This window comes from Manacus vitellinus, unplaced genomic scaffold (assembly GCF_001715985.3).
Source record: "Manacus vitellinus isolate BGI_N305 unplaced genomic scaffold, ASM171598v3 scaffold_1_pilon, whole genome shotgun sequence".
In the NCBI taxonomy this organism is placed as follows: Eukaryota; Metazoa; Chordata; class Aves; order Passeriformes; family Pipridae; genus Manacus; species Manacus vitellinus.
The window spans coordinates 43,424,506-43,496,594 of record NW_021939396.1 but is presented as its reverse complement, the minus strand read 5'-3'; the positions used below and the strand labels follow the sequence as shown (position 1 = coordinate 43,496,594).

At 39.3% G+C, this 72,089-nt stretch overlaps 2 protein-coding genes across 2 annotated transcripts; both read left to right on the top strand.

Annotated features, from left to right (window-relative positions):
• Nucleotides 1-11,576: 11,576 nt before the first annotated feature.
• On the top strand, nucleotides 11,577-32,507 carry LOC103761179 (desmoglein-1). Its single transcript, XM_018076423.1, has 16 exons — nucleotides 11,577-11,624; nucleotides 18,179-18,214; nucleotides 18,584-18,712; nucleotides 19,387-19,542; nucleotides 19,671-19,818; nucleotides 20,679-20,842; nucleotides 21,093-21,227; nucleotides 21,803-21,988; nucleotides 22,170-22,429; nucleotides 23,345-23,487; nucleotides 23,637-23,855; nucleotides 24,999-25,475; nucleotides 27,616-27,764; nucleotides 28,437-28,497; nucleotides 29,882-30,090; nucleotides 31,536-32,507. Exons 1-16 carry the CDS (start codon nucleotides 11,577-11,579, stop codon nucleotides 32,505-32,507), a joined length of 3,492 nt encoding a protein of 1,163 aa, XP_017931912.1.
• Nucleotides 32,508-44,486: 11,979 nt separating this feature from the next.
• On the top strand, nucleotides 44,487-69,633 carry DSG2 (desmoglein 2). Its single transcript, XM_029959379.1, has 15 exons — nucleotides 44,487-44,777; nucleotides 51,231-51,266; nucleotides 52,151-52,285; nucleotides 53,244-53,402; nucleotides 53,664-53,808; nucleotides 55,021-55,181; nucleotides 56,008-56,142; nucleotides 56,286-56,471; nucleotides 57,522-57,781; nucleotides 58,610-58,752; nucleotides 59,388-59,615; nucleotides 61,557-61,787; nucleotides 62,923-63,069; nucleotides 64,093-64,427; nucleotides 66,451-69,633. Exons 1-15 carry the CDS (start codon nucleotides 44,487-44,489, stop codon nucleotides 67,471-67,473), a joined length of 3,615 nt encoding a protein of 1,204 aa, XP_029815239.1. The 3' UTR covers nucleotides 67,474-69,633.
• The last annotated feature ends 2,456 nt before the right edge of the window (nucleotides 69,634-72,089 follow it).

Here is a 72,089-nt window from a genome sequence, read left to right as displayed (position 1 = left end):
AGAGGGAGCTGTCCTCAGAGATGACATCAGAAGGGGAAGCAGGGGAAAGTGGGGTGCATTATAAAGGTCTGGAGAGTGAAGATGCCCCACTGCAGGTATCAGGGAAAGATCTACCACAGTGACAAGGTCTGCCCTGAGGTAGACCACTGTGGTACCCCCTAAGACGCCACAGGGCTCAGTACCAGTCCCTGTATGCACTGCCACTAACAAAAGGCACTAAAAAAAATAATCACTTTTAGATTTGTATGGCTCAGGTCTGAAACATTTTAGACAAAATACCATGTAAATGAAATTAGAAAAATATATATCTGCTGGTTTAAAAGAGTTTCCTGGAGTCAGGTTTCCCACATAAACCACTAGAAGGAGGAAAATAATAAATAAATAAATAGAAAACAACAACGAGAATAGTCAACATGGAGAATACCTATTTCCCTAGATTTTCTGATATACCTAGAATGCTTGTTCAAGTGACTTAAACTAAGCTTAACTGAAAAATTATCATGTATCCTTTCGATATCACACACAGGATGAGCACCTGACATCAGTTTTGGCTTCCCCCATGCTCAGAGGCAGTGCTGTCATCACCAAGCTCGTTGGGAGCTGCGGCTGCTGTGGTGGTGGTGTCTGTGAAAACTGGAGTAGACAACTGAGAGAAAGGAGTTTTCATATGTGTAGTAAAAGATGCATTAATTAAACTGGATCCTACTGGAAAGCAGTAGGATCCAAAACTTTGCAGCAGGTCAATGCATTTCCTCCATGGTATGGTGATCAAATGAGAAAACTAGTCCCTTGAGAATCAAGAAGAAAGAGAAACAAGTCGATTTTGTGGATAAAATGCAGAACTTTATAACAAATCCTAATCTCTACATTGTATATACAATTAATGGAAAATAATAGACAAATATTTTTATAAGAAGTATTTTAAAAGAGAAGCTTCAATAAATGCCGAATTTTATATTTGCTTGCACAGAATCTCAGTTGCACATGTAATCTCAGTAATTGCTTCCTTCTAATTAGACTTGTAATAGGTACCCAACCCAGTCTAGATGTTCTTCGGCAACTTGTCTGAGAAGTCCATGGGCCAGATTGCAACAGAAGCTGACACAGGAACGATGGAGTAACACACCACAAGCCTGTCTGTCATCAAGTGACCAGTGCAAGGGTCGGCCACATCTTCAGTTCACACACAATTTGGAACTTGGATAAATCCCACCTATCTGACTAAGTGCCTGCCCAACAAAGGCATCAAAGAGCATCATGTTAGGAGTGCAGCGACTTCAACTTTCTAAAAGTCAGAAAAGGCAATCTCTGGAGGCTCATCTTTGAGCTGTCTTGAGCAGGTGACAGTCTATTGACTATATATGTATTTGTGATGCTCACCTTAGGTAGGTGACACAAGCCTAGGCCTTGAAGGGATATAAAGGAAAGCTGGTCCACAGAGCATAGAAAACCAATAGTAGACACACAGCTTACTATACGCTGCTCAGTCTCTGGTGATCCCCTTTAGGCCCTGGGGGATTTATTTCTTGAAATTAAGGGTATGAAAAATCTCCACCATCTGCTCTTCAGCAGAGCATTTGTAAGGCTTATAAAACTAGACCGTTTCATGTCTTCTGGTGTTCAAATGCACCTGTGTCAGGAGAATAAATTAAAATCATGATTCACATAATTTAGGATTCCAAGTTCATGGATCTGTATACGAATCTTCTGTAGAGGTACTTCTTGCTCTACTCGACTACATAAATTAGGGAAACCCATTTCACCTACAGAAGCACATCTCCCCTCATGGGACCGATTCCAAAGTTCAGCAAACTCAAAGACATCCTTTCCCATGAATTCAATAATCTCTGGGTCAGTCACTTCCCAGAGATGAAAGACAGAATGCAGAACAACTGGAGAGATAAAACAAGCTGATCTTTATTTCCAGCAACGCACCATGTAAATCCTTAATGGTGCATAATGACTGATATTTACAGGGAAGGCTGACTCTTGATTAAAAGAGAAGTTTAGTAGTCATTCTTAGAAGGTATGCTCTTTATTTTGCTGTGTAAGGTACCATCATTCAGTAAGATGCCAGCAAATGACCTGGAGAAGGTGACTAATGAACGATTACTTTCTGCTTCTCATAACAGAGTCCATTCAATGAAATAATCAGTTCTCATGTTTAAAACGACAGAAGGAAGAATTTTTTCACATTGGACTTCAATAAATCTGAGGAAATCATTGCCAGAGGGTGTTTTGGCGGCATAAAAGTGTTAAATTAATGAAGAAAGGTGCATCAAATACTGTTAGGCATAGCCTTATGAATGCAACTTCCAGCTCATGAAGTTCCTAACCACCAGTGACCCTCTTCCATGAGTTCCTTTCTGAACTTGAGTACTACACTAAGCAACTGCTGTTGGCCACTCTCAAACTCTAGCTGTTAAGCTAGGGGGAACTCTGGTCTGATGTTTACAGATAGTGATGTGATACATTTTCATGTCATTATCCCCACTTAATACTTTTATTAAGACATCTTCTCACAGGTTCAGTTTACATAAATCCTCAGCCAGACATGTTTTATAGACCTTGTCTGGAACATAAAAACAGTTCAGATGCCTACATTACTAGTGCTCATATAAAATCAGAAAATAAAAATGTTGTTGTACTAACAAAGTTGATGCATAATATGTTATGTAAACAAAGTGTAAAACAAAAGTATTACATTGTGGAAAACAACTAAAATACATATTTCAAGCTCAAGCCTGGGCATTTTCAAGCCTGCTTTTTCACTAGGAAAATAAATAAGAAATCTGGCATCTTAAAACATTTTTGTGGGTGACATGGAAATTTGTAATGACTTCATAAAAACTTGTTGAAATTGAGAGAACAGGGATCACTACTCAGGAATTCAGTATTTTATATTGGTCGCAGAGCATTGTAATACCACAGTTCTCCCTCTACAAAGGAAAAAGAAAATAACTTTAATTTTACTTAGCGATTTTTGTGCCTTATTACCAATTTTTCCTTAAAGCACTGTACTAGAGAGATGATTTTGACCTTACTGATTATTGTTGCCAATGGTGATACTGTAATGATGATTGCTGAACCATATTACTTCCACTTTCTCATAGTGCCTAAATGCCCAGATGCAGGCTACGCCATAAAATACGCCTTGAAAAAAGACAAGGTTATCCATGCACCAAAATAATTTGGAGAGTCAGGGCAGCACCTGAAGTCATTATCAATGTAGGGATGACTAATTTGGCAAAGAAAGCCCCAAGCAAATGGCTACTTCTTCAGGGACCCAGTTGATACTTGAATAAAGCTGCATTCAGAATATCTTTGTGCTATTAGTCATGCAATTCACACAGCAATCACTGCCTGAGCAGTCAGATTAGACAAGAAATTGCATGCTTTGCTTGTAGCTCACATACTTGGACTATATACTCAGTCAAAAAGAAGCGATCACACTCCCAGTAGTGTCATGACAGCTGCTCTGTAATTGCGGTGGAAGTGTAAATGCTCCTTGAGCCTCACCAAAGGCAGCAGATGAAGATTGCTGACCATGCCCTGCAACAGTATCTAGAAATACTTGGTCATTGCTATCTAAAGCCTGCACTGTAACCCCCTGTAACCCCCTTCAAGCATACTCCATTAATTAGAGTTGAGGCTCCAAGGGCTAGAAGGAAAGGCACTGCTTTCCTTTCTCTCATCTGTCCTTCCTTTCTTTCCAGGAAGAAGAGGTAGTTGAGGGATTAATTCTCCTCCCACCAGATGTGAAGACATTTCAAGGAGCATCCACCCAGAAAAATTCCTGCTACCTCTCCATTAGCTCCACTGCAGTGAGAGCTGGAGTGAGAGCAGGCCTGTCTGTCTATCTCTGATCTCTCTATTCTATTCAGCAGTTTTCAGGGGGAAGGAAACACATCAAGGTGTCTGAGATAACACAGTTATCCAGAAATCCATGGCTGTGTTTGAATAAGATGTGAATGTGACTTTCAGTCACAATCTCTTGGCAAGAGGAGAAAAAACTTGAGAGTAAAACTAGGATGAGAGCACTGTGCTGCAGGGGATTACTTGTCTTTGGGTACTGAATGCAGTAAGACTGAGTAACAATATAACATTGCTCAAGTTTCAAATCCATGGATGCTTTAGTACAATATATTTAGAGATGGCGAGTTTGTTTGAGTTTAGACACACGTTCCTGCCTCATTTGTGGCCTGAACATGGACTTGAATTATATATACAAAAACATATATGTGAATACTGATCTGAAAAAATTCAAATTGTCCTGTCATGAATGATGAGCTTCTTAAGCTTATACACAGATTTTATCCTTGCTGTTTACGTCTCCAGTTCTTAAAATGATATGTGGTCTTTCACACCCTTCGCTTGTCAAGACAGAACTTCTGCAGCACATGAGATAGCATCACCATTCAGAAAATGGTTTGTTTTGAGGTTAGATGGGAAATTCTAGCTGCAACTGACATTAAAAGGCTAAACACATATATCTTTGGGTCTTACTAACATACACATTGCTGAAATGTGCAATGTCAGTATAGATTTTTCCTTTGAGAGAACAAGCTGCAAAATTGAACTGAGTAACCCACATTTTCACAGCACTGAAAGTCAGTGAAAGCATTCCTAAAGCCCAGAAAAAAATTCTTATCATGTGCAAAGGGTCAGCAAGTCAACTGAGGGAGGAATACCGGAAGAAGGACTCCAGAAACAGTTTTTATAGCCTTGCTCTTTACACCTAGGCAATTTTCTGCTCTTCCGCTTGCTTATCTGAAGGCAAACCCTGCTGAAAGTGATCCCAAACTTGGCACCATCTAAATCAAATTCACCTTTAACTGATATAAGTGTAGGGGTTCACACTTTATGTTTCCAAGCCAAGATTTTTTGGTTGTTGCCTTGTTTTGCTGTTTTTTTTTTTTTACTGACTGCTGAAATTAGACTTCTAAAATCATCTTCTTTGGAAGAGATGCTATGATGCTGTTACCCAACATCGTTTTCTAATTCACAGGTCTGATTTTAGCAGTGCCAACCTGGTGGTGCTTGAAAGTCATGCCACTTAGATGCCTTCACAAGCCTGTTACTTGGTAAAAGCTTTTAGAAATGCCGTTTGAAGTTGAGCTTCCACTTGTCATAGAATTAGTCCTAGGTAGCTCTATTTTGCTCCTATAGCACCTAGATCATTATTTTCTTGCTTCTTCAGCACTGTCTCCCTTAAATCTAGGATTATGATTGTTCTTCGTCCCAGCATGGAGGTTCTATTCTTTATCTCTAAGCAGGATAGCTCATAGGATTTTTAATGAATTTTTAGTTAAACAAAATATACAGTAAAAGCAAATCTTCCACATTACTATTAGTTTTATACTCTTAAAGCACTGAAAAACTTTGTCTAAATGCTAAAATATAGAACACATTTCAAACATTAGGACTGAATTTTACTTATCCACATTGGTTTAACCACCCTATTCTTCTCAAAACCCAACCTTCTCTCGCATGTACTTCACTCGTTTTTTTGGTTTAGGTTTCGGGTTTTTTGGGGGGGTTGGGGTCTTTTTTGTTTGCTTTGTTGGGGTTTTTTTAGTTTCTGTGATATAATATATGACTTTGGAATTATTTAAATTCCATATGTATAATCAGATACCACTAATTATCTTTCACATAACACTGATGGTTGAAAAAAATGCAACAAATAATTAAAGATATAATAATGTTAAAATACTTGCAATAAGATATAAATTGTAGATTGCTTTTTGTTTAATAAGCTATAACAGCTGAAAGATGTCTGGAAACAAATGTGTATAGATGTTTTATTTTAGAGATAAGACAGGTTTTCAACCTGTGCCCGTATTGACCAATCATTTTCTCTTGAGGCTCTGAAGGTAAGATTAATTCTGACTTGTGAATTAAGTCTTCCTCAGGAGATAATAATGAGTAAGAGAGGATAACTTTGGGGTTTGAGAGAGATGGGCAGGGCTATATTCCTCTAAGACTTTCTTGACTTTCCACTACGAGACTTGAAGACCTCTGAAGAACTTCACTGGTCAGCACTTCGTGTTCTCTGATGTCACCTCCCAGATTTTGCCACTATGGGGACATGGAAGTGAATGTTCTATTTTATACCAGAAGTCTGTACTCTGTCACTGCAGACCTGCCTTACACAGAAAACGCAACAGAGTTGGTCCAGATCCTCCATGCAGACAGGCCTAGGATCTGGGGATTGTTCCTATGATTGTCATAGTAGAAAGATGGCAAGAGCATTAATACTGAATTTCAGTGTTGGGACTCAACATTTGGGGGGAGTCATGGTGGTAACTCATGAAGGCAACATTAACCTGCATGTAAGCCTAGACCCTACTGCAAACCCTAGAGTCAGTGAACTTGGCGTCATCAGAAGATAAAACTCACTGGTTGCTCAATATAAATAAAAGAAAAATTTTATCCCAAATTGGGAGAATAAGAAGGTAGCCAGGATATGCTAACTGCTTGAAAAAGTAGCAGATGACTACTACTCAGGGCACTTACGAATCTGAATATTGTCCTGTTGCTGTTGACTCCAAAGGTTTGAAAGAAAAGACAGGCATTATCTCAGAATGAGCAATTTCATTATTATATTGCTCTAATCATTCTTATTTGCGCACACTCTTTCTTACATACATTCTGCTCCTTGCATCATGTTTAATTTTCCTAGTTTTGTTGCAAGGCTGTCTTTCTGATTATGTTCCTAAGTTTACCCCACACATTTTCTGCAACTTCAGAAGCTATAGTTATCATCACATTTATTATTATCAACAGTCACTAACAACAGCAGTAAACTGAATGAATAGGGTGCAAAAATCATCTATTCTGAAGAAACTAAAAAATTGCATTTGGCATGATCCTGCCAAAATCAAATTCTAACATTCAATTTCATAACCAGACAGATGGGACCATAATATAATGAGAGAAATCCTTTTGGACTAAAATGGATGGTTAGCAGTCTGAAATAACCTTGACAGGAAAAGCCCACACTGCATACAAGTTTCATCAGCAACAACACGGATCCTGCTGATATTTAACTGAGATTCCCGAAACATATCAAAACATAAAGTACATGATGAAACACAGACCTGTGTATCATAAGCAACGCAAAGTGTGTCTCTGTGCCTTACCTGTCAAACAATTCCCAGGAACTTCAGCTCCATAAATGTAAAATCAGATATATCAGAGGTGAGCGCACCAGGTGAGACAGAGTCCTGCCCCTGCTTTGCTGAATTATTTCAGACCAGTCACTTCATCTTGCTATGCCTTGGGTTCCTCATATTAAAATAAGGCAAATCATGCATCAATTTGATAGAACTCAGAGCATTTCCCATTTGCCTTCTCTTGCTAATAAAGACACTCTCTTTTTTAGCCTTCCATACAGGTCTGAATATAGCATTGATAAAATAATTTCAATCGACATTCCTGGGTGATTGCCAGAAAACAGTAGTTCAGGAAAGACTTAGGCTGGCTTTTGCTTTCAGAATGAAGGTCTTTACTAATTTAAGTATTACAGATTCCCCAGATACTGCTGCGTAAACATGCTTCCTTTAATCAAGAAGATAAAGCTAGAGTTGAAAAGTTTAATTGTTTCCATTGTTGGGGTTTTTCATTTCCCACACAGGAAGGCTAAGTTGAGAGTGCAGTGTTAGGGGGTGCGTTCATGACTATCTCATGTAGATACAAGACCCTCTATGAGGGAATTGCTTGTTGATGACCTGGAGGACAAGCCTCCTCTCCGAATCCCATGGCAGGGACAGGCATGAGTCATATTGCAGGACCAAATATTTTCCTGTGAGATGCTCAGAAAGTTGATCGAAATGTCATATATATGCGTGTATGTATATATTTGTGTGAAAGTAGACTGCATCAAATATGGATGAAGCAAATTTGAGATCCACCGCAGGCTTGGACTGATGATGCAGTCTTGGAGGTGCATTTTAAAAAAATTACTCAAGAATGGTGTTTTAAAAGTAACAAGACCAACTGTCATAGGTAAAGAGTGCTTTCTGAAGTGCTCAAACATGTTAGTTACCTTGCACAAATGGAAGTCTCTAGGATTTGGACTCTTAGCTGGCTCTGTAACATCAGTAGGTGACTGGTTGAATTTTTAGATACCAAAAAAAATTTTGAAAATTCTTTCATGAAAAGAAAAGTCAAGTTTTGATTAACTGCATTATATGCCAATTACATTTTTAATTATAGAGTTCTGTTTACAAAATGATCCTCAGCCCTTTCCTCTACTGTTCTGAAAGGTGCTAACAAGAGTAAAAAGAAAAAAAAAAGCATAAAAACCTTCATATAAAATATAAAGGAGACGAAAGCTCCAAGAACAAAAAAATGACTGTTAGGTAGATGCCACTAATTCTATGTTATTAACTCCAGCATTCCCAAAGGGTAATGGTCAGTGGATTAGGATTTCTTCTTCAAGTTGGATTAAATTACTCTATTTTTTTCAATCATTTTCATTTAGACTAAACTATTTTTTAAAAATTGTTAATGTGTAAATTATATTTTTCAAAGTTTGAACATTTGTTTTGAAATCTTATTTGAAATTACATGACAAGTTTTCCCATTAAAGAATTATTCTAATTTTTTTTTTCTGATAAGTCCATGTGCACTCTTCATAATGAGGTGTGGTAAAGAAAGACATAGTGTAACAGTTGCAGCTTTCATTTTCACTTCTCTAGGGCTATTGTCATTTGAGGCATTTTATCGTCTTTTCTAGATCAAATTATCTTCTGTTATATAATAAAAAATTTGACACAACAGAAGTTGGATATTTTGGTCTGTAAAAGAACATGCCTATTTTACATTTCCAAGAAATAACTTCTATTCAGTAGTCAAAATGGAAATTCAGCACTGCTAGGAGCAGTTTTGAGTGAGACACACTTTCAACCTTTCTTGATTTCTTATCAAGCCTCCGATATAGCTTTCACATGCAGTGATTTCTTGATAGTTTAAATAAGTTTTATCAATCTTCTTTCTGGGCTATTCCAAAAATAATCTACTGACTCAACTCTCTGAAGGTCTGTAGAGAAGTTTGAGAACTACTCATTCTGAAGCACTGTTTGCCCTTTTTCTATGGCCACTGGTCCACTTCATATTGCAAAAACATAAAAATATAGGCCTGACACCAGATGCACAGAGTCTATTAACTATGAGTCTGGTTTATTTAGCACAGTTTATTGAACACAACATATATAGTCCTTTTGGATTGCCAGTGATAAATGCATTAACTGCAGAATAGCTATACATAGCACTAACAATACAATTGCCATCACAAGCTTAATTTACCAAGTCAAAACACTAAACGTAGCTGAGGACACAAGGTTTACCAAAAAGCATGACTTTTGTGGAGGGAGAGGAGGACAAAACTGCCAATATGTCCCTACAAATTTTGTGTAAAAAATTTGGTACAGGTATGAAATTGGGGTACATCTTATATCTTATTTATCTCTATTGTGTAAAGTGCTGAGGGTGGGACTGTGGTCAAACTTTCCATTCTTTGTAATCACGTTGTACACAATATTTCTTGGTAGGAGATGTAGGAGATGGACTTGATTTGTACAAAACATTTCTGAATATCAAGCAGAAGAACAAGATCACGCAACTTCCACCCCATTCCAAGCTTCTCCCCAATGCCATGGCAACACAAAGTACAAGACCTCCATCCAGTTTCCATATCTGCACCATGAGCTCCATCATGTATTGAGCTTTGCATTTTCTTCACTGTTTTATGCTTCCAACACTTCAAACACTGACTATTGCATTAGTAATATGGATATTTTATGTGTTACTGCAATAATGATCATATCGATCTGGTATAAAACAGTAAAAAACATACAAAAATAATGCTTGAAATTCTGTAAAACAAAAAAAATATAAGCCTCCAAACCAAACATTTGAAAAACCTAGAACAAAAAATGTTTTTAAATTGTCATTTTTGGAATATTTGATTAGGCAAAAGTTCTGAAATAAGATACTTTGGTTCATAAAAGAACATGCATATTTTATACATGCAACAAATAACTTTTTATTTTTATTTAATCCAAACACAACTTTTAGATTGTTAAAAAATTCACAGAAAGGGGAAAATCTAGATGTGATCCATTTAACTTTGCCTGTTCCGGTTTGCCTCACTGACTCACTGCTTGGCATGTTTAGCTTAGTACCAAGAGCTGAGTGACAATGGGGACATGCACAACTGGCTTTGGCAGCCCCAGCCAGCTGCAAGACACCGAAGCATCCATGCTAAGTGGCATGGAGATATGGCATGCTGCAAAACTGCTTACCCAGCAGGAGCATGGGACCTCATCCTGGCAGGTGCTGAGTAGCCCCAGAGGTGCTGAGCTCTCTTTTCCCAGCCTGCATCCAGTTCTAGGAGATATCAAGTTCCATGGAGGGCTCAGCAGGCTCAGGAGCACACCAGTCATATTGCATTTGGGGGGATGAAGTGTGTACCCTTCTCCCAGGTTCAGCGCCAGACCAGAGGGTCACTCTGACTTTTTCTTGCCATAACAGGTTGGTTCAGGTGTCCCAAAGACACAAGGAGGGATTTACAACACTTCTTCTGCAGAGAGGGCTTCTGCAGAGAAAGCTATTGCAGAGCAAAGCGGGGAGTCTTCTTTGATTTGTCTGTCCCCCAATAACTGTGCTCCTGCCATGCAAAATGAGGCCAGAAGCGAGCTGTGTGGGCACATCCTCCCTCTCCTCTACTTCCTGTTGTTTTGTCTGGCTCTCCAGTTTCTCTGGGACAGGGCATGTGTGCAACTCTCTCTCCGCTGTGCCAGTGAGAGCACAACCCATTGGAAGGCAATGGTATGGCATGAGGCAGCTTTGCAGATGGTGAAAGCAGAAAGTCTTCCTCTGCTTCAGATATGCCTGTGGCCTCATGAATAAAACATGATTTTTTTTTCCCCAAATTGACATGTTACCTCTTTAACAACAACAACAACCCCATTCTGCTCTCAATGTTTCACTTCTGTGAATAATGTACATGGCACTGACTTCTTTGTGCCTGTAAGTAAATGGACTTCTAATTCAAACAAGTAATTTCTTAAAGTCCATATTCTTCATGGTAATATTCATTAAGTTCTTCTATTATACAGGGTGCAAGAAGAATACTGGCAGTTGCATTGAAAGCAATGATAAGTTACCATTTTAATGATTCCTTATGTTGTGAGTAATTTATAAATCACTCGGTATCTTCTCAGCGAAGCTTGCCTTCTGTTTTTAAAACTTACCCTTTCGTATCCAACAAAGGGTTTCAGTGCAGTAAGAATTAAGGTGTGTCTCTTAGCTTTTACCTGCAAGCAATAATGATGTTGTCAAGCGTTTCAGGTGAGACCAGCCCAGGATTTTGGGGTGGGGAAAGACACTCTGTTATACAGCATCTTCAGTGCTTCCCTCAGAGGGAGGCAGAGACACTTTGAAGGGCTGAGTATAAGGACACATACCAAGTGTCTTTTTAAATACTCACTAGAGCTGAGGGGGGAGGGGAACAGGAACAGGCTTGTAACCACAACTCAGTTGGACTTGTATCCGAGAAGTCAGATGCCATGGATTGGCTCCCTCACCGAACGGCTGCTTTTCTGTTCCTTTTGTTGGTAAGTCAGATTTTAAAACAGTATTTGTAAATTCTGTGACTGCGCCGGTTGAGTCTTCCTCAGGAGACCATTACATTTTACACTGTAAACTGGTCCCCCAAAATATCTTATGAAATTTACAAAAAAACCAAGGCTTTGCTCATTTTAAACAGCACTTCTAAACATTCTACAGCATTAATTTAGTTTTTCATTAAATAATGACAAATGTTACTTTCTGTGTTGACTTTCTGCAACCTCTTGATGATCAGCATGTGGTTTTCTCTGTTTAATGCATGACTTTTCAGACAAATGTTGTCTGTGTCTACTATTTAAGGGGTCACTGTTATTAATAAAAGACATCATTATAAAAATTGTAATGATTAGATATAATTTGTTTCTACATCTTTACTTTTTTATCAGTTGAAGGAATATCTTTTTCTAAAGAATTCAAATCTCTTTTTCTAAACTGATTAAACTGATTAGCAAGAGCACTTCAGAGCTGACAAAATCCTACAGCTATATTAATGAGAAAAAAAACAAAAATTCAGTGAAAATCTTAGTTGAGTAAAAATCAAAACTGGGCCTATTTTATCATATTACAAAGAATTCCTGTGTTATAGTGCATTAGTGTCTGAGCCGCCATGTGCTGAGCAAGAGAATGCATGATGAAAGTGTTGCTCTTTGGGTTTGTTTTCTCACTGTAAGAGGAAAGTTGTGGTGGCTATGGTCAAGGGGCATAGTTGTACAATGTGTTCATCAAGACATGGAAATTACCCAGAAGGGACTTAAAAGGACTATGGAGGCCTTATTGCTCCTGCAATCTGATTTTTGTGTGGATTAATTTTACTCATCTGTGCTGCTCTTTTGAAACCAGGTAGAGGTTTAAGGCCAGGAAGATTGAGAAGAGTGAGATTTCCATTATAGTTATGTCTTTCTGTGATTTTCATGCAATTTTACATTTTACACAATGTATTACTAAGCATAAATGTTTATTAACTTCTCGTTACTGACGTTTCTAGGAATGTTGCAGTCTAAGTGTGTTATAGAATATGAAATCCTAAAACTAACTTGAAAACATAATCCATTAATTTTAGCTGACAGCTCTGCGATCAGTAAAGTAGAACTAATTAGCACAGGGCAGCTGCCAAGCAAACAACAGCAAAACTTGGCAAAAGCAAGTTACAGTTTGGATAAGTTTCTGCTTGTTTAGGCTAGTGCAGAGATCTCTGAGGCTGGTCTGTTGCACATCACCAACACCTCTGGATTTTCATGTTGCTCTAGTGACTATCCATTTCACTCAGTTACCTGGTGATGCATACTCCCAATGTGTCAAAGTTCAAAAAGCTTGACTGTACCATGTCTAAGATCTGTCCATTCAAAAGAGATTTTACTGCTTTACTTCTGTCAGCACTCCTGAAGCCATTTTCATTCTTTTAGTATATTATTGTTGCAATTGTGAGTGACGGAGGGTATGTGTTGGGTCACAAAAAAAGAGCAATTGTGAAAACTGCCATTGTGTTTTGATGACTATCAAGCATTTGAACTTCTACTGCCCAGAGGAAACAATTGTAATTATTATGTGTTCTTCTGCATAGCAATGTTCACGATGGTCCATACGGCTTAATAACATCTTTCAGCACTTTATAGAAAGCTAACAGAAAAACTGTAGAGATCAAATAAATTATAAATTTATGTATCCAATTTTGGTGCATTGTGAGAAAGAGTCTTGGCTTTCAGCTTGATTAATCTTTCATGAACATTACCTGTCTGAATGGTTTGTCTGGTTAGTATATTGTTAATAAGTTGCTTCAAATAAAAGTGCCGTGGAGTTATACATATTTTAGTACATTACTACACTTTCAAAAAAAAGAAAACTTACCAGCCCTGAAACTAGTAATTTTCTGCATGGATTTCACCATCGGTGGGACTGATTCTGCAACCCTTGCTCACGTGACTTCAAAGACATTATTCTCATGAGTAAGGGAGTTCTGTTTGTGATACTAGCACAGACACGTTTTATGGAAATAATCTGTTTGATCAGGTATGACTCTTCTCCTGCCAGCTATCATGTGACAGCCAATAATTTTAAATACACCACATCTCTTATGCACTTTTGTCTGGCTACATTTTCCCATGTGTTATCTATGCTTTTTTTTTTTTCCCCCCCTCCAGTTGTTAGGCTATGGTTACACCTCCTACTCATAACTTGGTTGCACATAAAAAAATTAAGGGGCTAAACTCTCTCCTTGCATATGCATACGAAACATCTGCCGGGATTTAATCAGGAACTTGCAGGCTCTTCTGCCAAATAATTTTGTTGTAGAAATAGAAACTAAAGCAATTTCACATTCAGGAATTATCACCTATAAAAGGTTCTCATGCCTGCAGTTTTACATTCCTAAGTAAAATGGCCATTAAGCAAACATGCATTTGCAGCCAGAACACTCTAAGCCATATCAGAATTCAGGTTTTATTGAGGAGATTTATTGAGGGCACTTAGCATGACTAATTTGAAAAACTCAAATTTGAATGATAATGGCATACACCCTACATTGAAATTACTTTTCTGTTCATTTTTCTAATGGTTACTGTATGGGAATTCATTATATCTGTATGACTTAGCAGAACAGAAACATTGCAGTGGAAACTTTCCCAAAGTGTTCAGTTCTTTGAATAAACTTATTTTAAAATAAATAAAACTTTGGAATATATTCTTCTACCTGACACAACCATTGTCATAACTCTGCTGAAGTAGCAATGGATCCTGGGTACAATACAAAATATTGACATCAGTAACTGATATAGGAACACCTGATTTCCTCTAAATTAGTAAACAAAATGCCAGAAAAATCATCCTGAAAAACTTTCCCTATAAATTGGAATAAGTACATTAATTAGTGACCTATGAAAATGAAAAGTATAGAATAAAACCCCATCACGTTTCAATTAACAAGTGATTAAATGGCATCTTTTTAAAATACGAGGTTTTGTCATGTTTGAACTCTGCTTCTTATTATCTCGTGCACTGATTTATCATTTTTTAAAGAGAATCAGAATGAATAAAGGGAAGGGTTCATTATTGCAACCCTTTATTAATCAGAGCTTTGGATGAATACGAAGATATAAAAGTCCCAAAACGCTGACAGTACCAGAGCTACCACTGCACCCTGATGACTAATGCAATACATTTGAGTTCTCAGCACTCCTCCCATCCAGGCCAATAACAATACTGCTGTTGACTTCAAAGAGAGGAAAGCAGGTCCCATATGAATAATGCTGGGAAGATGTTAAAGGCGTGTTCAGTCATTTAGATTTCAGTAGGTGGAGGAGGGAGGATTCCATAATTGCGTATAATATTGCTTGGCACTCAATTAATGATTAGTTAATTCTTGTTTGTAAATTGCTTTGAAGGTGCAAAGAACCATACACATCCTATGGGCCTAATTCTATTTTCAGTTACATCAGAATAAATCCAGAATCACTCCAGTGTGACTCTAAGGTGTCATTTTGGACAAGGGTTCAGGTATCATTACAATAAAGGACAAGCTTTCAGGCAGAACACCGTGCAAATGACAGCCACCATAACTTGTTCCCTGACAGCACATCTCCCAGACCAAAACAGAAACCACTTCTGCAACCAGCCTCTAGCTTCTCTGCAGCTTCCTTTTTCTTTTCACAGTCTCTCAGAGACTAACAGACCAGCAAATCTTGGCATCATTCTGATCAGCCTGCCTACCCCAAGGTCCTCGGGATGCATCCCACACATTCCAGTGACTCCTGTAGCTTTAATTAATGTTATTCACTGGGTCTGTGGAAAGTGCTGTACTTGGATACTGGTTTAGAAGGAAATTTTTTTCACTACCTAGAAATATGACAGAGTTAGCTGCTAGGAGACAGCACTTCTCTGCTGGAAATAGCACTAGAAAAAAACAGGTTTGCCTCCAAGATAGATATTAGAAATAGATAACTGGTCTGGGGGAAGACTTCTAACTGCTGATCATAGCAGACAATGGGAAAGCAGTAGTTGGGGAGGTAGAGGAACCTCCATCCCTGTATCAAGTTGGATAAATATAATCTCAAAACTGTTGAGGTTTATCTGATGAACCAGATAGCTTTTTCTGGTGTCTGCCTGCCCTCCTTCCTATAAAAGAGAGATATACCAAACACAGACATCAAGTTCATTGGATCAGCCTTTTCAAATAATAACACAAATTTTACTAAGTACTCTGGATTCAAGATCTTCACTAGCAACAAGTAGCAGAATAGGGTTATCCTTGATTAGCATAGGACAAGTGTGGAAATACAGGGCCTAAATTTACAATCCCCAGCATCCGCAATGGACAAAGTCCTGACATTCTCATTACTGGTGCTCAAAAACAAAGAATGAGACTCCAGTGTAAAATACATATTTTTCATTGCTTGAAAACAGAACTTGGTTGAAATTAAGTGTTTTATCAGTATTCATAGCCTTAAACAACAGAATTCTTTATGGGCATAATTCTTATTTCAGAGGTACTCAGAATAGTTTTTCAATTAGGCCTGCTGAGTATGAGTGATGTGTCTGGGTGTGAGGTATCAGTCTCACTGTTGAGTAACAGGATAGGCCACAGGATGCAGACAGCAGACAAGATTCACTAGCATTGCACTGGGAGGTGTATTCTCATACTTTGCTGGGTCAAGACAATTGCTCTCATGCCAGAAGGGATTTCAGCCCAAGGGTGGAGAGTATTTCATTGTGCTCACCAAAGGAGGCTCTGCTCAACTAGTGGGATTGATTGATAAGAGACTATTCAATTAGTGCTCTTTCTGGTAGACCTCATCACTCAGGTTCTCTCTGAGGGTATAGTCTGTCCCTTTGACTTTCCTGTGTTTCCTCATGCTCCAAGGGGGATTACAAAAGGACAGGCCTGAGCTCCCACTGGGGTGGAAAAACCCTGCCATTTACCTGAAGTCTGATATTGTCCCTTCTCTGAGATGAGTAATGGCCACACATGAATTTGAACCCTATTCTGAAGCTCAAAATTTAAATAGTCACCAAGACATAAACTCAAAAATATATTAATGCTCTTAGTACAACACGAACATATTGTTAAGATTTTTCTGCAGAGTACTTTTCTGAACCATTTATGTCAATAACTTCCTCAAAGAAACACGGAAAAAAAATCCTTTCCCTATGAATAGTCAAATAAATTTCAAGGTATATGTACATCACATGGGCAAATCCACAGTCTAAACTCCCTCATTCAGAAACAGATTAGGGCAGCCATTATGTGCCAAGGTCTCAGGGAATGTTCTGGGCAAGACCAGATCATTGAAGACATTGTTTTTTAAATGACAGATGGTGGACCTCTTGCAGAATAAAGGTAAATGGGGAAAAGAGAGAGAGCAGAAGAAGGGTGAAGCTACTGTTCATTAATCTGTTCCATGTAAGAGGTTGTCTTCACATGAAGTAAGTGGAAAAAAGTCTGTGTCCATGTTCCAGCCTTGCCAGAACAATGCAATAAATTTAAAGCGAGGAAAGTCCCATGATGTAAACCATAGGATAAAAGATTGTCACAGATTTTATCTAAGTACAACTGGCATAAAACAAACAAAAAAAAAGCTATGGGAAATGACAAGGAAGTGGAAAACTCATAAATGCAGATGTTAACAACTTTTTTTGAGAAAAGAAAAGCTCTGAAATACTTTTTGAGTTACCTGGATATTTTTTTTCTCCCAATGATGAATGAAAAAAGCATCCAGCCCTGAAAATCCCATATTCTTCACCTTTATTGTCTGAAGAGAGGAAAACCTGGTCCTAAACCCAAAAAAATGCTCTGAAGAGGTTACACCTTATTTAGGAATAAGGTTAATTAAACTGTGCCTTCTTTTAAATTGTGCTAATCAAGAAACTGAGGCTTCTCTCATTTAAATTTTAATTTTAAAGTAATTACATATTGCATCTGATCCTGCCACCTTCATTTACTCAAGACTGGTTGCATGGTTAGGTCTCAAATCAAAGCCCACTGCACTCCAGGGAAATATGCTTGATGACTGCAGTTCTCTTTCCATCTTACTTTGAATGTCTTCGACTTCACTGGGAAGTTCCAAGAAATTATTTTCATTCTTTTTGGTTTAAAAACCTAGTTAAGTATTCCAGGTTTATTACGGACAAGGAAAAATACATTATTTAGAATAAAGACTCCTTCTCTAGTTTCCTAGATATTTTGGTAACAATTCCTGCAACCAGCTGAGGTGTTAAAACATAAAAATCTGTGTGAAAGCTGTATTTTAATGTAGGTATAGCTTGAAATTTGCTATGGTGTATCCATTCAAACCCAGAGTTCTGTCTTGAAAGACAGAATTAATTTTGAAGGTTTAAACTGTCAAGGAATTCAAGTGCTGGAGATAGAAAAAAATGAATTGCACAAAGTCATTTCTGGAAATCCTGTAGCTACTGCCTAGATAAGCTATTTCAATAGACTTGAGAAAAAGTACTTCTCCAGTCCTGCAGTATAACAATGTCTTGCAGTTGGGCTTTGCTTACTGCATCTTGCCTTACATTTTTACACGCCAATCTTTCATTGTTCTTGCAGGTACTCTTGGATTTCAGCACAGGATTTCATGTAGAGGTAATATATATTTCTTTAGAAACTGTTTTTCTGATCAAATGAAATGTAACCAATGAAAAACCAAGTGGAAAATACTGAACTAAGACACTTCTGAACCTGAAGATTGAAAAGATATTTAAATATTAAACAGCTGCAGGTAATAACCTGCTCACTCCCTTGAGAGAACTTTTTCTAAACCTAAATGAGTATCTCACACAAAGGAATAATTTTAAAGTAAACATGTACAGTCTTAGAGTTTGGGACTCACAGACATGTAAAAAAGCACACGGTCTAAAAAAATCTCTTTCCTCCTTATCATTGAAAATTCTAATTGTCTGTATTAATTTAAAATGGATTGATGTCATATGACACTGGAAATCTGTGTCAAAGGTAAAAGAATGGGATGAAAATGGAATGGCAAGATGGAAAACCTTCAGAAGACAAAAACGTGAATGGATCAAATTTGCCGCCGCTTGTAGAGAAGGAGAAGATAATTCTAAGAGGAATCCAATTGCCAGAGTAAGTAGAAGGAAAAACAAGTTTCACTGACAAGGAAGTTTTTTGCAAAGACAGGCTGATAAAACCACAGAGAAAAATATATTTGCTTAGAGTAGTTGAAGCAAGGAATGCAGAATAGAAGAAAGATGATGCAATATTTCCAACTCTGTTGAGACAGTCTCATAAAGTGAACCCATGTGGCTGCTGAGGAGTGACCAGAGGCTTCCTAGAACGTTGCCATCAGTCTACTTCCTGGGCAGCTCCAACCGATGTCTTTGCATGCAGCGTCTATGTACCAGAGCACAAAATTTTTCTTTTGTCTCTCACCCTGATAAACTCCTAAGCAGAAGCTCAAGCATGGTGTATGACTTCTGTGGGAAACAGAGCAAAGATGATATCTTCCTGTCCTGTCCTTTCACTTACTGAGGTCCAGCCACAGTGTGATAATCTTGGAGGTTTCTCTCTTCACTTGCCTAACAGATTTAAGAGAAAGCCTATCCAGCACTTAAGGGGAGAGGGATCTCTAGGTTAATTGTTTAGTAGAAGAACTCTCCATTGGTTCTGTCAACTGAACCTTGTGAATAGTGGTTGAGAAACAGAAAGTACATAGAATGTTTTATGGGAACTAAGAATAGGAGAAAAAACCCTGCGGGTATCCTCAGTAAACTTCCATAAATTATTATTTGTTGCTGTAGATCCGATCAGACTGTGAAGAAAACAACCCAGTCACATACAGCATCTCTGGAGTTGGAATTGATCGTGCACCCTTTGGAATATTTGTTGTTAACCCAAGAACAGGAGAAATTAATATAACATCAATAGTGGATAGGGAAGTAACCCCAGTATTCGTTGTAAGTACTCCCATTTTTTTATACCTTTTTGATGATGGATCCAGGGTGGGGTAGACAACAAATTAATTTGTTTCAGATTGCTACTTTGCTTACTTTTGGTTTTAAAATGAGTAAATCTCTTTATCTAGATACGTTGCTTTGCCAAACACTCAGTGACAGGTATGGATTTGGAACCACCTCTTGAACTTCGAGTCAGAGTTCTGGATATAAATGACAACCCTCCTGTATTTGCACAAACTGTATTTACAGGATCTATTGAAGAGAGCAGTATGGACAGTAAGTAACTACACTATGCCTTTATAGCAGTGCTAGTGAAGCTCCCAGAATACAATAAATATAAACCTGGGGTGCTCATTCTGCTTTTTCTTAGGCAATGACATAGATTAGCCAGGGCTACTGAAAAGGAAGGAGCACCAGATGCTTCTCCAAGTACTGTTTGAGCCAGGGCCTGAGCTTGTTGCCATAAATTAAGCAGCAGTGCTTCCTTCCCCCTTTCCTCCCACATGTAAATGCTGAATGTTCCAGTTTCTAACCATACCATTATGCAAATTCTTTCAGATGTGAAAATTAAAAATAAATCAGTTCATTTAGGAAATAAAAATAACACTACACTTACACTTATTTCCTTTGAGGATATATAAAACACATTTTTTCCCATTTTTCTCTTTCAAATATTTGTATTTGTAGCCTGTGTATTGCAGTCGCAGTAGAATATTACTAAATAAACCCTTACTTAAATGATTAACATGGTTCTTTTTACCTAAAGTAAAGAAATTAACTGAGGTAATGGTGCCTAACACTCATTTTCTACTTTACAGAAATTCTCATTTAAAACTGTGGCAATTTTTTACATTAATATCTACAAGCTCAGTATTTACTGTATTTACATATTCCCTATGGTGATTTCAAGAAGTTCAGTGAAAATCTGCATTATTCCATCTGACCTTGATTTTTAATTAATTTAAAGTCATTAACATTCAGAATCAGTATTAAAAAACTAAATTTTTTATTTTCTTTTTAAATGTTAGTGAAAGCCTTCTATCATTTTCATACAAGTTTTAGCATTGTGTCGATGACTTGTTCGTGGGAATACAAAAGATTTTCTGATTTTTTTTTTAATTATTTTTTATTCTTAGACACATTGGTGATGAAAATCATTGCAACAGATGCAGATGAACCTAATCACTTGAATTCTAAAATTGCCTTCAAGATAGAGAGTCAGGAACCTTCAGGTCCACCCATGTTCATTATGAATAAATATACTGGAGAACTCCATCTTGCCAATTACCTTGACAGAGAGGTAACATTTCCTTTTCCAAAGTTAAATAACATGATTTTTTGGTGTATATGTGTTATGAGAGCATGAAAGAAAATAAAAGAGAGAGAAAGGCTGTGTTTTTTACAATAATTATTGGAGAAATGCATATTTTCAATGTGTTACAATAAAATGTCTAAGGTAAATTCCTATATTAGGAAATAGTAGCAAGACATGAGTATTTATAAGATGCACCGCTGGTCTTCTAACACACTCATTTCTCTTTTTGTGACAGCAACATAGTAGCTACACTCTTGTTGTGAAGGCATCAGACCGGGATGGAGCTGCAGATGGAATATCATCCCTTTGTAGCTGTAACGTCAAAGTTATTGATGTCAATGACAACTTTCCAACTCTTGCTCAAAGCTCTGTGAGTTTTCAATACCAAAAGCAACATAACTGTTTTAAAACCCTGTTAAAAAACCCCGTTGATAACAGAGCCCTTACTAACCCATAGAGCACTTTCACATTTGAATGCTTCACTGGAATAAGAGGGTTGTACTGTCCTTGTTCCCTTGTAGTGTCCTCGAAACACAGTCCATAGATTGTGCACCAATTCTGGTAACACAGAAATAGATTATTTTTGTATTCAGAGAAGTCAATCCTGACACCGTCAGGACTGACTTCTTTGTATTCAGAGAAATCCAGTACTTCAGGCATCCAGATCCCTGAAGTATGGCTAGATTACGCAGATTAACCCAGTCTTTTTAAGATCTTTTGCTATAGAAAGCACAAATCCTCTCCCTCTAAGATGCCTCTGCAAACACTTGAGGTGACACAGCTCTTCAGATCTGCAACCAGAATCACAATTGAATACATGTTTTTTTATTTAATTCGCATGGGCTGTGCACAGGACATTCTTCAAAAGAATCTCTGCAGACAGCTATGTTTTCCTCACATTATATATATTATAGTTTGCTAACAGGTACTTATCTGTCATTCCAGTTTTCAGCAAGTATTTCAGAAAATTCACTCAGTTCAGAACTGCTACGAATACAAGCTCTGGATGCTGATGAAGAGTTTACAGACAATTGGTTAGCAGAGTTTTTCTTTATATCCGGTAATGAAGACAACTGTTTTGAAATTGTTACAGATCGAGCTACAAATCAAGGAATCCTTAGAGTAATTAAGGTATGGATAAATATTGTGATTCAACTCTTGAAATAATCATCTTTAAATAGTTTTAGTTAATTGTTAACAAAATTAAATGGCCAGTAAAAATATTGTCACTCAACCACTTAAAATAAAAAATATTTAAATAAAATTAGGGAACTTTTATGTATTATCTATTTCTCTGTGGTTTATCTTTTAGGAATTGGATTATGAACAGCTCCGAACCCACTCACTGATGATTGGTGTCAGGAACGTAGCTGCCTTCCACCACTCTGTTGCACAAGAGTACCAAATATATGGAACACCCCTCACAATAGAAGTAAAAAATATGATTGAACCACCGAGGTTTCACCCATCTTCAGTCGTGTTTTCTCTATCAGAAGGCACAAGAGTGAATTATGTTATAGGAACATACACAGCCATCGATGAGGATACAAGAGCTATTGCATCAAATGTTGTGTAAGCTCTGCTCTGCTTAACTTCCTGGATGAAATAATTCTTTTGAGATTTCAGTGGGATGAGGAATAGGTACTTTAAAGGATGCTTTAAAAAAACAACTTAAAACAACATTCATTCATTGGCAATACAATAATAGCAATACAATAGTATATCGTTCAGCCCTTTTTTGTGCTACAATTGCTTTCTTTTCTGACCTACTTTCCTTAGCCTTATATACAAGACAAAGAAAATAACATTTTTCCAATAGGCTGTAACTTATATAAATAAAACAGGTGAGTTTTTTTTTCTTATCCAGCCTAAGAATAATTTTTTCTTGAAATGTTTGCTACAAATAGGGAATTTGTTAGCATCTCTAAAAAAGCAAACAGAAAATCCCAATAATGGGCAGGATTATCCAGTCAGAATAGAAGAGGTCACTACCAGCTCATTCTATAGTAAAAAAAAAAAAATTATTTGACACTTATTTCCCTTGAAATTGATGATAATAACTGGGATCAGAATTTGTTTTTTAATGTATGTAGAAATAAATACAGCTTATTGACAAAGGTTTGGGAAAAAATCATAAAACTGAGAAATGTGTTAGCAAATACAATTTTAGAACGTTACAGGAAGAGCTGTGGATTTAACCACTGATATCAACAAGGATTCTAGTAAATTTTAAAGAATCCAGAGAGATTTAATTTCAAAACTATGATGCCACTTGCAAAATGTACACACCTACTTTATTCCTAATCACTTTTCTGGTGTACATTTTTTGAAGTCTATATGACTTTTGCTTGAACAGGTTTAAATGCAAGAGGACCTAGCACAGCCTAAAAAAAAATGTTCCAAAATGCCAAATATTATTTGCAAAATAAATATGTAATACATATACTCATAACATAACACTGAGTATTTTCACTTCACCAAACACAGATATAGTATAGGACGTGATCCAGCTGCCTGGTTCAGAATCAATCAAAACACTGGTGAAATCACACTCAACAAAGCTATTAACCGGGAATCAGTCTATGTCATCAATGGGCAGTACAAAGCAGAGGTTCTGGCTATCACCAGAGGTAAGAAAAGAGATTAAGGTTTCTGAAAGAAAACTCTTTTTGTTTTCGGATTTCTATCAATTTTTTTCCTGTTTCTAGTTTTCCAACCCAAACTGCATTATTTATAGTATCGATACTCCCTCCTGACCACAAATATCTCCTTTTTACAGGGGTTCCTCGATATACTGCTACAGGCACCATTGTGCTTTCAATAGATGATGTCAATGCCAACTGCCCGACTATTAATACTGAATTAAGGAAAGTATGTATGCACTCCCCATCAGTGATTATCACAGCAAAGCACAGGGATGGAGGTCTATATGCTACACCCTTTACATTCACCATACATGGTGAACCTCAAACTACATGGATAATCAGATCAATAAACGGTAAATTAACCTACATTTTATAACAGAATAAACCATAGCAACAAGTTCTTATATAACTGAGTAGGATAATATTTCACTAACAAAAAAACCAGTTACTAGAATCTATTCTAATCTCACTTAAATGTGATTTTATGCTCATATGGATCCAAGAAGTTGCTCCATATTTGCTTATAAACATATAAAATCATATTACAATTAGAATCAGAATTATTACATGTGTTTTTTAAAGGAAACAGAAATTTAAAAAAAATAGGGCAGCAAAAACTATAGTTTGAGTACAACTATGACAAGAACTTCTGTTGGTCTAAACATGAGTAAATCAAAAGGAGTAATTTGATACTTTTTATTTCTATAGTATCTAAAAATCCTAAGCATATGACAAAACTCTTAAAATTTTGTAGTAAAGAATAAAATTTTTAGTTGGCAGAGCCGTACTTATGTGAGAGGCATGTGAAAATGGCAAATTAAAACTGCTATTTTTGTAATTTATTGTACCAATTAGACTTACTTGTATTTCTGCAAAAACTGTTTTCGTCAGTGTGCAGTGGAGCTTTTCCAGTTTCTTCCAATAAGACATGACAAACTAATGAATTAATCAAATCTCATACATTACTAAATGACAGAATTTGCATAACTTACTGTATGCATAGAAGACTACATTAAATGTTAAATATCACAATTACAACTATTCTTGAGTCCTAAGCAAATGCACCTGTTTAACTCTAAATTTTTTAAACCTACTGAAAAATCTTTTGAAAAAATTATTTAAATTCCTTGTGAGAGGAAAAAGAAATGCATAAAACTCGCAATTTTTATGTTTACCATTGTGCAAATAAAAATCAGGAAAAGCAGCAGTAGAAATAAAAAAGTGCATTTGCCTCTTTTGTATTTCTCAGGCTTAAAAGTGATAACTAGACTGATCTGGCTCAAGTTTTACAAAACAAAATCTAGCATAGAGGAGTATCATAAGTTTCAGCTTTGAATAAGTACTGTAGATCAATAAGTAACCAAGGATCTTAGAAAGGGAACTCTTAGTCTCATATTCTGTTCTATGAATATAACTAACAAAAAGTAGAGACTTGTAGAGCATTTATAGTCAATACCTTCACCTAAATATTTTTCTCTTTTTTTTGTCCCCCAAAGCTTCCTCTGCAGAACTAGTGAGTCAGAACATTGACTTTTACCTTTATAGGATCTATATCACTGTAAGAGACAGCCAAGGCCGACGCTGCCCCAGACCACACATAATTCCTGTGCAAGCTTGTCAGTGTGATAGTCGGAATTACTGCACCAGTGGGGCCACAAAAATAATTATCATCGGTGGTGGTGGTGGTGGTGCTGGTGGTGGTGGCACTGAGGGTGGTGGTGGTGGAGAAGGCCGGGAAGATACAGGAGGACAAGGTGGTGGTGATGGTCAGACTAGACCTGGAGGAGGATATTATGAGGACCACACAGACTGGCAGGCTTATACTGATGGATACGATGGAGGTGAGGGAGGATATACTGCATCCATTGACGACAATTATGGAAATGAAAATTATGGCAGAGACTACCAATCACCGACCACACTGAGCGGTGCTGCCATTGGCCTGATGTTTCTTGGTGGATTAATATTTGTTTGTAAGTATAAAATTAAGAAAACAATTTTATTACCTTTCTAAAAGTGTACTTTGTAATTCTTCTAAAACAAGGTGACTTTTCTGGTTGGTTGTTAATCTATTGGCTCCTATAGGCCATTTGACAAGAAAAATTTGTCTTTTAAATTAAAAGAATTTCTATATATTTTATGTTATACACATTTACATACACATTTCATTCAGAATTAACTACTTCCCTTCTAAAACTTAGGGTTTGTTTTTTTGTTAAGATGTTATTTAGTTCTCAAACCATCAGACAAAGCTGTTCAGTCACTTAAAACCTAGAGTATGCAATTGTCCTTCCATTATGTTCTTAGAAGAAATGGACAAGTATCAGCTCCAGGTTGGGTAAGAAAAGATGTAAAGACCAAGATTCCTTTGTGCTCAAAGACAGATTTCAGTAGTAGAACAATAGATACTATCATCTTAGATTTTACACTTTTGGCTATTACTTCCAAATATTATATCTATTAAAAACAAGTAGTATTTATTATAACAGGATCAAAAAAGTACATTCATTCATATGTCCTAGTATTTTGAAGAAGTATGAGTTTCATGGATAAGAATGGCTCAAGTTAGAATTTATGCAAGCAATTATTTCTCAGAACACCATAATCAGATATGATCTACCCTCTCTAATGGCCTGGGCATCAAGTAATCAACATCTAAAATTTACCATTGAAGAAATACTGACTAAAAAAAACTGAGGATATGGATTTTTTTACCCTGATTTTCTCAGGAGCAGGGTTTGTTTGGGGTTTTAATCTTTGATTAGTAGGAGTCAAAAACCACAAAAGTTTGGAGTGGCAAGTGTTGTGTTATGGGTGACTAATGTTACAGGACAATCATTCTGCCTTTGGAAATCTCCTCTCCTAGTTGGTAGTCTGGACTAATATGTCCTTAGTAGTGCACTGTGAGGCAGCACTTTGTACACTGCTCAGCCTTTCCCCCTTTTCTCTTCAGTTCACTTTGATGTTATGATCAGAGGGCTGTAGTGACTCTCCTGTGAAGACAGGTTGAGAGAGTTATGGCTGTTCAAGCTGGAGAAGGCTACAGGAAGACCTCAGAATAACCTACCTAAAGGGGGCCTACAAGAAAGCTGGAGAGGGACTTTTTACAAGGGTGTGCAGTGATAGAACAAGGGGAAATGGCTTTAAACTGAAAGAGGGCAGGTTTTGGAAGAAATTCTTTACTGTGAGTCATAAGGTACAAACAGGTTGCCCAGAGAAGCTGTGGATGCCTCATCCCTGGAATTGTTCAAGGCCAGGCTGGAAGGGGGCCTTGAGCAAAATGGATGCTGGAAGGTGTCTCTGCCCATGGCAGAGAGGTTGGAACTAGATGATCTTCAAGCTCCTTTCCAACCCAAATCGTTCCATGATTCTATGAATTAATATTGCATTGCCTTTTTAAAATGAGCAGTGTTTTCAATGTTGGTATTTACAGAATTCTGCAATTTCCAACACTGTGTTCTTGAAACAACAAAGAATAATAACAGCACACTGGGAAACCTGACTCACTCTACGTAAACATTTGTGGAAATCTGGGCTTAGGGGTTGCCTCTGTTGTTTTTTCAAATCAAGCATTATGCATATGTGATGTGAAAACTGCAACTGGAACCTTAGCCAAAGATCACTGTAGTCTGATGGATATCTCTCCACTGATTCTCATATGTACATTATTACTAATGTGTATTTCTTTTCAATTACAATATTTGAAGAGACAAATGTATGCTTATATATCAGGAATGAATAGCACTAAATGCTATACATAGCAAGACTGGTTCTGTTTGTTTAATTTTCATATGTATGCGACTTATATTGATTCAGTTGAGACAGATCAAAGTCTGTTCCCAGGTCTATGGGCATAAATTTGGAGTAACAGCCCTACTCCACCCCTGCGTTGCTCTGCTATAACTAAAGGTACAAATTATTCTGAATTTCTAAATACATTCATTTCCAAAAGCAGCTAGTGATTCTGAAAGCCAGACTTGCAGGCTGCTTGGTTTGAAATATTTTAAAGACATATTTTCAAAAGTTTGTGAGCATCTCCCCTCTGAGAGAAGCAGCTATTCCTGTGAGAAAGAGATGTTCTAAATCCCCGTTTCCTGTTCTCGTCCTGTTAAGTGATTCCAATTTTGATGTCAATGAGCGACTGTTGTGGCTGTGGACGTGGCGCTGCAGGTGGAGTTGGAACTGGATTTGAACCTGTACCTGAATGCACAGAAGGGGCAATTCATCCATGGGGAATAGAAGGTGCACAGCCTGAAGACAGGGTCAGTACATTCCATGTTTCTAAAATCAGTAGTAACTCATATTTAGAGAAAAGACTGCATTTGACTGTAGAGAGTGATTGTGGTGTTGTGTCTTCTCCTAAAAGAAGTCTGGCATTGTCAACAGTTGCCAGGCAGACACGAAAGGTGATACTTAATTAATATTCTCAGATGGAGTTTATGTGCTTTTAATTGTGTTCAGTTAGCTTGGCACAATAGTTTGGTGTTACTATTCCCTCAGATGAAACACAATAACTAGCAAACTTCTTCAGTGAAAATTTAGGACAAAGTAACACAAATCATCCCCACTGATCACTGTTTATGTTGACAATTAAAAAAAATTGTAGTGTTTGGTTTGGTTTTAGTTTTAGTTTGGTTTTGTTTTAATGGGGATGATAATTAAGAGCTCTCCCTAGAGAGGAGATCATGGCACTGGGCCTGACAGAGTTCAAGAAGCATTTGGACAATACTCTCAGGCACGTGGTGTGACTCTTGGGGATGGTCCTGTGCAGGGCCAGGAGTTGGATTTGATGATCCTTGTAGGTCCCTTCTAACTTGGCATATTCTGTGATAAATAGTTTAAAGTGCTAATTCCTTAGCATGATTCTGAAAGTCTTGGTCTTCACATGGGAATTTCAAGGTCATCACTAAAGGAGTCAAAATGTTGTTTTCCAGGATGTCTCGCACATTCTTGCCCCAACAACAGCTGCAGGAGGTGATTTTGGTGAACCCTCTGGTAAGCAGATCCCAAAATCTTCTATGTACACAGTCATAAATCTATCTTTCAGAACTTCATGCCTTCTGATTCATGGAGCACTTTAGTTTCCCAGCTACAACACAACCCTTCCAATCTTACATCTACAGATAGTCAAACTGATGCTACTAGAACCTCCAGAATGAATAAAGAATCTGAGGGATGAGCTTTTGAGGCTTTCAAATCTCAGGCAATTTTTCTTTATCATTCCAGCTACTGAGTGGAGGGTCTTTTCCAGACACCAGTTTTAGCAGAAATCAATCCTGAGGCCAGAATAAGGAAATTTGCTTTCATAACTCAGCATGAAAGATTCCCAGTTTCCAGGCTCTGCTTCCCAAAAGAGATGTCAAGCAGCTAGGTAACTACTTATCATTTGTGCATTAAACTAGACAGAAAGCTGGTACATAGCACAATAAATTTATGCTTCTGAGATAAGGTTCCCCCAGGAATTCGATGACCATAGAGAATAAATCAAGCTGCGTAGTGCCACTTTCTCTTTGTCCCTCATTCCTCACATGACAACAGGAAGGAAGGATGCTGGTACAGATCCATTTTCACTAGCTTCTGACAGGAAGAAATGTTATTCTGCAAGACAATTTCTCTGCTGACTATTATTTATACAAAAATGTTCTCGTATGTTTTCACTTCATAAAAATGAAAAAAATATAATTTAGTCTATGTTTCCTAATGTAACCATAGTCAAGGCTATTGTATGCAATTCTATTATCATAAAATACACTGATCATTAAGACCACTCTTTCCTTGTTATCCATATATGAAAAAATTTTGAGAAGATAAAGTCCTGTAAGTATTACTTTATAACTTATTGTGAAGACTGTCTTCATTCTGCATTATAAATCAGTGGTTATTTTGATCCATTATTGTTCTCTCTAACCCCCCTTAAAAATTTAACCACTAGAAAATGTGAAAGGAGTAAAAGAGCCTTTCTTTTTTCTAAGACCTTAAGGCAAAATAATTTTAAACCTGATGTGATCACAAATATACATTTATGTATTTACATAACTATCCACAAGCATTATCTGACTTTCTAATGCAAACCCCATGACAGCATATATGTACATCATGCAGAAAATGCCTCCAGTCAATAACCAAAATAAATAATTGATTTACTAAAGCATATCTGAACATGCTGCCTAGCCTCAGGAATAAAATCAAGGTCTTAGATGTCCACTAATATGTGCTTAATTGTTATTGCAGGTTTAATGCTTGTATGTATCTGTGACTGAAAGTGGTCTAAAATATGTTTAGAAACTCAGTAGTGTCTTTATAGTATTTATAAAAACAACTGCTGAATTCTGTGTAAATTTTAATAGAGCATGGGAAGGATAACTTTTTCTGTTTTCAGAGATATATAATAACACATATGGAGGAGGAGGAGTAGTAGCTTCCGGTGTTGAAGAAACTACAGGAGTTGGTTATGGCACTGGTACTGGTTACGGAACAGCTGGAGGAATTTCTGGAACAGGAGAAGTAAAAGGGTCAATTGGAGGAACAATAAAGGAGTATCGAGAAGGAGGAGTGAACATGGCCTTCCTAGACAACTATTTCTCTGAGGTAATTAGTTGATATTCTTTGAGTTACATCTGTGAGCCTACTTTTTGTTAGATTCTTCTCCCCAGGTTACATGGTAGAAATCCAAAATAACTCTAGTCAATTTGAAACTTCCATAGTATAAGACTGATGTAAAAGCAAAACTGACTGGACAAGTAGGAAAAATTACACTAGTAGTAGTACTGCCTTTGAGCTGCTGCTGTAGTAGATTTGATTGCTCAATAGTCTTTTTGTAAAACTGATGGACACACTGCATTTGTGGGTAGAAAGCAACTAAATTATTTCAGCTTTGTAAGTGGCCACTAAATTAATGTATTTTTCACCTTTTTCAGTGTATAAAGAAATAACTTTGTGAAATTGTTCACTCCTACTTTCGGTACAGCCTGAAGTGACTTTAACCCCTAAAGAACTGTGAACATCAGTTCACTGTTTTCCTAATTTTTATTGCCATTTCTGTTCACTAAAATACTTGTGAACTACAAGGGACAACAATATGCAGTTTTGCCATTGACAAACATGAATTAGCCTTTAAATATGGTATAAAAAGAAGGTATGGAATTTACATGATTAATGTCTTCATGAGATATATTTTCATAATAGGCATGAACTATGAGGCATAAATGTTATAACTGCATATGTCACCAAAATATCAATTAATATATAAGGATTGCTATATTTCAAAATCTAAGCAAGGGTCAGTGGAGGAGAGGACAGAGCAGTCTTGATGTCCTGAGCATGGACTTCTCCCAGATCGCAATCAATAATTGTCTGGCAGCCATGGCCCTCCACAGATTACTCCTCCTGCTGACCATCTCAATCCCCAAACTCTCTGACTCTCCCTCCCAGACCTCCCCTTCCATTGTTTCCTGCTTCCTCCAATCTCACCATGTAATCACTTTAAATTCTCCTCTTTCCTGCTTGATCTCTCTGCATCAGCCACTTCAGGATCCCAAACACCATCCTAAATCAGCAATCTCCTTCCTGTTCAAAATGGACTCCCTTCTGGGCTCACCAAGTCTTCCCCACAGTGGCCAATCCTCCATCCCATCTCTTCTATCCTGGCCTCTCCACTGCTCCTCTCAATAACCTGCTTCACTCCTCTTCCTACGACTTTGTTCACATAGTGCTACCCAAAGAGTGCATTCGTTCACCCATCTCCTTTGCCCCCCAGTCAGACCCACTGATGGCAGACCAAACTGGAGTTGCAAAATGTTGGCAGAAACAAGAATAAAACACAGTAATGTTTGAATAAAAAATTATTTCAGGATTAAAAAATGTTGATGGTATAATCTGTCCTGTTGATGTCCCATCTTTCAAGTCAGCTGGGTCTTACCGTGATTAGGGAAACCTTACTATGGTTTGAGTATCCGTGGTTAAAGGCCTGATGAAAAGTCACTCTGTTCTGTTCCTTTTTTTTTTTTTTATTTTCCTGCTTTTGCAAACTACAGAAAGCATTCGTGTATGCAGATGAAGATGAAGGTCGGCCAGCAAATGACTGCCTATTAATCTATGATCACGAAGGAGTCGGTACTCCTGTTGGCTCTGTGGGTTGCTGCAGCTTTATCGGAGAAGATACAGATGAAACATATTTGGATACATTAGGACCAAAATTTAGGACCCTGGCAGAGATCTGTCTGGGCAAAGAGATCGAACCTTTCCCTGACGTCAACCCACCCTGGCCAGGCGTCAACGTCACCTTTCCCAACCCTGAAAGTGATCTAAACCTCCCACCGCCTGGAACCACCATCGTTGTCAATGGAAGTGCACCGATGCCTCCCCCAGTTGGCACTACAACGGTTGTTACTGAAAACACCTACACATCTGGGTCAACCATACAGCCCCCAAGGCCGATGCCAGATCCCTTGCTCCACGGCAACATGACGGTGACTGAGACCTACACCTCTGGCTCCCCCTCTCTTTGTGTTGACCCTCTGCGGGCATCCAACGTCGTCGTAACAGAAAGGGTTGTCGGTCCTGCATCTGCCTCTGATTTGCGTGGCATGCTAGATATCCCTGATCTCGCAGATGGGTCCAATGTTATTGTCACCGAAAGAGTAATTGCGCCTAACTCCCGGCTTCCAGCGTCTCTGAGCATTCCCGATCTGGTAGATGGGTCAAATGTGGTAGTGACAGAAAGGGTGTTCAGGCCTGCCTCCGGCATGCCAGGCAGCCTAATAAATATCCCCTCAGAGTTATCAAATGCCCACAATGTGGTGGTCACGGAGAGAGTAGTGTCAGGGTCTGGCATGAGCAGCCTGGGAGGAACAAGCCTAGGGGGGGCAAATCTGGGGGGCCTGAGCAGCACAGGTCAGGTGCTCAGTGCTGACTGTCACCTTGGACAGGCAATGGGCACAGCATCTCCAGGCACCTCCCGGAGACGAGTGACAAAGTACAGCACCGTGCAGTACTCCAGTCAGTAAGGCCTCTGCCAGCATCCCTTCCCGCTGAAATCGCCGTTTGCACTGACACTCATTAGCTGCCACCCATCGAGAATATTATTATTATTTATAACTAAGAAATAGCGCTAAAATTTCAGGGATTCCTACTTGTGTGAGGATTTCTGAAGGGTGCCCCATTTCAAGGTTAAATGCAGGACTTTGTCAGTGAAGGGAAAGCAGAAGTTAGCTTTAAATCTATTTATTTCTCTCCAGCTAGCACTACAAGTGTACAAACAGACATTAATGTTTTTGGAGAGAGATCTGATTACCAAGCAGAGCAGTGAGAGAGGATCCTTGTGTGCATACAGTACATCATGAATTAACATCATACAAAAGAGTGTTAAAGTACTATGCTGCTTAGTGATCTTCCACAGTAAGCAGATTTGGGTTAATAGCCCCTCACTGACAAGAAAGGAAAAGAATGTAATTAATAATTAGTCAACTCAAGACTAAATAAGCACTTTCAAATGCGTCATTTTACTTTGCATGTAATTCAAGAAGCGCTACAAAACGGCACTTTCGACCATTTCTCCCATCACCTACAATAGTTATAAATAATAATTATAGAAACATAATACATTTTCACTGCTTTTTGAAGTTCTCAGTAAAACAAACACTCTGCCAGAGCCTGCCATGCTGTTACTCTTATGGTGAGGAGCGTGACCAGCGATTCTTCGTAGCTCGTGCTGCCGTGTTGACACTGTCACGCAGGAAGATGTTGGGTTTCATCTTTTCTCCATTACCATTACAGCTTTGCTTAAATATAAAAGGACTTCAGTGACAACCGGGAACTCTTAGTCAGAATTTTGTGCCAAACTATGACTACCATTTAAATCTCCAATGTCAGGTTATGCTAAGAGAGCTATAATACACCATGCCAATTCTCTTTTCTAATACTGACAAGAAAAGAAAGTCTTAGAAGCTTTGCGGTGTTAGGAGGCAATAGCAAGTACTGTATCACTGACACTGGTAGCTGAAGTCTTCCTGAAAAGAAAAAAACACTTGGAAGCAATACAAATTTGCTAATAAGCAATGTGGAGAACTTTTATTTCATATGTCAATGTATTTTGCATTGATATTTTGAAAGTTTATTTGAATGTATTAATTGAAAAAGTCTTTATGATTCTATAATTTTAATTAAATCTGGCTTTTATTTTCCCACAAAACCAGCTCTACTGGACTCTGTTATTCTAGCAGTACCTTATCATGGCTTAGAATACAATCCGAAGGAGCAAAATACTGAAATGTAGTTCCTATCTCATTTTTCTTCTGTAACATATGTATAGTAACCCTAGTGTATGCAACATCACTTCAGTGTAAATAAAATAGAGTTATAGAGAGGGACTAGCATTTATTGCTAGATCACCAAATCAGTAGTTACCCTCAAATTTTACTTCTTCAGCTTTGACAGATAGGTCACTGAAAAGTTTAAGAGTTGTGTGTGAATCTCCCAGTGTATAAAATGGAAAAGAAATTTGCATATCCAGACTAACTTATCTCAGAATAAATGGATGACAAGTTTCTGAGTCTGATATCAAGAAAGGGTTTTTTAAAAGATGCTTTTCAAAATGCAACTAGACCTGCTGTCAGTAACAACCTGCAGTGCCCTCCAAGTCAATGCCACTGCCATTAACATCAGTAATCCCCAGGAGTTATGACCAAATTCAAGGCTACCTTGAGAAAAGGTCCCTTCCATAGCCTTAAGTTCTTTTCTAAAGCAGCTGTGCATGCTAAGTGTTCTTTCCATAATATCTGTAGTATTGTTGGTTCTGCTTCTTTGTTGGTTCTGCTTCTTTCTATAGCCTTGCTTATCTCAAGTATCACTAAAATTGCATTGCCTTCAGAGGGATTCGTCTCTCCTATAAGTTATGTACCAATTGTAATTACGGTTCCTGGAACCATTCTTTAGAGAAGGAAAAGATGTACTAATATATAAAGCTATATCCTTTTATATCTGGAGAATTTGTGTGGAAATCACTGAAATGCTGACAAACTCCCTTTCATTTTGGTAACCACCTGTTTACATAAAAAACATCAAACACTTGAAATATATATGACTCTCGGGACATTTAGAAAGCCTATGCAATACAGCCAAAGCCCACTAGAGAAATTTTTTAATGTAAAAAAAAAGAAAAAATGAAGTCTTGTGTAAATATTTCCATAATCGTCTTATGCAAATCAGAAATATTTTTCCTAATTGTGTTTAAAGTAATAAAATTAGTCTTCAGGAGCACATGCTGAATTCCTTGAGCAGGAATGTTGTGTGAAGTATGAGTGTCTGAACTATGGTCTCTTGCATGTCTAGAAATAGAAAGAGGAAGAATTAATAGAGAAAAATTGTTGTTTCAAAGGACAGATTTTGGTTATGGAGCGATTGTCTACTTCTAGTACTATCTTTTACCAATTCTTTAATTATCAATTATTATTTAATACAATTTCCTGAAATATTTCTAGCATCTTTTAATATTGGTTTCTCACATCAAACAGCAATTACATTATCCCTCAGTGCATTTCCAGTGTACTTCTGAATATTAATTCCTATTGCTGTGTAATTTTTACAGACTTTCTTAAAATTGTTCTCTTAGTGAAATGAGGATATTTTTAGGCTACTACAAATTGTGGGGAAAAAAATGTATCTGAAGATATGAACATATCATTGGTTCATTAAATATTCTCTGCAAATTCTTTTCCTATCTTTATTATTAAAAAAATAGCATATAGTTTAATCCTGACTAGCAGATGCTAGTTTTGTTTCTTTTTTTCCAGTTGTAATTTAGAAGCCTGCTTGCTGTCTTACCTTTAATCATACTGTTTAATAATGAAGAATTAATGGTTTTCAGGAAAGAAAGACAGTAGTGATATCAATCCTGCTCTAAACCATTCAAACAAAAAACTCTTACTGAAGTGTAAGCAGCTTGCAACACCAAGTTTATGACTTTCTTATTTTTTTAACTTGGGTTTTCTTGGCAGCAGGATCCTACAGTTTTAAACAGGCTCACTGACATCTTGGCACGATGAAAAATATACTGCCATAGAAGAAAAGGGAGCCACAAGCTGAGGGTCTCATTAGATTTCTATCGTGGGAATATGATCTGAATTTGAACTGCGAGTTTCTGTCCTGATTTTGTGGTAATAAATAACACTTTTAAACTGTTGTGAGAAGCACTTAGTATGTGCAATATGAAAAGACCACACAATTTAAGCAGCAACGAAAAGAAGTCTACTGTTTTGCTTGAATTAACATAACTGCATAATTCAAATGATCCTTACTATTAAATCACCAAATGCATCATTTAAATTTTATTTAAAATATAATTAATATTACAGTGGTTGTGTGTCTTCATAAATAAAATATTAGAGATTTGTTTGTAATAATTTCTGAATGGCACTGAAAAAATACAATAAATGATCATTTGGAACATCATGTTTTAAGTAGACTGGCTCAGGGTATTTTTTTTCCATTTATCAGTGGGAAATGTAGTTTTTTTAAAACTGATGGTTCATTCAGAATAAATCTCATTCTTTCAGGGAAAAAAAAAAAGGAAAGAAAAAGTATTGATTTAGCAAGTAAGGGGTCCCAAGACAAAACTATTTCAGGTGTCAAATTGACTAAGATACTTTGTTTTAGATTGTCAAGCAGAAATTTGTGCCAGGTCTCACAAGAATTACAGTATAATTTCCTCAACACATTATTCTCTGAGTTGTTCTCTCTCTTTAGGAGGCTTTTTCTGTGACATCCTTCTGTCCTGCAACTCTTCAGAGGAGCTATAGATTAATGTTGGAGAACAAGCCACAGAGAAGAAAGAGAGCAGAAGGCACTAGGAACCCAGTATTTGGGCAGCACAATCGCAGGCACACTCTGTGAGTACTGGTCAAAATTAGTTGAATCAAGCAAAAGCACTTTGGTTCTAAAAGTATAAACTGAACATTTTAACTTTTCTGAATCAAATTTCTTTCTAATGTTCCAGGCCAGCGTTCATGATAATAAATATTTTTACAGAGATTTTTAAAAAAGGTTCATCTGAATTCAGTAAATAATTGTCTTTTAAAAAGAGAATCATGTATTAAGTAAATGTCACCTAATCTATCATTTTATTTTGCCTTAACATTTTGACATCTTTTTTCCTCAGTGTTTCATACAGAATGATTTTTGGCACTCACACATATTTGAGATAATGATTTAAATATCTTTTCAGGAAGTTAAATTAGAAAAAAAAAATTGTACATCTTCAAATTTGTAGCAACAACATTGCTATTGGTCTGATGATATTCCAATTCCAATGCAACAAAGATAATTTATCATTTAACTTCTGTGTATTTAGAACTTGCTTAAGTGGAAGTAGATCAAAATTATGTTAAACAACACCAGTTGTTATGCTCAAGTAACTTGCGTTAAAATCTATGGGAGCACACGTACAAGTTAAAAATGGGTCAATAGACAGTTATTTCATATTTCAAGTGCACTGAAATTTTACAAAAGGGAGATTAATGACAAAATTACATTTGGTGGTAGTTTGGGATGCACATTTTGTCATATTTTCTTACTGTGACCAGTGGTCAAAGAGCTTCTTGTAATTCAGGATACAATGAAATAAGTTATGAAGTGGAACAGTCATAATATGCCTATTTAGGAAATAAAAGCTGCTTAATTGACACGCACTACATACCCTGACTTTTGATGTTCATTATACACTATTGGGCCTACCTGAAAATTTAGATAGCTATCTGCTTAATCCTTTTATTTTTCCTACCTTTCAGGAAAGCACTAAAAATATTAAAAAAAAAAATACATATACATTACTTACGGCCTTTTTTCCATCTGCTTCATTAAAGATTTGTTTCAAGCCAGTCAAAATCTAGGTAAAATAAATAGTAATTTTGTACCTGCAGGTTTTGATTTACAGTGATCCAGTAGCAAAGGTCTAGGTGAGAGTCTGTCTCTGTGCCAGTCGCTGCAGGCTCAAGTTGTCAGGGAGGTGAACTGTGACACCAGACCAGAACTTAGGAGACAAAGTCTTCCCAGGACCTTGGTATGTTGTTTAATTTTTCTGAATTTTCAATAAACTGTCTTTGAAATGGAGAATGGCCACTTACTCTCTTCCCCTTAGGAATATGATTATAAATTCATCAATGTTTGTAAGATGCTCAGGTGTTCAGGTCTTTTCGTAAGACCTATAAATGCATTGCCAGCCATGTGCCTGTAGCACAAATGCAGAGGACACTTCTCAAGTCTTTGATGCTGAATGTCTATTAAAATGAATGCCATTTGACTGTAAAATCCACTCTAGATCAAATGTTCGTATACAAATAGCAAAATAACAGCTATTGGACATGCAAAATTCATTAATATTAGTAGGAAAATAATGCTTTTCTTGTGTTGTTTCTGGGTATGTACATTGACTTTTATCTTCTTGACTTTTTTTAGTTAATATGTTACTGAATAAAAATGACCATGGTAGGCTGTAGGTGCACCATCAAAAGCCTTAGAAAGGGACAGGAGAAATTCATGTGTAACAGGTCTATAAATACAAACTAAATAGGCTCACCTGGGTGAGTACTAGGGAACGAACTGCAAACAATAGCCAGGATTGTACACAATTCCTAAACGGCATCTCCAATTGCCATTCTCAGAGACAGAATGAAAAGAAATACACCCATTTGTATCGTAAGTCTTATCAGTTCTGCTCCACTGTCATGCTGGGGGTGCTCTAAATTTTATTACACCTAAGTTCAGAGTTTAGTCTAAAAATTAAGCAGGAGTACACTGTGAGACACTGGAACAGATTGCCCAGAGAAGCTAGTTCCAGATAGGTGCCCCATCCCTGAAGTGTCCAAGGCCAGGTTGGTTCAGAACCCCAGGACATCCTCTGGTTCTGAGCAACCTGGTCTAGTGGAAGGTGTCCCTGCCTCTTTTTGTAGGGCTGCTCTCCAGTCACTTCTCTCCCAATTTATACTTGTGCCTGGCTTTACTCCATCCTACGGGCAGAATTCAGCATTTCAACCTGTTAAATTTCATCCCATTAACCACTGCCAAATGCTCCAATCCATCTAGATCTCTCTGCAAGGCATCCCACCCAGGGAGGCTGAAACTAGATGATTTTAAGGTCATAAGATTCTATGATTCTACATCCCTGATGGCTAAAAAACAGCACCTGACTACATCAGCAGCCCTTCTCAGATCACCAGGAGACACTAAATAGGAAAGCAGAGTGGTTTAAAGGACAGGAGTTCACAGTCCCATCTAACTTGTTTCTGTTTTATTAAATCAAATTTGCCTAATGCAAATCGGAACAGAAGGGATTCAAGAGAAGATCAATTTTACTGCTAACTTTCCTGACAAATGGCCATCCTAACCCTAAGAGTTTCCAGTAGTGAGGATTCAACAGCTTCCCAGTTGTCCTTTAGTTACTACTGGAAAGTTCAACTGATAGCTTACTTAAATCTTCATTTTTGCTCTTCGTCATCCCCTGCTTTATCTTCATTAGCTTGAATCATGTGACTGCTCCTGGGTGCCCTTCTCACTTTATAAATCAAAGACTTGGAAAATTTAAGAATATGCATATAAATTGTGTCCTGAGTTTTTTTCATTTAACTTGGAATTACACTCATTAATATATTGTTCTATTATATAACCTGATCTAGTTGAAGATGTTCTGTTCATTGCATTGGAGTAGATGACCTTTAAATGTCCCTTCTTACCCAAACAATTCTATGATTCTATAAAAATTTGAAGGAACTTTCTCTGTTCTCATAACCAGTCCATTGATAACTGGCAATCACATTACAGAATCACTTTTGTGAGCTGACTGAAATCTGCCCCAAAACCAGTTGAGTTCTTGTCCCTAAGTTTCCATACGAGATACTCCAACACCCCCAATCTGAGAGTTCACCATTTTTCTAATTTCCAGCCTAAACTTCAGATCAGTTGATAACTGGTTATGTGCCTGTGTTGTTCTTCAGTTTTAAATGGGCCCTCTTTTTTTGCTAAGCCAAACCCTTCTAAGGTTACCTACTGACACAGTGCAAAGGCACACACAATAGTTTTATGTATATTAGCTCATGTATCTCAATTGTGACAGAAAAATCCCCCACAATAATACTCCTTTTTCTTCTGAGACTGGGAATGCCACATTCCTGTATATAGAGTCGCTGATACACTTAGACTGATCTACTTACATTGTACCATTGCAGCTGACACTGGACTTGACAGATTACAATAAGATCAGCAGAGAGTGCTTCCAAGGTGCAACTTTTCAAAATTACCTTTTTGTTGAATACAGTTCAGTTGTCCAGCATTGACGAAAATTCAAATACTAAAAAAAGGCTAATATTTCTACAAATGTCAAACATATTTCTACATATGCCAAGCATAAACTGGGAGAAGAGTGGCTGGAAAGCAGCCCTGCTGAAAGGGATCTGGGGGTGCTGGCTAGCAGCAGCCTCGGTGTGAGCCAGCAGTGTGTGCCCTGGTATTCATGGCTAGGCTTTGTGAACAAAGATTTGGGGTGCCCTGGTAGCCTAGACGGAAAACCCCATCCAGGAATACATCAAACACAGCATGACCAGTCAGTCAAAAGAGGCAATTATCATTCTGTATTCTGTGTTGGTGTGGCCTCACCTGGAGTGCTGTGTGCAGTTCTTAGCTCCACACAAATCAAGAAGAATGTGAAGGTCCTTGAATGTCTCCAGAGGAGGGCAACAAAGCTGGTGAAAGGGCTGGAAGGAATCTCCTATGAGGAGTGGCTGAGGACTTTGGGTTCATCTAGTTTTGAGCAAAGGAGGCTGAGGGGCAACCTCCTTGCTCTCTACAGCTGCCTGTAGAGAAAGTGGAGAGGGAGGTCCTTATCTCTTCTCCCTGGTATCCAGTAGTAAGACACAAGGGAATGGCTCAAAGCTGCACCAGAAGAGTTTCAGACTGGACATCAGGAAGCATTTCTTAATGAAAAGGGTGGTCAAACACTGGAACAGGCTTTCTAGAGAGGTGGCTGTTGCCTTAAGTCTGCCAGTGTTTAAGAGCCATTTTAACAATGCCCTTAACTACACACTGTAACTATTGGTCAGCCCGGAAGGGGTTAGGCAGTTGGACTGACCATTGTAGGTCAGCTGAACTATTCTGTTCTATTCTATCAGCTGCACAGAGAGCAACTGTTTATTTGTATCCACCTAAACGCTCTGTGGCATGTAAAGTTTCCCAGAAAGAGAGTGACACTACCCTGAACAAAGTCTCCAGGCAACTTCAGGGCAGCCTCTGTTGCTATGCTATGCAGACGAAAGCAACAAAAGGGTTGCTCTGCCACTCCTTGTTTCATACACATAAAAGACAGTATTTCATCCTGTCAGACAGTAACAAAATGCCTGTGTTCAGGGCAAGGATCTGGTCTTGCTATATTATGGGTCTGCCAATCCCACAGCTCAGAGCTCGGCAGGCTTCCTCATTTCCACAGCTGCACCTGGCACCTGGAAAGTTAAACAACCTGGCCACACCAGAAAAGAAAAACCAGGCAGGCAGAAAACAGGAGAGTGGATATAAGGGAAAGAGCTGAATATAGAAAGATAAGGTGAAAGAAGCTGAGTGAGAGAGGAGTTAAAGAAAAAGAAAGGGGGGGGAATTATTCCTGGTGGTTATAAGGGACTAAACTGTTTGAATTTGTTTAAGAAACATGACAGGAGGCATGGGGAATAAAAAACATAGCTAACACACAGAGGAAGAACAAAGACTCCATTCTGAGAGTGCCAAGTGTTTGCTTTAAGTATCAAACCCTGTTGCTAATGTATTTCTCTCCTCAGTCTGTCCATTGTTTTCCCCAAAAAATTACAGGTGGTTGGTCCTGCAAGCACTTCAAAGCTGGTGACTGTACCTAATGCAACAGCTCCAGTCTCAAGAGTTGTCTGGGGGTTAGCAGACAACTCTGATATGTATAACTTTTCACAGAATATGCATTATCCATTATCTATTTTGAATAACTAAATGCAATTTTGATATGTTCATGCACAGCCCTGATACACTGCTTTCTACTGGGATCTTTTCCCAAAAAATGAGTAGCAGCTGGGGCACTAAAGAATCTTTAAACAATGCAGAAAAGATTAAAGACATAATTTCAAATAATGCAAAATATTTGTTTAATTAATCTCAAATGAATTCCAACATTTCATGACTAAGAATATGCACTTGAATTTTCACCTTAACACCATTTCCTAGGTACTGCACTTGTCACATTTGGTTGAATCACTTGTCTAAAAGAAGAAACTGTACTTTTCTAGAAGAAACAAAAAACCTCAACAAAAAACCACAGCTGCAGTAAAGTTACCTTTGCTTTTGTAAGAAACACAGGTGGACTCTGCTGGTCTGATCTAAGCATGTCCTTGTCCTCCACCCCAGGGAAGCCAGCAGTTTCCAGGCACTGATGTAAGGCAGTATTAGTCAGCACAAAGAGGGAGTGGCAGGCAAAGCTGGGGGCAAGGCAAGGTTTCAGGGGAGTCACCAAGATCCAGCCACTGTCCCCTACACCAAGGGTGCAGTAGTAACTCTCTAGAATACTTGTGCTGACAACTACCATTCCTGAAAGCAAACACTCTCCCTCCCGAGAAAAGTTAAGTTGTTTTGGACGATAACTTATTTGCTGTTAAAAGCTTATCAAGAGAATTTAGACAGATGTTTGTACTCTGAGACAAGAGCAACCTTGTACGTGCCTCACACCTTGGAAAACTCCTCACCAGGCACCGAGAAAGGGCTCAGCTGCTTTTTTGGTTTGAAAAGCAAAGATGAACTTTCTCTTTGTTCTGCAGTGTTGGTGAACTCTGAACTGCTGCTGTCTCCAGAGGGAAAACAAAAATCTAATGTTCAGTGGAACCTCCCATGCAAACTGATTGTAGGGGCAGAACCGCAGCCTGGTTGTGGGAGGAGGAGTGTTTAGCTGCTGCCAGGTTAAAGCAAAGGAAAGGCAGAAAGAAATTCAGCTTCAGTGGTTGCTGACACACTTACTATCTGTTTAAAAAACAAGTCGATACTGTTTGACATTCATTTCATAGCAGCAGGCAAATTATTTCAGTAAAATATGAATAATAGAAGATTTTCATACAAGGGAACTAAGTAAAAAAAAAAAAGGCCTAAACTTTTTTATGATGGCTGAGGTTCTTGTAGGATGTGTAAGACATGTAGCTGACCCACACTAAAATTATAAGCAACATAAGAAGAGACCTCTAAGCTCTGGCAAAACAATTTGCATAATTGTGGCTATTGAGCTCTGGAAAGAAGAGAGGATTCTATTAATGCCTCCTGTAACTTCAAAAGGGAATCAATGTTAAGAATTTTTTGAAAGAAATTAAATTAGCTTTTTACTCCACCATATCAGCATTAAAAATTGACTAGTAGTTGTAACTATATATATACTATCACTTCATTAACAATGTGTTGGATCGGCAACTAAAATCTGTTTCAGAATTCCACAAAGCAACTCGCAGATTAAGAAGAAAGTTGCAAATCAAGGTTCTTCTCTCACAGTCTTTTGATGTTAATAAATACTTAACCATCAGTCTAGAAAATGTAATATACATCTGAAAATAGAATCTAATTCTAAATCACCCAGTTAAAGGGGTGTAATATGAACCGCTTTGAGACATGCTCTGCCTCATCTCAAACAGGAATAAGTAAAAGAGAACTTCACAGTACTTCTCCCAACATTAGCTATGGTAGCTACATCAGCTATTAAACGTATACCAAACTACACCTTGACACCCCGAAGAAGATCCTCAGAGCAGCTCAGGGTGTTCTGTTGTGTGAATGTACACAGTTCTGTCTGGTTACAAAGTGATCAGTCCAGTGCAGTGCTTTAGTGTCAGAACAAACAAAGAATCCAAGAACCCTTAATACTGTGTGTTTCACATGTTTTTTGTTTATGCCTTTTGTTTTCTTTAAATTAAGAATTTTTTTTTTAATGCGGGGTATCAGCAAATTCTGTAAATTGTGATATTCTAAGTAAATAACACAAAGAGATATACATAACCTTCAGAATAACTTGTGAGGTAAAGCTGTTTCCCTCGTGATGCCCATGGATATTACAATTGTTGCAACTGACATCACACACAATATGAAATTATTTATTGTGCACTGTTGCAACATGTAATAAAGGGACATAATGTGATTGGAAGGACTCCCATACGGCTGGTTCCCCTCTCCGAGCCCTAACAGTATCACACACAGTATCACAACGAGCGGCTTCAAAAATTACTTACCACAATTGACTGTGATCCTGGAAAGATTAACTAGGTAACTGCCTCAAAGAAGAGAGGATGCACGGGAAGCACATTTAATTGTTTCGCCATCACGAAGAATCAGCTATGCCTTCATAAGCATCAATTAATCAGGTGTATCCAGTACAGATCTCTGCCAGATAAGAGTAGGAAGGGTATGGCTCGGAGCGCAGAAAAATGAGGCTTACAGGGACGGCTGTACTAAAAACGCTCACAATTTTATTTTCCCATGAGACTGCGCTCCCTCTATAAGTTGCTCGTTAGTTTATTAGTTTAGTGTCACAGCTGCCCTGCATGCCTCCTGCACGGTCCGGCTCGCTCCCCGTGGCGGAAGGGAGGAAATAAAACGCAAACTTCGGAAGCCCTTTGGGCGTTCAGCCGCAGCTTCCCGAGGGCTGCGCTGGCGGCACCGCCCCGTCCCTCCTCAGGCTCCCCGGCGGAGCTCGCTGGGGCGGACGGGGACCTGCCGGCACGCGGACGGGACTCGCCCGAGGGTGGGACGGACGGCGCTCCCGAGGGTGGAAGGGACGGGCGGCGGCTCGGAGGCCGCGGTGCCCACTTGCCCCTCCGACGTCCGGCCTCGCCTGGCACACCTCCACCCACCCGCGGATACTTTGGGCGCCCCTGGACGGGCCGCCGGCATTTCCGCGGTGGCGCGGCATCCGGAGGAGTGGCCCCCCCTGGTGTGTCCCACGGCGGAGTGCCGTGGCCATGTCGCGGGGCCCCGCCGCGGCCGTGCGGCTCCTGGCGCTGCTGGTGAGTCCTGGGATGGCGCGGGGGTTCCCCGGTACCGGGGCGGAGGTTGCTGTGCGGGAAGAGGGGCGCGGGGGTGGATACCCGCCGCGGGGCTTGGTGCTGCGGCGCCGGGGAGAGGTGTTCCCGTCGGGTTGGTTTGGCAGCCTTCCCACCACCGGCCTGCCTGTGGCTGGAAACGAGTTTTCTTCCTTTCTTTGGGAATTTGATAAAAGTCATCGCCGTTTGATCGTCCGAAAGCAAGTGGAGGTAGAAAATCCCGACAGGAACGGTATCTGGGATGGGTGGGGTTGCTGAGGCGCTGGGAGGAACAGGAATACAGTGAAAGAGTTCACATTATTGCCGTCTTCATGTTCAGCATATTATCTGTACTAATAAATTGCACTACCCTTTTGAGGGAATAGTGCCAGGAAGGGAATACGAATCAAAAAGTTTAGAAGTCTCTATCGCCTTAGAGAAATTACTATCTTAATAATCCAAGACACTTCAGGCTTCCTGCCCCTCCCCGCCCTCACTATTTTTCAGCCATCAGCCTTTAGACCTTCCATCCTATGAAATACTTTTTCAGGCTAAAAGCAAGGGCTGTCACATAACACACTGAGACCAAAACACCTGGTTTGTTGGATTTGGAATGACGCTTTCTAGGTGTTTCTAGCTGGTTTACAGCAAGCTCTCTGTCAGAGAGCCTTTCCAGGCTGGCAGAATGCCTACGGAAGTCCGGCCGCCACCGCTCACACAAAGGTGCAGGTGGAGGCCAGGCCCTGGGCTGTGCCCTGAGCTGCTGAGCAGGGATCAGTAATGGCTCATTGCATGGTGAGGATGGAAGGTGTTGAGGATTGGGACCTCGCTCCCTGAGCTTGAGGTCCTGCAAAATCAGATTTGTTATCTGGAGAACTGTTGTCTGATAACTTTGATATAGACATATGGTTGTCCACAAGTCAGCCAGCAACAGTTAACCCCATTTTTTACAGCAAGCTAGGAGTTAGTTTGGTTGGAAAATGTTTAACTCTCATTTTGTCCAAAAGAACAGTGGAAAAACCTGTGGAGTGCTACTTGTGCAAAAGTTTTCACCAGTTCTTTGTGTAATACCTGAAGCCACACCATCATCCATTTTAATAGGCTTGCGCTGGCTCAGGATGCTGTTAGTTTTGCCTGAAGAAAATTATTTTTCTCAATTCTAGTCATCCTCAGTCTCAGCTAAAGCTGGGGCAGGGTATGGTGTACTGAAAGTCAACTCAGTTTGATGCCTAAAAGCCTCATTGTTGAATAGAATATTAGAACAAATAAGGCTGCCTTAGTTGGTTGGTGTCAGAAGAGAGAGAGAGGCACTGCTGGGTTTTGCACTTTTGGTTTTTTGATTTACTTTTTTTTCCTGATCTGGACAGAGCCATTCATGTGGTAGAAAGTCAAGTTGCTTCTTCAAGGGTTTCAGATTAGTGTCATTTATTTCTTATTAATCTTAAGAAACTGCTGAAAAACAAGGCTAGTCTAAAAGTAGTGTCTTCTCAAAGCATCTTCTATCTTAGACACAAAAAAATAGGAAGTTCTTCCTCTCCCAGTTTTTCCTGGAAGTATCTCTCGGTGCTCCCTCCCTGCCTGCAGGCTGCCTCCCTGTATCATCATCCCTGGGTACCTCACAGAGGTCACGGCAGATTTCCCCTGGTCCCTGCCTCTGACCCTTTTCCAGGAACGTTTGGGTGTGCTGAATGGTAGTGCACCCGTAGGGTTGGGCTTGACTTGGTGCATGTCCAGGGCACACACCCAGAGCCATGGGCCTGCCAGGTGGGCATGGCTATCAAGGATTATTAGACTGGGAAGTTTCTCAGTCATTTCTAAAGAGGGTGGATATCATGTCTTCAAGAGAAGAAATCTTAGAACACTTCCTGCATTTGAGTGAGAGTTGACAGATGTATGAATCTTACTATGGGAGTAGCAAAATTTACTTATTCTCTGAATGTCTTCCTCAGATTGTACTTCATTGATGTTTGGGATGTTAGACGTAGTCTGGGTATGGTGAAATTCAGGCTGAGTACATTAGGTCACTACTGTAATGTCAGAGCCAGTAGCAGTTAATTTTCAGAAGTCATAGAAACAAGTTAAATAAAAAAATACCGCAACATGATACTTAGTTTTGCAAAGAGCAAAGGTGAGCTAATTCAAAGCAGCCCAGCTTCTGTTACCAGTAACATGTTGAAACATGGTAAAAGTTATTAACAAGCATCTGTGCATTGATTCAACATTTTAATATTGTTCCAAAAAGCAGGGGAAACCAGCTATGGTGAGGTCTGAAGGCAGCTGAGAAATCCATAAGATCTGGTATTTTATCCATCCTATTGAACTAAAGTGGTGTGTAATTTCTGATACCAGACTTCAGAATAAAGTGAATCTGTCCAAGAGAGAGTAGAGGAAAGTGAAAAAATGCAATCTGAAGCCACAAAATCGTGCTTTATGATTTTTGAAGGGAAATTAAAGAACTGAGAACTGAGAAAAGACAGAAAATGTAAGTTTGAAGATACATGAAAGGTAATTGTGAAGAAAAGGGAATTGCATTGTACAGTGAGAGCATTGTCGACATCTCAATATAGATGTTTGAGTTTCTGTTATGGTAAATGGAGATGCATAGGATGCTGAGTACACTTGTTCGGTTGGATCAAATTGTGCTTTCGAAGCAAATCTCCAGTGTGAATTTTATCTCTCCTGGGAGAGATAAAATATATGTTGGGAGATGCATCAATCTGCTTGTGGATGTTTGATCTGTGGGACCAGACTAATTCTATTCTGAAGGAAAACCATCAAAACACAGGTTGTGTAGTGTTGGGATCTCGGTGTCAACTTCTTTGATCTAGAAATTCTCCCATACTGGGTTTATAAACTAAACATACTTACAGTCAGTAGTGCACAGAGAGAAGTAGATATGGGCTGGTTTTGGGGCAAGTTGAACTACACTTTATCTCTTTGTATTGGCTATATTTCTGCTGATTATAACAGAAGTTTAGGCACTTAGCTTTTATTTATACACATAAATTTGTGTGCCTTACTCTGAAACTGAATCTCACACAAGCAGCAATATAGTCAACTTGCAAAGAGCTAAAAATTAGGATAATACAATGAAGATAAAAATTAATGAAGGCTTTCCATCTGTAAGACTATCTAGGCACCACCTTAGGTTAGTGAGGCTGAGGGACCTCCATCGCTCATTTTTAAGAACAGGATAAGCAGTTGTCAGGAAGCACTTGGGTGTACTTTGTCTTTCAACAGGGCCAGGAGATGTACTAGTAGATAACCTTGGATGGTCCCCCTTGTTTGCTTCTCTAAGGTCTTCACTTGTCCATCATCTTCAACACCAAACTGACTCATGGAAGGTACAAGCTCCAAATCTCCCAACACAGAGCATACAGGAAAGATCACATTTCTAGGAATTACTGTTTCATGGTGTAGTGAATGCAGACACATACCTTCTTGGTTACTCAGTCTTTATATCTTTACAGTTTAAGCTGTACGTTGAAACTCTGTCCTACAGTCACTTCCTGACTATATATGAACAGGAATTTGGGCAAGAGCAGCCTTGCATGTCCTATACACAGCAGTCACTCCCTTCTTTCCCATGGCTTCTTGCTGATTACTGCTGCCATCCTGTAGTATTCCATTCCAATTTTGTTACTTCAGGCCTCACTTTTTCCACCTTGTGTTTTGTAACCATCCAGTTTTCTTCTGACAATGCATTCTCAGCTCTGTCATCAACAGGTGTCATCAGTAGATGTCTGGGTTTTGTGCCAAGGCTATGATTCACAACAAATGACAGACAGAGCTTTCCTACTCTTACTAAGCCATTTAACAGAAGGCAGCTATAGGGTATTATAAAAAGGGGAGAAATTCAGAATTTAATGCCTGTTGAATATGTGACGTTTCACTTGTCCTTGAAGAAAATGTCACTAAGAAGTGCTTTTTTTCCTATTTAAAATTTTTGGAACCTTTAAAAAATTTCAATAAAAAAATGTGAGATCCTTTTATATATTTGTTCCACATTTATTTATGCATCTTGTAAATAAAATTGCCGTTCTTAAACATTTTTTTTGGGTGTCTTTTAAGTCCCTTATGAGGCTCCGTGTGGACTACAGATTCAAAAGGGCAAGAGCAAAAGTATTTTTTACTATTTTAGCAGTAAACTACAATGTTTTGAAGCCATTTGCTACTGTGTAAACAAATTGATTTTTACTTTTACTTGTTTTAATGAAAGACTTTCTGTCTGTAATGACTGATGGAATTTTCTACACTTTCGTGATATGCATCTCAGTGGAAGATCTGCTTATTTTTGAACTTCAGACGCTTTTGTTTATACTGGATACTCTCGGGTTTCCAGTGCAAGGAAACTTCTCACCACATACCTCTTATGTTTATTCAGTATTGAGGTAGAAACGCTTCTTCAGTTTAACAGTAAGAACAACCAAGGATGTTTCCCATGACATCTTGACAATTATTCACAGAATCACAGAATATGCTGAGTTGGAAGGAACTCACAAGGATCATCGAGTCCAACCCTTAGGCCCCTCACAGGACCATCCCCAAGAGTCCCACCATGTGCCTGGGAGCATCATCCAAATGCTTCTTGAACTCTGTCAGGCTTGGTGCTGTGACTGCTTCCTGGGGAGCATGTTCCAACACCCAACCACACCTTTCAAAAGAGTTGTAGCTTCTGTTGGAATATCTTGACTATAAAGCAAAATTCTCCTGTCACTCTTGGTGGTATAATCTCATTCATGAAAATAAATTTTGGAAATCCATACAATTAATAAAACAAAATAAGACTAAGAATATTCATGACAACAGCTTGGTCTAAGGTGTAAGATCCTGTAGCCTTCATGATGCATATCCATTAGGGAACTTACTGCTTGCTAATTTTTGTCTTCGGAATATCATCATGGCTGGGCTTCGTGAACAAAGATTTGGGAAGGGTTCTACCCACATTTGTTACAGGCACGCTGGTGGCTAAAAAGGCCAATACGAGATAGACACGTCCGGTTGCAAAAGGCACAGCAGAAGAACTCCTTAGGTGGTATATTCTGCAAGGCACGATTCTTTCTGCGTTGTCTTTTCTCCTCAAGAGTGATCCTGCGTGCATTCTCAAAAGCATCAGCAGCATTAGAGATGGTGTGTCTCCAGCCCTCCCGGTTGGAGGCCAGAGTAGACCAGTTATGGTGATCAATATGGCCAAAGATGAGATGTTGTTTCAGGGAGTCCTTGTATGTTCTCTTCAGGGCTCCTCTCATGTGGCAGCCAGTGGCAAGTTCACCATAAAGCAAGATCTTAGGGAGGTGGTGGTCCTTCATCCTGGAGACGTGCCCTGCCCAACACAGCTGTGTTCTCAGCAACATGGCCTCAATACTTGTGACTGCTGCTTGTTCTAGAACAGATGTATTAGTCACATAATCTGCTTCAGAATATATACATTGGGAAAATTATCATTTGAAAAAGAGTTTTGTTGTGCAAGTTGAAACAGAATTCTACTGTATTGCTCAACACAGTCCGCTGCATTGTGTGGGGAAGAGATAACATCTTTTTTAAAAGAAGAAGCTGTCATCAATTCAGTAATCAAGGCTGAGTCAGAGGGAGGAATAGGCAAATAGGCAGAACCCAGTCAACAGACTAGAAACCAGTCAAAGAGAATATAAAGAAATACTCCTTGACTTATTTGGGTAGAAAATCACCTTTTCTGAACTTGCTTTGCCTTAGCAGTGGTATGCCTAAAAAAATAATCAGTAGGTAGTAATAGTTTTGAGAATAATAGCAGTATTCTCTACCTATACAAAGCACAAAAACTTGATTTGTAGGTTTCATCTGCTGTAATAGCCTACGTTTTGTTGGTGCTGTTTCCCTACACCTACATTTTTTGCAGTTTGAGGGATGTTGGTACTTGCAGAGTCTTTGGTGCCTGGAGAACGGACATAAACATGAGGTCTCTGGTAATTTGGCTGCGGCTCCAGTTCCTTCCAGCTGGAATTTGGCACCTAACTGAGGTGTAGCTGTCCTGGTGCCTGTAGAGGTGGGCAGTTGCAATACTGAATTTTGGCTTGTAAGGTTTTCGTCAGAGCAAGTGTGGTTTTCTTGCTAGCATGCACATGCCTGTGTCATGTTTAAATACATGATGCATGTATACCATTTATCCTCCCAACACGGTGCTAAGTCATGTTTTTTTTGGGTAGTCCTTGCCTTTAAATATTATTTATCCTGTTTTGTTCTCTGATGTGACTGGTAACCCGCCACAGCCGCAAATCCATGGTTTGCCCAGAAGAGGGATCTCCTCTGGAGTGCTACTGTCAACTAGCACTTGTTTCGATCAATAGCAAATTCTCATCAGTTTGGAATAATGAAGTGTTATTTAGCACTAAGGAACGGCTGTTTGAAAACTACTATAAAGTCTACATTCCTTAGAAAAAAAATTACTAATTTCTTATAATCTGTTCCGTGATGGAAGAAAAGTGAAAAATTAATAATTATTTTATTATAGTATGTGTTTTTAATGTCAATGGTTATGGGTGAATTTTTCAGAAGCTGTTATGGGTAAATAATAAATATTAATTTATAGAGGTCAGAAGCCTTTTCCTTATGGCTTTGCTGTTCTTATGAGGGAGGTCATGTCAGTTAAGTTTTAGTACTGCTAAAGTGACATGGAATTAATAATGGTTATCATAATTTCCATTGCAGATCTGTTTGAGTTGTGGAAATGGACTCTACGTGAAGGTAGGATACAATGGAAAACTTTTTATTTATCTGTGCCCAAAGAAGTGTTCTCTGAGCAAAGTGACAAAGCCATGCCTTACTTCAGTTGACAAATATCTTGAATTTTACCATTTTCTGAAATGTGAAAGCTGCATAATGGATAAAGAAATGAAAGCTGACATTAAGTTAATAGACTCCTACATCCATCACACTAAGTGGCATTGAACTTTGAGAAAACTTCCCCTAAAATATTAAGTTTGTAAATAACGTTTGTGAAGTCTGTAAATGAAAACAACCACTATTTTATTGCATATGTTAATTGGAAATGTTTCCAGATGTTAATTGGAAGTCAACAGAGACAGTAGAGACTTAAGCTGGACAGAAGGATGACGGGTGTCATGCAGAGGGACAATGAGAGGTAGCTGAGCAAGGATAGCAGAGGCATTTGAGTGAGTTGAACTGAGGCCTGATATTTCACATATTCTGTTTCAGAGAGAAGTTTGAGTACAAGGCAGTATTGGTGGGATGGTAAACACAGTGATAAGGAGAAATGGTGGTTCAGAACAACCTTAATACCAAAATTTTTCCCAGATCTGATGACTAGCATTGAAATCTTCCTGATCAGATGTATTTTCACCAACCCCTGGTCATGGGAACTTGCTCATATATTTAAAGCATGTCTTACCTGCTTCTGTCTTGATTAAAAGACTAATGTAGTTTCCCTCTTCAAACAACTTGAGGAGCTCTTAGATTGTAACTGAAAAGGCTGATGCTGCTCCACAATTTTGAAGTCACTAGCTATTGGAAGTGCACAAGCTATTCAGAATTCTGGGCTACAGCAGCAATAAAGCATTTATCTGAAATGGCTAAATGTAATGCTGACATTCAGTCTTGTTTTTTCACAGGTTTATAATCGAAATGACAGGAGTGGCATGTTGTCTCATCCCAATAACCTAGTCAGGCAGAAGCGAGAATGGACAGTCCCTCCAGCCTTCATACGGGAGGAAGAGGACAATTCCTATAAGAATCCAATTGCTAGAGTAAGCCCAGAAAAGAGATTAATACGGAATAGATATAAAAACAGAGATTAAAATGTAAAATAAGGGTGTGGCTGCCCTAAAAACACATGCACAAGTATTTCTTTAATTTTAAAGGACTGTTGGATGTCAGTTGAATGTCGCCATATTTCCTTCTGTTTCCTTCCTTCATCAAATGTATTATGAAGCCTGATTTGGCTCAGTCTCATCTTTTCCCAGCCCCAGTTTTGATTAAACTTTTGGGAATGCAGTATCTTTGAGCTTTTTCACTCCACCACCCCTACTCAGCTGTGGTTGAACTTGGCAAATGGGTCCCGAATATGCAGATGGTGATTGGGCAGGAGGGTGTAAATAGAGCATGATTATATATGCCTAGTCTTTTAGGAAACAGAGCTAAAAGTGACCAAGGCGTTATCCTTTGTGCAAGAGTGATCTGCAGTTGGTTCAGCACCAGTTGAAACCTGGATGCACCACAGCTGTCACTTCAGCATACAAAGTGACTGCAGGTCATAGCTGGCTGTTACCCACTACTGGGGCTGCCCCTTGATGGTGGTGCTGGCCCAGTGCACATGTGCTTTTCCAAATGTTTTGGGTATTTTCTGACAGCAGGGAAAGGGTTTAATCTCTAGTCTATGCAGCCTCTTGTACCTGTTCATCTCCAGGACTGTCCATTCTTCTACCCTATCACTTCTCCATTCTGGTCATATTCACTAGCTTAGATCTGATCTTCTAGGTCATCTCCCTGCTCCAGATGTTTCTCCTTTCCCTGAACCGGATCCTCAAACAGAACATGCAGCTCTTCCTGTGTTCATCTCAACATCTTCACAGTCAAAGGAGTGCAGTGAAATGTGTTTAATATTTGCTTTTGTTTCCTCATTACAAAATAGCAAAAATATTTTATTGCGCTTTTATACATGGTTTTATTTACTGAGTGCTATTTAATCTGTTATATTCCTGCTAGATACATTCAGATCTTGAAGATACAGGGATAGTAGTAACTTACACTATATCTGGTCAAGGAGTAACAGAACCCCCTTATGGATTATTTGTTATCAATGGAAAGACTGGAGACCTGAACATAACAGGAAGGGTGGACAGAGAAAAGACTCCAATGCTCCTTGTAAGTTGAAAATTAATTTTTTCCTTATAAGTGCCCTCCTGTTCATTTTTTTACTTACTGTCTTCAAATGTGTTTGCTTGAAATATTGTTAATATTTCTGGATATTTTTGTGTGTATGCATGCTTCTATTTCTAAGCATATACTTATATAATGTCTAGATTTTGTTATATATAATATATGTATTTCTATTTTGCATATGTATTTATGTGTTTACAGTCACTCATTGGGTGTGCTTATTGTTTCTGTTTGTGTTATTATCAGCTCAGAGGTCATGCACTAGATAAGAATGGGGCAAAACTGGAAGAGCCAATAGATCTCCCAATTAAAGTTGTGGATATAAATGACAATTTTCCAGTGTTTTCACATGAAGTTTTTGTTGGTTCAATTGAAGAATTAAGCGAAACAGGTAACTTATTTTTAGATTTTTTTTTTCATTTAGCTTTTCCCAACACATGCAAGAGCACAGGTGTATATGCACTTCTCAGCAGTATATCTGCAGTAACAAGGGTACATTATCTTGCTGACATAAGCCAAATTATCCATATCTGAATGCAAGCTTTTATTCAAGGCTAAGCTGTGTGGTATGATTAAGGGAGTCCACCTAAAGGCAACAGAGAACAATATTTCCTCTTGTGACACCTTTGGTTTGATATCAAAGCTTCCACAAATCCAGGAACCAGAGTTCTTCAAGAGGAATTGCACAGAACATGCAATCTGCCTTCTGGCCTAGCGGTCACAGCCTATTTGGGAGGGACTTCACTCTGCCATGCTCATCCAAAGCCCTGCTTTGTCTATGGGCTGGAGAGGTATTTTGCTGTTAAACACATATGTCTGTGCCATAACCATTGAAGAACAAGTTAATACCCATTTTTCTATTGACATCAGTAAACATAAGAGCAACAGATTATTTCCAAGAAGATAAGAAAAGCTGGAATAAAACAACCTAATAAATACCTGACATTGTGTCCATTTCAGTGTCATGATAATTTGAAGAAACAAATTCTTGGGTAAGGTACTGAGTAACCTCAGCAATCTTTCAAGTCAGCAGCAGCTATATGTAATGGCTCTTTTCATGAATTCCCGCTAATGTCAAAACCTGGGCACTGGACACTGAGGTACACACTTTCTCAGAGGACAAAACCCTGAGCCATGAGTTACAAAGGGATTGCACTGTGGGGACCACCATGTATTTTCAGTGAAGCTGTTGGAGGCCATCAATACAGAGCAATTGTATTAACAATGTTGAGGTAGAGGAATTATTAATGCTCCCTTTAGAATATTGTGTGAGGGAAATGTAGCTCATTTTCAAAAACTTAGGCTTTCTGCTCTGTCAGGATTACTGAGAAAATTCAACCTGTTGTTTAATTAGTACATTGAAGTCTGTGAGTTACAGATATGTGGATACAATCTTTTTCTTGGCTGGAGGATAAACTTTTAACATGTACATTTTGGTTTTAAGAACACTTCTTCAGCTGTATTCATTACATAAATAAAGTCAAGAGCATCAGGCAGTTGTGTAGTTCATCTAACAAAATTATTTATTGTTGACATTACAATAAAAATATTTTCCAGTGCATGATTGTATAAACAAGTACTGTATTTTGTTTGCTTTTTCCAGGTACAATTGTAATGAGGATAAATGCAACAGATGCAGATGAACCAAATAACCTAAATTCCAAAATTGCTTTCAGGATTGTGTCCCAAAGCCCTAGCGCTGCTTTCAGTATGGATAAGAATACTGGCGAAGTTCGAGTAGCAAAAATAAATCTTGACAGAGAGGTAAAAATCCCTCCCATTTTTATGTGGTCTTCTGATGCCTGTTGTGTCACCCTCAGCTCAGCCTACAGGGTGAAGAGCTGGCCCTCTTACCTTTTTTCACCTTCCTTGGGATTAAAGCTTTTTCTGGTTGATGCGTGTTTTTCAGGGATAGGGGAAGGAGGTGATGGGATTGAAGTTGTATTCCCCCATTGCCTACCTAGGACAGCACCAGCCTGGTGGTTGTTGCTTTCTGTACCTCCTGTGCAGTCAGGGCAGCAGTTACACAAAGCAAGGGGTCGTTTCTTTCTGCTGGAGAGCATATGGCAAACACAGTGCAGACCGTCACCTGCAACGCTGCTGATTGCACCTGGATTTTTGTAGCCTGCTATGCAAATCGGGGTGCAAAGAATTAGGACAGGTGCTGCTGTGAAACAGCATTTGAAAGCCACGTGTTGCCAGCGATGTCACCTGTGCTTGCAGAGTTTTCCTTGGCCAGCAGATGGGGATGGGGATGTTAGCTCTGCAGCTGAGGGACACAGCTCTGCCTCTAGCCCTGTCCTGACATGCAGATGTCACTGGTCCTGTCCTTGTATATGGCCACTGAATTTTTTTTCCTTTTGCCATGTAAGTACAGTCTAACTCTTTGTGGGGAAGATGCAAAAGTCCCATATCCTTTTCAAAGCCTCAGTTTTACTCCAGCAGAGTCTGTCAAGTTAGTTGTGTGTGAGATGTACTTTAGATAGAGAGGAGTTATAATCGACCATGAGAGATATTACAAAAATGTAATAGAGATATTAGAGAAAAGAATTTTTAGCCTTGATTAAACACTTTTTTCTTACCATGACAGACACAAAGTAGCTATTCTTTGGTGGTGGAAGCAAAAGACCGTGGTGGTCAGTTAGGTGGGAATGCTGCAACATGTTCTTTAGAAATCAAGATTTTGGATGTCAATGACAATCTGCCTGTTGTTGAAAGTCATACAGTAAGTACATTTCTCACAATTTTTGACTTGTTCCTACACCTGCCAATATCTTGTTGCTTAATATGACATTGTGCAAAATTTCTTGCACTGGTGAAATGGGGTAAATCATGACATCCTTTTAAAGAGTAGTTTTTTGATTGCAGTTTGAAGGAAGCATTGAAGAAAACAGAGCAAATGTGGAAATTATGAGAATAAAAGTATTTGACAAAGATGAAGAGTTTTCTGATAACTGGCTGGCAAACTTTACATTTGTTTCTGGCAACGAAGATGGGTTTTTCCGTATAGTAACAGATACCCAAACAAATGAAGGAATTTTGACTGTTGTAAAGGTTAGTATAGATTTTACAGATTCTTCTGTAATTAATAGAATAATTTATTCCATCTAAGTTGACAAAGAAACTATATATATTCAGTTAACATATAAAAATGTACATTTACATGGTGGACACTCCTCCTTTGTCATATTGTTTTTTATGTATTCAGTAATTCTATGCTAATTAATGTTTTTGTCCAGCTCTTCCATTTGCATTCTGTGTGATCTCCAATATATCTAGTAGGCCAGAAGTTCCCAGACTTCACTTGTTATTTGGGCAACAGTGCTAACATATTGTAAACTTTTTGATGTATACATATTTAAAGAAATACAATTTCTTTATTTCCCCTGACCACAGATAACGTTGGAGGCAACACTTGAGCCATGGGCTACAGACTCTTTTATGAATATTCATAAGTTGAAATTATGAAACCATATTCCATAGATGGAAACATGTATTTTACAAATTTCACTTTCCCTTAGTCCACAAGAACTGAAAATGCATGGTGCCTTAAGTACCTTTTTCTTTTCTTCCTTTTTCTTCCTTTTTTTTCCTTTTTTTATTTTTTGTTTTTTCTTTTTTTCTTCTTTTTCCTTTTTTTCTTTTTTTTCAGCTTTGATTTCCTTATCTGAAAGCTGCTAATTGTAAAAAAAAAAAAAAAATAATTGATGAGCATTATTAAGTAAATTCATTGGTTTAAAAAAAAACCCAAAATGTAAAATTGGAAGAGATAAATAATTGAGCACTGATTCACTGCAAGTACAGGCAAAAAATATGGTAGGACTCCTTGCATGTACCTTAAATTAGTTTTAATTCAATAATATAAAGCCATGCTTATGGTGTCATCCACTAAAAATAAGAAGAGTGAGAGTAACATGTTAACAAACTTCTTCATACTGTAGCATCCTTACTGCTTAAATATCGCTTAAATACTTCCATTCTTATTACTTCAATAAAGATTCTACAGTATTATTTAAATATTAAATATATGCATGCTGTCTAGATATCAGATTCTGACAAATACCGAATTTTCTTTTATTTTTATTATTTTCTTTATTGCTCTAGGAGCTGGATTATGAAAAAATGCAAAGCATAAACTTGGGCATTGTTGTTACAAACAAAGCAGAGTTCCACAAGTCAATTAAATCCAGTTACAAAGCACAAACAATTCCAATCAAAATTAAGGTGATTAATGTGCAGGAAGGCCCTGTGTTCCCTGGTGGCACAAAAATTATTGGAGCAAGTGAGAAACTGCAGATTAAACAGGTTATTGGGCAGTATCAAGCCTACGATGAAGACACCGGAAAAATAGCAGAGCGCATTACGTAAGGATTTTTTTTAGCCATCATAACTGAGTATGTTAGAAGTCACATCTTATTGTAAAAATGTGCATGTTGAACTGAAATAATTTCAAAGGCAAGAATTTTCTACTAAGCATAATTCACACCTTAAACTAAATCATTATCATCTTCTTCAGTATTCTATTATGCAATATTCTTTTGTAGTACATGGTGAGACGTGAGTGTTTAGGCTGAAGCTGTACATCCTTGCACAGTGTTTGTCATGCCTGTCTACTTTCAAGAGTAGATTTACCCATCTGATTTCATTGTCTCCAGAAACATTAGGAAGAAATATGCAGAAACATCAATCAGTAGGACAGAAAAGGTGTACCATAGATATGTCTGCATGTGTGTGCTTGGATTTTGAATCATAGCTCTTCAGCTAGAATGTTATTGAATCACCACCATAGCTTTTACAAATGGTGTACAGCAGAGTTGCATAGCCCCTCTCTCCCATGCCCGTAGTACAGTGTCTCCTGGGTGGCTGATACTCAGCTTTCGCTGAGAGCAAAGGTGGAGGGGAAGACAGTGACCAGCAGTGCAGCTCCCTCTCCTTTTTGGTCTTGCTCCCTGAGTGTACTTTCTGTAATCTCTCCGCACCTAAATCCTGGCTTTAGGGGAAAAAGCAAGTTTCAACATTCAGCATAGGTTTATAGTTGAAACCAATTACAGTGGCAGGAGCATCAGACCTCAGACCTAGAGATTTGATCTCTGCTTTAAATGAAGAGTAAGCATACTGTAAAGATGTTTTTTCTGATGGTGTTCATTTTCCTCATTATAACTGTGTACATCTTTATGTATGATTTTTATCAGATATGTGAAAGGAAGAGATCCAGCAAACTGGATCACTGTAGACTCAGTCACAGGTGAAATCCGACTTGCTAAAAAACTCGACTACGAATCATCTCATGTAGTAAATGGCACTTACACTATCACCATGTTGGGTGTAACTACTGGTAAGTTGAGAGGGTTTTCTTTTCACCTTAATTGATTTGTTTGCCTTTCTATAACAATAGTTGGTTTAGTCTGCCTATCTTTAAAGTTAGGCACAAAGTGCAGTTTCCCATAGGCTGTGTATTCAGAGGAGAGACACGGGCAACACATTACCATGGAATGGGTTCCCATGGTGCCTGTTTCTCCTCTTTGGCTAGATGAAGGTGAATGTTTCGTGAAAGTTTTGCGAAGGTAAGTTTGATAGGAACATCCCTTGTGAAGGTGGATATTGCCAATATCTCAGTATGCCAGTTAGCAGACTTCATAGTCTCAGCTTTTCTTGAATACTAAGCAAAAAAGAACTTCCCTGAACTTCTTGTGTATGTAATTGAAATTCTCCATTTATAATCTACATGTTACTGTGTAACCATACAGGAAATTTTTTAAAAGTTAAAATAATAAAACAACTTGTCTTTATAAGAACTTTGTCAATATTTTTTATTAACATTGGGAATGAAATACTACTCTCATAAGCTCCACAGAGAGCTCTCTCAACTTACTTCAGTAATGTTGGTGGTTTGGAAAATATTAAGTTTTTTATTTTTAGATTAAATTTTTTGCACAAATCAATTTAATTTTTCTTATTTTAAAATTATAGATTTTCCTAAGAAAACGGTCACTGGCACAGTTGTCATTCAAGTTCAAGATGAGAATGATAACTGCCCAGTTATTGTGAACCCTGTGCAGACTGTGTGTTCAGATGCAAAATTAGTTGATGTTACAGCTAATGATTTGGATGGTTACCCAAATAGTGATCCCTTCAGCTTTACTGTCATTGATGAGCCAGAAGGAACAGCAAAAAAATGGATAATTGCATCCAGAAATGGTAAGAAGATGTATTTTTACTTTCAGTTCTTTGGAGTCCTGGTGTTGTAATTTATTAATTCCAGGCAAACTGACAGTTTGGCTGATTCAGACAAAAAAAACCCTATATATGGAGTCAGGCATTAAGACCATCACTTGCATTCTGCTCCCTTCTCTCCAGAGGTTATAAAAGCAGAGTCATGTTCTCTGGGGCTTGTTGCCTTCCCTCAGCTGGACCATCTTTTCCTGGCTTGATGCCCCATATGAGGCAACCAGGATTTCATAGCTAATGCTGGGGTCAAGCTATCCCCATCTTATCACAGAAAGCATGCAGTTGATGGAGGATGGTTTTTGTTAAAACTGAGCTTGGAGGTGTGATTGTGTTACTGGCTGCAGTTGCTCTAATTTACAAATAAATAAATCTGTCTGCACAGTGGACCTCGAAAAGGAGAAGTACAGTGTAACCTGTCTAAAGATTGTCCAGCATGATAGGAACAAAAGCAAAGCAGAAAGCATAAATAATTTTAACAAGTATTTCAAAATTAAATGAGCATTTTCTTATATTTCCATTCATATCAGCCTGAAAAATGCTCAAAGGAAATGCTTCAGGTAGATTCAAGGCACCAGAAAACAATTTGTTTCCTTCTCAAACTCATTATTCTGCCCTCTGCAATCCTACACTGCAAAGCAATCAGCAGAGGCATCCTAATGGCCAAGTTTAGGACCAAGAAAGAATCTTAGTTTTCATCACCTTGCTTGCAGCCAGACTAGTAGTAATTGTAAGGATCACAGCTTTTCCAAATAGGGTAGCGTTGGCAGCTGGGAACATCATCTGGACATAGACAGCAAGCTGTTCATGAGCCAGCAGTGTGCTCTTTTGGCCAAGAAAGCCAATGGTATCCTGGGGTGCATTCGGGAGAGCATTGCCAGCAGGTCAAGGGAGGTCCTGCACATCCTGCCCTTCTACTCAGCTGTAGTGAGGCCATATCTGGAGTGCTGGGTCCAGTTCTGGGCTCCTTGGTGCAAGAGAGACATGGAGCTTCTGGAGCAGTTCCAGCAGAGGGCAACAAAGGTGATTAAGGGACTGGAGCATCTCTCTTACAAGGAAATGCTGAGAGATCTGGGCCTGTTCAGCCTCAAGAAGAGACGACTGAGAGGGGCCCTCATCAATACCTATAAGTACTTGAAGGGAGGGTGTCAGGAGGGTGGGGCCAGGCTCTTCTCGGTGATGCCACCCACTAGAACAAGAAGCAATTGGCAGAAACTGATTCACCAGAAGTTCCACCTGAATATGAGGAAGAACTTCTTTACTGTGTGGGTGACCGTGCACTGGAACAGACTGCCCAGAGAGGTTGTGGAGTCTCCCTCGCTGGAGATATTCAAGAACTGTCTGGACACAATTCTCTCCCATGTGCTCTGGTATGACTCTGCTTGAGCAGGGAGGTTGGATCCAATGACCCACTGTGGTCCCTTCCAATGTTACCCATTCTCTGATTCTGTGATCTCCTGCCTAGTTGGGCCTTGACATGACACAGCCACAGGAGCAGGTGTTATGTTGGCTCCCTGTTCTCTGCCTGTGGCTACAATAGATTAATCTCCTAAAGATTGAAGCTGGGTTTTTTTGGGTTCAGCCTTTATCTATCTGGATATTGTGGTTGATACTGTATAGGTGATTGGACTTCCATAGTAAGTCTCTGGTGGTGTGAAACTTCAAAATTATGTGAGGCTGCAAGCGAGCATGGCTGCTTTGTTACCAGCATGAATTACTTGATAAAAATGAAAGCACACGTACTGTAAATAGCAGCAGCTAATTAAACTTAATTCCGTTGCATTGGCTAGAGGGGCTTTGTTGGGAGACTGTGAAGGGGTTTTTTTTACTGAGTTTATGGGAGTCAATTTTCTCTCCACTCATTTCTTGTATTTTCTTTTTATTTAACCCCACCCCTGGCCACTTCTGCCTCAGACACAAGCATACAGCTGGTACCACAAAACCTGAAGCCAGGCAGAACTGAAGTTCCCATCTTAATACAGGATTTCCAAGGCCTCAGCTGTGCTGCACCACAGTCTTTGCAGCTGTCTGTTTGTGAGTGTACAGATGACGATGTGTGCCAAGAGAAGTTTATTGGGAATAAGTCAGTGGGTCTGGGACCAGCAGCAGTTGCACTAATCATCTTGGCATTTTTACTTTTGCTGCGTAAGTAATTGTTTCATATTATCTCAGAAGTACTGTAAATATGGTCTGCAAAGCATCAGGAAAGAAATAGTCCAGTTCCCAAGTTTTATCATCTCGATATATTCTGTGTAAACTCCTAGTCTTGTGGGAAGTCATGGCAGATCCCCAACTAAATTTTGGTGATATCAGCGTTTCAACCTCAAAGGATTTCAAGCTGTGCATTTTAAAATTAATATGAACAACTTTAATATTTGTTTATGGTGCTGTAAATAACAGGTGGGGAAGCAGTGAGGAATCCTTTTGGTGTTCCCACGTGTCCCCAGGTGAGCCCTAACTCTTCCTACTCAAACCACAGTGCATTCTCCACTCTCTTCTCTGTCACTGCAGGTCTGCTGCCTTGCTCAGAGCAGCATGTGATGTTGTTCTTTAATGAGACAAAATAGAAGCTCGAAATAAGAGATGAATACTTGTAGTCAGGGTATGGCCATATGTAGCAGTGCTGCATTTAAACTCACAATAATTTATTGCTTGTGCTGGCAGCAATCTAACTGTGATAAAACAAAGTTCATGCCACAGGAATAATATGCTCCACTCCTGAAAGTGGGTTATTTTGAGTTCCCCGGGCAACACTTTAGCCAAGTGAAAAGAGTGGTAAGGTGGAATTTACGTGATGCCATGTTGTTATCTAGTAATAAAAGGACGGGAGGAGTTAGAAATGCTGAGGTTGTACAGTCATATCAGGGCTTGGGTTTGGTATATGAGATCTTTGATAGAAGTGTATCTACCTACATGTGTGATTATCTGCAGGATTCAGGCCCTGACGTGTTAATTGTCAGTTTACTCTCTAGGAAACTGGCCTGGCATATGTTTCTAGTAAATGCCTTTTTTTGGGAACCTGTCTTTAGTCCTTGTCAGCCCTCATACTGATCACTAGCTCATTAAAGATACATTTAGACATGGGAAACTGGCCTGGCATATGTTTCTAGTAAATGCCTTTTTTTGGGAACCTGTCTTTAGTCCTTGTCAGCCCTCATACTGATCACTAGCTCATTAAAGATACATTTAGACATGGGAGCTGGCCATACTTACACTGGCTGTTAGTATGCTTAAGCGCTAACAATCACATAGTTAATGGCAATCTTCTGTTTCCCTATAGTTATTCCACTGTTACTGCTGCTGTGTCCTTGTGGCTCGGGAGCAGTAGGATTTGGTGGAGCAAAAACATTTGCTGCAATACCAGACTGCAGTGAAGCAATGCTGCGTCAGTGGAACAGCGAAGGAGCAGCTCCTGAGGAGAAGGCATGTATCCCTGATAGCATTTCTCTTTGATTTCTGTTCCAGTGTTCATTTTGGCACTTGATGCCTTTTCCACATCACAGGCTGATGTTTTAAAGCTCTACAGAAGATTTTAGCAACACATGAACATTAATTAAAATTAACCCTGTGAGGCTCAGCAAAGGATGTGTGGAAGATGGATTCCACCAGCAGCTGTAGAAAAAGCAACCATAGCACTTTCCATAGGGAAAGCAATCAAGCAAATGTTGATGGTATCTGAGCAGAAGATAGGACTGTGGGAAAACCATCAAATCTATAGAGAGTGAAACATTTGCATTTGCAAGCCTGGAATGTTCTTCACCCCTCTGGGAGCATGGTAAAGCAGAAAGAGAATGGGTTATAAAGCTTAGCTGCTTCTTGTTGGTTTAAAGTTTAAGACTGTGTTTTAAATTACTTCTCTGTGTATTTTCTAAACAGAGGAAACTCTTAATTAAAAAAGAGAAAGGCAGAAAAAAAGTGCAAACCTGCAGAGGGAACAGTGAATGCCAAGGGAAGTTTGCCTTTTGTTGTTGTCCTACAAAACAAAGTTTTCCAAAAAAAGGGCATGACACTGACATGCTTTTGCACAATAACAAAGAAACAGAGGGTGAAAGACTTTGATTTAGGCCCAATGCTCACACCAAATTCTTGTTAAAAGATAATTAACAGGGAAGCCAAACTGCTAGGAAAAAACAAAGGGGGCAGCCTTTTTTTAGTGTTTTGGTTTTTGTTTTGGGGTTTTTTTTATGCTTTCAATCCTCTAAGTTTCAAGAAAACAGTGATCTGTAGAAACATTGCCATGATCCTTCTTGGGAATACAGTTGTGGAAGCTGCACCCTGTTTCAGGACACCTTTCACTCTTTGCAGCAACACGTATAAGTGCAAATTCAAACAAGTCATAAGACAGCACCCTCCCAGGTCCCACCCAGCCCCACTCTGGTTTGGTGAGTTCCATGTGCTAGACAGCGAAGCTTTCATGTCACATCTTAATTTGTCTTATTTATGTAGCCAGTGCTAAGCTTCATTCCACCCACTGCACTGGGGAACTCAAAAGGAGCAACAACAGCAGCAGCAGCAGCAGCAGCAGGAGGAATGAGTGGAGGCGAAACTGTAACAGCAGCAGGCAGCTCTGTCTCTCACGTGGGAGAGCATCACAACACTATAACCAAGGAAAGATGGGAAGAGCAAAGACATCTTCTTTCCAGTGCCGAGCATGGAGCCATGGCAGCTGGAGCGGCTGAAGGCATGGCAGGTATAGAGGGCAAGACAGTGGTGTCTGGAGGAGGACTTGCACTGGGAGCGGCAGGAGCTATGAATGAAGAATTTTTAAGAGACTACTTCAATGACGTAAGCATATGACACAAAAATAACAGTATTTTGATATTTACACTTAGCATTGTGAAAATTTGTTCATTTTACTACAAACACAGATGAGTAGATAATTGTGTATAAACAGTCTTGATACAGTGCCCAATGCTGTATGCATGTGGAGTCAGGGGCATTAAGGATTTTTGGATTAGCCTCATGTGCAAGGCTTAGAGCATGACAGTGCTCGGTTTTATAGCACTGAGTGCTTGCAAGGTGTCCCACAAATAGACCTTCTTCTCAAGGAAGGTTCTTTGGAATGGGATCCAGGAGGCCGTTGCCCAGGAAAAAGCCAGGAGAAAGACTAGATGATCTAAATCTCAGGGACTTAGGCACGTTAATCTGGCCTGTAGGAAGGCACCTGTGACTCATCATGAGTCAGAGCTACAAACTTTACCATGAAGCAGGTTTTGGAAAGATAAGCTAAAGATGTCAAAGTCAGAGGGTGGGTCTGCCTTTTCAAAATAGCTGACTTGTTGTTTGCCCAACAGCCTGGGTAAAGGGCCATTCATCAAAAGCCTGTAAGGCACATGTTGCAATCTCTTTTTTCCTTTTTTTTTTTTTTTATTTACTGACCTAACCATTGGCCAATAGGCTGTTCCTACTCAATGCAAGTATTCCTCTTTGTGTAATGCACATCATTAGTCTTTTGGCTGGTGATCTCCTTATAGTGAAAGTTTCACTTCCATACCTGTACAAACACATTCCAGCTGGCTGGTGATGTGGTTTTGCAGGGGTGTAGCTGTTCAGATTTGAATCACCACCTCAGGCCAGGGAAGAATTTGAGCTTTAGATACTTGTACATCTTGAAGTGCTCTAGCTGCTGGTATTCTGGGTGAACAGACACAACAGTAGCAATCTGCTTTCCTTCCAGTCTTTGTGCTTCCTAATATTAAGACATACTTTAAGCATAGCTGCCTGATGAAGTCCTGCAGGACGGAAATCATACTCAATACTCTGTACAACTCCTGTGAGGCTAAAATATCTCAGATTATAAGGGTGCAGAAACAGACAAATAACCAAACCAAATAGTTTCAGATGTGTGCTAATTTTTGTAGCAGAATCTTGGTTTGTGTGCCTACTCCCAGAATCAAATGCAAATATACATATAGTTGGTTTGGGTCTGGATATATACCACATTACACATATGCCTGAGCTAATATGAACTCTAGAACATAAAATGTGGCAGAAGGGTAGTTCTGAGCACAAACCAGGAACCATATTATATAAAGCTGGTTCAGCAGGCTCAGAGGATTTGGCTGTCTTCACTTCTAGACTTGGAGCTGACACACGCATGTACACAGATACTTGTGCTAGCACCACAGCAGCTCCATTGCAGACACTGCTTTCAGATGGAGCTGACCCTGTAAGCACTGTAGTCAGAACACATGAGCGCTCCGTGTTGCCAAATGTCCTGCATAGTCTAAGAATTTACATGAGTCCATCATGTATGAGACTATGTATCCATACTTACCAATCCATTCGACTTTTTGATTTGTTTGCTGTTGGGCATCTTGGGTGTGATCCTGGAGGCTGTGCTAGTGCAAAGGACCATGGCAGGTGAGAACATGTCAGCATGTACTCATTAAATGTTTGTTTAAATGTTAGAATACTCTCAGGCATGCTATCGGGATTCTTTCACAAACACCTAGTTAGAGGTGAAGTTCATTCACTGACCAAAGTTAAAACAATCTCTTTGTGAATATGGAGCAGTATCACAAATGGCACAACTACTGGAAGGAACAGCAGCAGGTGGTGATAGTATCAAAGGTTTTCAATTTAATCTCAGATTTTTCTTCTCATCAAGTGTGCTTTCAAGTTCAGACCAACTTCAAAAAAGCAAAAAACCCTTTTATGCATGGCCCTCATATGGTTGACACTTTCCGTGGGTTCAGTTAATTTTTTTATTTCAACCTTTTTAACCAAACATTCCTGATTTTTCAAAATTGTTATGTATAGAGCTGACATTGATGAACTTTTGCTTGCTTTTGTTTTCTGTCTGTAGAAAGCTGTCTCTTTTGCGGATGAAGATGAAGCACAAGCTGCCAAAGACTGTCTCCTGGTTTATTCCCAGGGAGAATCAGGCTCCCCTCATGGCTCCGTCGGCTGCTGCAGCTTTATTGAGGGGGATCTTGATGACCATTTTCTTGATGATTTAGGAGACAAATTTAAGACTCTAGCAGAAATATGCATGGGCAGACAGATCAACATGAAAGATGGTGGTTCCATGAGTGAATCAGGTTTCACTCTTAATGACACAAAGTCGCAGTTCTTAGATCAGCAAAATGCTTCTAGCTCTGAACAAGCCTTTGCCTTGGGCAGTCATTTCCAGCCCGCCCCGCCAGTGCACACAGGCAGTGGCACAGGAGAAGACACCTTGTCCAAGGAAGTGGTCACAGAAACAACCTTTTCATCCCGTTCTGGGCAGCACAATGCCCAGCCCCTTCCCACAGCCCACGCGGAGACCAATGTCAGCATGACGCAAACATCCTATTCTGTGGGGGCTCCTGCCCACCCGGCTGGTGTCTTTCTAGACCCCCAGTTTAAGGAGAATGTAGTGGTGACAGAGAGAGTGCTGGCACCTGCATCGAGCATTCAGAGTATGGTAAAAATCCCTGATTTGCCACATGGAAGTAATGTGGTGGTTACAGAGAGGATGGTGAAGTCGGCAGGTGCAGGGCCAGGAGCCCTGATGGTTCAGGATCTTCCCGACTCCAAGTATGTCGTGGTGAGGGAGCGAGAGAGGGTACTTGTGCCTGCTGCAGAGCAGGGCTCACTCAGCTTCCCCACTCCAGCAGAGGAACACAGCATGGTAGTGAATGAAAGGGTGGTAACAGCCTCAGGGCTGCAGAGCAAAGCTGAACAGGCTGCAGGTGCCAGCTTAGGAAGGCAAGAGCATGTGTTGATTACAGACTCTCCACTTAACCTTATGGGCTCCAGCTTAGAAGGGCCATCTCCTGCCAGTGCCACACTGAGCAAGTCTTCCAGGGTCACCAAGTACAGCACGGTGCAGTACACTCGCTCATAGCTTGGCTCCTCACAGGGGTGACAGTGTCCGGCACCCTTGTGTCTGTATGTGTCTTGCCTTGGGCTCTTCCATGAGATCTGAATTTGCTGGAGCTTCCAAAATGACATGTACTCACTTGCACTAGTTTGTATAAATGTGGATTATATGACCAGGAAGCAAGTAAGGAAATCTACTGTTACTATTATGTAACATTGGCAGCAATGCTTTTGAAGTGGGAAGATGTGGAAAATATATTTTTTTTCTTGTTTGCTATATTTATAATTGCTTTTTATTATTCAGTTAGTGTAATAATACCACATTACCAGAGCTGCATAATTACTGAAAACCATGAAAAAAATCTCAAATCTAGTGATGGATAGTAGCATGCAAAGCACAAGTTAGGTTTCTGAACTGCTCTTGAGTGTATCTGCTGAAGTCCTCCCACAAGGTGAATTAATTCTCATTTTGTGTTTGCCACCTATTACCTTGTGGGCCAGGGAAGCTTCTGAGCTGCAGATCTCTGCACCTTGGTGACTTGCTAAGAAATCTCTCGTCCCTGAGAAGCCCAGGCCACCAACGTCAGTACATCTTCAGTGGTGTGTTGATCTCCTGAAGGGATGTCACAACTTCGGGTTATCAGCATTTGTAACTTAAGCAATCAATACTTGCACATTAGCACAGGGGTTAGAGACAGCAAGTAGCAAAAAAGCTGAACACCACAATTTTTTTGTCACCTCAGTGTAAGAATTCTATTACTTGGTGTAGGTCTACACTGACATGGACAAGTAAGCATGGACAAGTACATTTTTCACTGGCTCCTAATTGGTCCTTTATTTAACATATGAGAAACAGCTAAAACTTACCTTACCTTTAGAGGCAGAGATTCAGACAGTGGCTTTGCTAGCAAAGGTTATGGCCCTTAGACATCTGTAGGATCTTATTTACAAGTGCAATTAGGTATTTGCAATTCTGTCTGTGAACTCTCAGATGCAGAAGTGCAGCCTGGTATGTATGAGGTTCCACTGGTTCCAATACAAGAGCTCAGGTGGCCTTTATAGTGCTGAGTAATGGCAGCTTTATTTGGCTCTGACAAGACAAGAGAAAGCTCCCTTTAGGTCTACAACACTTGAGACTACTTTTATTTCCTGGAAGTTTATGTGGTAAAAGCAGAAGACAGTACTGCACTGTTTGGCAGTATGTATATATGCACATGTAAATATTTGTATGCTGTTTGCAACATTTAAAAGTTAATTTTATAAAGAAAAAACTGTCATATACTCCTCATGTTTTCTCAGAGTAGATCAGGTATTGGTACTGTGTTTATCTCATACCTGTGAAATCAGCAAGGTAGTCATATGGTACTGCAAATCCTGTGGATCTGCAGAGCTTTCAGGTTGTCTCCATCTCTCCTGGAGTTTTCCTGCAGCTGCAGTGTTATGTTTTCCACTGATATGTTTTGCCTTTGACTAGAAATGCTTTCAGTGTGTTTCATTTTACTAATAATGATGTAAAAGTTGCTTCAAAAACATAAACATATAAACTAGGAACCATGACTATGCTCAACATGTCAGATGTGCCATTATATGAAGTAGAGTAGTATTTCCAAACAAATCAAACTACTTTCTTGCTTGGACCTTTGGTTATTTCTCTCTTACACTTCGTTTTTAAAATATGTGTATTTACTTTTAAGCAAGCCTGCGGTTCTAAGTGGTCACCACTTTCCTGACTCTCTAATGGAATATCTCTGTGGGTTTATGCAATCTTAAAATAAAGGACTCTACTGTATTTTTTGGTTCTTCATTCAGGCAGCTACCCCAGTTAAAACACTGACATTCCTATTACAAATAAAGAGTTTAAAGATGGAATGAGAACTGGGATTTCCCAAACAGCCTGAAGGAATATATGAAAGATGCAGATATAATAAAAGTTGGTGTCCTGCTAACTTAGAGATTCTGAAAAAACTGTGAATTCTGCCTTCTGGTTAAGTGGACTAAATTCTATAATAATTTGATGCAAGACAACAGCATTCTAGGCACAGTTTTACTGGGCTCTGAGTCAAACTCTTCTGATCAGTTTATACAGACAACATGGCATAAAATATTGTCTCGGTTTTATAGTTGTTAACACATGCAGTTGTTAACATCCAGAAGAAGATGTAAGAGTCACAACTGTGTCACAGAAATCCTGGCTTCCCTGTGTATTGTTTATATATAAACCTTTATCACAGATCTGCTTGTGCTGTGAAGAGTCTATTTGAATAGATTCATTAAGAGCGAGTCTCCATTATTTCACTTAGTCTTGTACCAAGAGTTCAGATGCTATCAGCATGTGCTAATGCTGGCAGAACATCCATCAGATTAAGTCACTTCTAATAGAACTGTGTTTTGTAAATGATGGTGAGTGGTGGGAGGAATGTACAGACCCAAATTAATGGAAGTGCCTGGTTAGCATCTGACTACTAGATAACCCTGAGAGGGGAACTAGCCCTAGACACTTATCTTTGTGAAGATGCCTTGTTCTGACTTCAAAAGGAAAAACAAGGTCTGTAATTTTCTTATCTAAGAATAAGGGAGCACAGTTACACTGAGATGCCAGCATGACACGGATTATATCCATGATGTTCTTCCGTGATTTATAATAACTGTGAATCCTTGCTAAGTATGTTGGACTCCATAAATATGAACCAGCCTGCCACAACAAGGATACAGCATGCATCCTGCATACCCACAAGCAAGTATTTCCTGTGTCATCCCTCAGAGCCAGGCTAGACTTTGCAGGACAGGGCAATCTCTTCCAGGCTCCATTCCTTTCTGGGAATTTGACCATAGTGCATAATGAAAGGCTTAAAGCTTGTCTGGATTATCAGCAGTAAATCAGCTGCTGTCCCTCAGAGAGTGATGATAAGTGTTTATGGCCTTGAGGCATCCCAAAAATGCATCACTCCATCAGGGTGCACTGCAGTAGCTGAGCTAGTGGCACTGGCTGTCTCTTCTGCTGGCGCCTTCTCCCTCCTGGTGGCCTTTGAGCTTCCTGTGAGCTCAAAGTGCAGTGGCAGTGACAGTCATCTGTTCTTCCTGTCTTATGGGCAGGAAGGTTGGCCTCTGCCTGTTACTAGTGCAGGCTTTCAAATACATTCCTCCTGCCAAACCAACTCAGGTGAAAATCAGGATGGGAGTAGAATCAGGACAGCAGGAAGGACAGCACCAAGGTGTCTGAGGTCCTCTCAGTGCTCACCACATCATGCAGAATTTGCCAACACACCCTGAGCTGCAGGGCAGGCCCCCAGCAGTACCTGGTTTTGTTGGCATGACAGGCAGAATGGTGCCTGTCCACCTGGGCCCATGAAGACTTTGGCTCAGGGGCCATCCATGGAGGTGGCTGAGGGACCCACCTGGGCTGTGGCCTGGTGTGGGGAGCAGCACTGTGCCCTGTGCCATAGCTGGTATTTAGAGGGGTCAGAGCATGGCAAAGGACTTGGGGGCTTTGGCTTTTCCTGACAGAATTTGAATCCACTGTTCTCCCAGCCCAGAATGCATCATGTGGGAATGATTGTCACATCTCGTGCTCCACAGAGCACACCTGCAGCTGAAGCACACACTCCATTACAAAAGCTGCAAATGATAGAATTTACATGGTTGCAAGGCACAAGTGCATGGAGAAGCAAGGCATTGGGAGTTACTGAACACACAGAAGTGGCTTCCAGCCATGGGAAAAGGTGATCTCTGAGAGCCCTGGTGTGAAAACCCTCTTCCATAGGCATCCTCCAATGGTGAGTGCTGCTGATGAGATACTGGATAACAAGAACTCTTGGCGTGACCCAGAAGAGGCTTGATGTCGAGGGATAACAGGACAGCATTCACCTGAGGCAAAAGGATAAATCAGGAGTGTGACTCAGTAGAAACAGGGTATTTGCCTTCCCTGCAGAAAGAGCTATCACTGAATAAAAAAACAATGTGGGGCAGGGCCCTAATTGCCCAATAAGCCCTAATTCCCCAATAAGCCCCCAACCCTCTAGTGAGTCACTGCCAGGAAACAACTGCACAAATGTAGCTGTTGTGACACCTGAGCTGAGCAGAATTATTTCAGTCTTCAGCTCCCAGTTTCTCCAAGTGGCCTCACCTCAGGATCCAGCACTAGAGGCAGTCAGGCACCCTGGCACATCATGTTGCTCAGGACCCAGCTAAAAAATGCATTTTATGTAATTCCAAGCAACCTTTTTTACATGCCAAATGGTGAAAGTTCCAACTTGTGTTAGCTAGTGAAGCCCATGGAGAGAGGGATTCACACTGTGCAGATATTCCCTCTACTTACTTCATTAGTTTCTATTAGACACTGATACATGTACAAAGTGGTAGCACTGGTTTTAAAATTGCGCTGAATCTCATTTCCTTGAGATATACAATAGAAGGTGTCTTCAGCCAAATGGTGGGAATGCATCCAGAAGGTGCTGTGGACATGTTGGGGAAAAAACACATAGCAAACAGTTCTCCTGGGTGCTGGGGGGTCGAGGGTTTATAGCCCTCCCACCTCAGCTCTAAGCTGGTTTCTGACCTACGATTCGAATGTTTCATCAGAATAGTTCTCCTAGATCTGTTATCTCTAGCAAACAGAACTCAGAGATATCACCTCACAGTGAT

Excerpts from the sequence above, each read along its gene's own strand:
- DSG2 (XM_029959379.1), top strand. The coding sequence starts at position 44,487 with ATGTCGCGGGGCCCCGCCGCGGCCGTGCGGCTCCTGGCGCTGCTGGTG. Across the intron at positions 44,778-51,230 it reads TCGTCCGAAAGCAAGTGGAG|ATCTGTTTGAGTTGTGGAAA; the intron begins GTAGAAAATCCC and ends TTTCCATTGCAG. Across the intron at positions 53,809-55,020 it reads TGAAGAATTAAGCGAAACAG|GTACAATTGTAATGAGGATA; the intron begins GTAACTTATTTT and ends TGCTTTTTCCAG.
- LOC103761179 (XM_018076423.1), top strand. The coding sequence starts at position 11,577 with ATGGATTGGCTCCCTCACCGAACGGCTGCTTTTCTGTTCCTTTTGTTG. Across the intron at positions 20,843-21,092 it reads CCAATTACCTTGACAGAGAG|CAACATAGTAGCTACACTCT; the intron begins GTAACATTTCCT and ends TTTTTGTGACAG. Across the intron at positions 22,430-23,344 it reads GCTATTGCATCAAATGTTGT|ATATAGTATAGGACGTGATC; the intron begins GTAAGCTCTGCT and ends CACCAAACACAG.